This window comes from Dendrobium catenatum, unplaced genomic scaffold (assembly GCF_001605985.2).
Source record: "Dendrobium catenatum unplaced genomic scaffold, ASM160598v2 fragScaff_scaffold_989, whole genome shotgun sequence".
Lineage (NCBI taxonomy): Eukaryota > Viridiplantae > Streptophyta > Magnoliopsida > Asparagales > Orchidaceae > Dendrobium > Dendrobium catenatum.
Window position 1 is genome coordinate 2,969,461 of NW_021319451.1, and position 61,008 is coordinate 3,030,468.

Here is a 61,008-nt window from a genome sequence, read left to right on the forward strand (position 1 = left end):
TATCTAATTATTTTATCTACCATATTGATGAATGCCAATGTGTTTAGTAATCCTTTGATTTTGTTAAGAAAGCATGTCCACTTTTATGCAAAGAAATATTGAGATAAGTTATAATGACAACAATAACAACAACAACATCAAGCCTTTATCCCACTACGTGGGGTCGGCAACATGAATCTTTTTTCTCCATTGTGTCCTATTAAAAGTCAAATTCTCGTTTAAATCTAATAAAGAAAGGTCATTCCTAATATTTTCTAACCAAGTTTTTTTTTAAGGCCTGCTTCTACCTTTCTTAACATAAGTCAAATCTAATACCTCTACTCTCCTAACCGGGTCGTAGGAAGGCCGCCGTTTTATGTGACCAAACCATCTAAGGCGACTCTCTCTAATCTTATCTTCTATTGGAGCTACTCCAACCTTTTCACGTATATGCTCATTTCGTATCCTATCTCCAAGGGTAAAGTCACTCATCCACCTGAGCATCCTCATCTCTGCCACACTTAATTTAGTATCATGCCTCTCTTTTAATGGCCAACATTCGGCACCATAAAGCATTGCCAGCCTCACCACTATCTTATAGAATTTTCCCTTAAGTTTGAGGGGTACTTTTCTATCACACAACAAGCCCGATGCATTCCTCCACTTCAACCATTCAACTTGAATTCTGCTGATAATATCCCCATCTATTTCACCATCACTCTGAACAATAGATCCAAGATATCTAAAACGTGTACTCTTATTAATGACTTGATCACCCAAAGTCACAATCCTCTCACTAGGTCTATTACTACTAAAATTACACTCTATATATTCCGTTTTAGATCTACTCAAGCGAAAACCTTTAAACTCTAAGGTTGACCTCCATAATTCAAGTTTACCTTCAACTCCCTCTCTATTCTTATCAAAAAAAAGAGAGATTATAATGGATGATAAAAAAATGCCCCTAAAATGTTTTTTAATAATTATCTATCTCATTAATTTTGTTCATTGTTTAAAATACAGAACCCACCCAAGGTCTGACATTATGAGAAAACGTTGTAGTTTAGTGCATTATTTGATTTATTGATATGCGTAAAAGAGAAGGGTGGGAAATAAGGAGAAATCAAATGATTTAATTTTCGTAGTTATCATTTAATTATGGCGTCAATGCAGCATGATCCAAATTTAGGACTGTTAGGTTCTAGAAAATGTCTTCGTACAAAATACCATGCGAACTTATAGGGTTCTTTGGTAGGGTTTGGCCAAGGCTATATTGCGTGAAGGTTTTTTGTGAATGCAGGAGGTGATTAAGTTTTGAGGAACTTATGAGATAGTATTAGAGTAATTTGGGGATGCCTTCCTTGATTTTCTTCTTGGATTGGGTGGGGTTTCTACTTTCGTCATATTAGTAATTTTCCTTATTCATTCTGGGTAGAGGGAAAGTAACTTGTGAAATGCATAGGGGAAGAGGGAGGTTAGTTGACTATGGAGAGTATTTTGATGAGTTTCAGAGCTTATTGCTTTAAAATTGCCATGAGAATGAACTACATCGAAGGATCTATTTATAGTCTCAAGATAACTACTAATTTAATTCAACTTCTAAATAAAAGCATCAAAATTGGAAAATTCTTATAATCAAGCTTATTTCTACTCATTTCTCTTTATGCATGGAGTATAGTGAACATATGGTGAAGGGGGGAGTAAGGTGATAAGCATGTTTAATTATTGATTTATAGCCTGGGACACTAGTGTAGTTAGTTATGCTCCTATGGAATACGTGGAAGTTAAACCTAACCATTTCCCATTCAAGCTCAGTTTACACTTACTGAGAGTCTCCATGTCTAGATGTAAACCTAATTTGTGTTTAGATTAGCCCAAGTGTGGCACATCATCTTGATCCTCTTTGGTAACTTAGATAACTTGTTAACCAAGCCCAACTCCAAAAGAGCCTTCTATATTAGGGCAGACCATTTGGCTGATTTGTTCTTGCAAATTAATATTGGAGATAGAGGGAGTCCTTTGCTTCAACTTTGACCTCATATTGGTTGTGAGTTGTCTGGATCTTTTTTGGCCTCCATATAAATTCTAAGTTGTTTTGTTTCTTATTTGCTTTAGTCCTTTCCCTCTGTTGATGTTACTTTTGCATATGGTGTTACTTTTGCTTGCCTGGAATGACAAAAATATTGCTTCTTCTAGTTTTTCTTAGGTTGGGAAGATTGCTGGAGATGGTAGCTGGCTTGTGTCCGTGATGGCTTCTTCTAGCACCCTACTCCTGCTTGAAAGATGTTGGGATAATGATGTGGGACTACAATGTTTAAAATAATTTGATAAGAACTTGCACGACTTATTGGTTAGAATAATAATGATTAGAACTATTAGCAAATAAAAACGACAAAATAAAACGTAAGAGCGGTCACTTCCGTTTAAGCTAAGTTGCACAATAAGAGCTTTGAATTATCAAAATAACAATGAAAATCAACGACATGCAAATATAATAGCTTTCAACGAAAATCCCTAATCTAACAATAAGATTATAAACAAATGAGGTGCACTCAATCCTACGCTTATTAGGTTTTGGGCAACGGCGAAACAAAACCCTACGTTTACTAGCTTAGGCAAAGGCGAGGCTTGGCTTCTTGTGAATCGTCATCACCTACAAGATTAGGGGATTAGAAAGATAATTTAAAAAAGGAAAGAAGCTCACCCTTATCAACACCCGGAAACAAGTAGTTGAGAGGTTGAAGATGTTCATTGTAGCTCCCTTTGAAGGTTCAATTGGAAAAAATGAAATTTCTCCCACGCGTTGAAGTGTTGAAAGTAATGATCCTTGGCTCGCCTTGAAGAATCCCCTTGAGAGAGAATTTTCTCTCAAGAAATCAAGTGGAGGGAAGGATGGGAGGTGGCTGGCCAATGGAAGAAACTTGGAGAAGAATTAGGTTCAGAATTTCATAATTAGGTTTAAAGTTTGGAGTGGGAAAATTAGGTGGGAAGGCTGAAATTTCTTTCCAAATCAAAGTCCTTTTAATTTGGCAAGAATTTGAATAGCCTAAGAGGGGGAGAGAGGGGGCGGTTAAGGCTGAATTTGGATTTAATTCCAAAGAAAGAGGTTTAATTTTGGAAAGGGAATTTAGGGGTGGGCCCTTCGGGAATTTCGGCCAAGAGAAAGAGAGGGGCCAAGTGTTTAGATGCAATGTATTTGGAATTAAGACTTTAATTAATCAATCTATCATGATTTGATTGATTGATTTAAATAAGAACCTTTCCAAAAATAGGGTTAAGAGAAAAGGAAAGATTTGAAATCTAAAATTGATTTATTTCAAATTCAAATCCTTTCCAAAAATATGTTGACTTAAAGAAGGAAAGTGGTAAAGGAATTCCAATTAACTTGAAATTCAAATGGAGTTTAATTTAGGAAACTTTTTTAAAATAGATTTATTAATTTAGGAAATATTTTAAATTTCAAATTGGATGAATTTGAATTCAAAATCTGCCCAAATTATATCAATCTAAAATAGGCAATGGAACTCCAAGGGGAAAGGGATCAAGGGCCGGCGGCTTGCTTGGGTTCGGGAATGGGGGCCAGCGGTTAGGTGGGGATGTATGTGGAGCTCGGCGAGTAAGGGGAACGAAGCTTGGTGAAGGTGGAGTTTTTGGCGTAAACATGGTCGGTTGGGTGAAGAGGGCCAGTGTTGGTGGTGGGACGGTGAAGGGAAAGAGATAGAAAATTAAGAACACGAACCCGACTCTTCTAGGTTGGCGGGTGATGCATGATTCTCCTTCTCCTAGGGATCCTTCTCCTTAGTCCTCAAGCTCTCACAAGAAAGTAACATGCTGAATTTTTTTTTTATAATCATTCATTCATTCATTAACTTTAGAAGAAGAACATAAGGGCTATAAATAGCCTCGAACAAAAGGACTCAAAGATAAAAGAAGACCTTGCCCTTAGGGCTTACAAACGACTTTCCTTAAGGGGTAAAAACAGGAAAAATAAATACAACATAAATAACAAATAACATAATAAAACAAATACATGACATAACTCAAAAATACATCGACGTAATCGTGGCCGCAGATGTTGGCCACGCCTCTGATATACGTTCCCTGCTCTGATGTCCCCATCAGATAAATGTTAATGTAGTTTCATGAAGGAAGAGGGTTCCATAACTCTTACAAAGAGTCACTAATCTTCTGGCCTAGCTGGCAATCTCCAAATTTATGCTGGTGGTGCAATAGACTTGCTAACGACGTTCTTTATTATCTTCTTTTAACATATGGTTTTACTCTCCTTTATAATACAAAACTATATTTCAAGGTGTTGTGATACCTATATGTGATAGGCTTAATAGCTTGAGCATATATAGACTAGGTTATTACTTACAGAGTTAATGTTGGATACCCAAAATGGAGAAGTTTCTCAGGCGTTTTATATGATAATAGAATATCATATGGCTTTAAAGGTAAATTTTATGAACCTCAATTAGATTGTTAATGTATGAATTCTAATGTTGGGTTGTAAATGTCATTGATGTTTAAGTTGAGTGTGTAAAATGAGAATTTTGAGAAGGATACGTGGCAAAATGATGAAGGATAAATTAAGGAGTCATTTTATTAGAGGAGATGTTTGAGTTACATTTAATTGGAAACTAGGTGATTGAACATCAATATAGGTCGTTTGGTTAGGACATATGTAATGAATGGTAGAAAATGCTTCAATTAAGAGGAGACATGATTATATGGATATAAATTCAAAATGATTTCCAAAGAATAGGTATAATACCTTAGTACTAACATGAACAAAATTAGGATTTATAACAACACCTTGAATGTTTGGATAAGATTAATGATGATGATGATGTATTATAATGATTTGAATAAATACACTTTTTAGTAGAATTTTGATGAATCAAATGATTGAAGAAGTATTTATCAAGGTTTAAAAAGGCGAAATTGGGAATTGAGGCATTTTTTATTTAGCGAGGCAAGGCTTAAGCCTCAAGGCGGATCGAGACGTAAGCCTAAAAAACAGAAAAATAAAAAACACTTGAACTTACAAATAATTCATAAAAATGAAATAAAATATCAACATATTTATTTAATTCGTAAGTATAAAGATATATACTACAAATCACAATATTAAATGTTATTATAAAATGAAAATTTGAAAGGAGATTCAAAGTAAATATTCATTTAATACTTAAATACACCATAAAGATTAGAATCCACGGCAGCCTCATACTTACTTTCATATTCTTCCAATAGCCCTCATATGTAATAATTATATCATCCTTGAAGTTTGACTCGTTGTCATCTTCTAAACATTCTTCAATCATAATATATATTTTCAACTCTCCATATTTATTAACATTGGATTCAATGTAATATAAAATAAAACAACATATTAATAACTATATATTAATGTTAATGTATAATAACAAAATTTAACTTTAATTGCAATTGAATGATAGGAGCAATTGAATAATAATAATTGTTGATATGATGGGTTAGAATATTACTTATTTATAATAACAACTAGTAATAAAAATAATGGAATGGATTAAAAAAAGACCAATTCCCTTCCTAACAAATATTTATCACTGCAAATTTAATGTTATTAGCTTTTTGGAGCTGAGATCCAAAGCCTTCCAAGCACTTAATGTGAAACAAATTGGCCCTAGTTGAAAATTAACTGTTGCATCCAATTTCATACTCAATATACGCTCAATGAAGTTCATACATAAACACCATGTTATAAATATGGTTAAATGAAATAACTCCAAGCCATGCAGATTTCTTTCATGCGTTATGATGTTCAATTTTCCTATAGATTTTGTCCACTTCCGATAAAACTTTGCGCTTCTTTGGTCAGCTAAACTGTTCCACTGACCTTGATACTATGCTATTGATCATATGTGGCTTGCGTGGGTCACTAGTTGTTCATGGGCTTGCTAGTGTTGCTGGTGTGCTTTTTTTTTTTCCATTTTTAGTCAGCGGAATAGCTAAAAACTTGCCATTAATAATTTTCTGTTGCTGTTTATCATCTAAGGCTTTGTTTGGGACGGTTTTTTTTTTCTGCTTCTTAAAATAGCTTCCTAGTACAAAATTTTTAATTTTTGAACTAAAAAACTGCTTTAAGAAGCAATAAGAAAGCCATCCCAAACGAAGCCTAAATGTCCATCTCACGTTCAGTTCCAACTAATGATGAAGTAGGTCAATTCTAGCAGCTGCAACAGCTTCACTACTATCCTCGAGTAAGTTGTCATCTGTATATATATATATATATTTTTTTTCATATCTCATTTTGTTGACTACCAGAAATCTTTCGGCCGTCAAATGTAGTTGTGACAATGTTCTTGCATGTTATCTTGTGTAATCATACACAAATTCGATGTTTGTTAATTTAGATTGTTAAACAGAAAAGCAATGAACTGTTATGCAACATCGTCTGTTTTATGGCTGGTATCTCGGCTTGGCCTTGCTCAGTCTTTGGCCTTGGGTTGTTGGTTTTTCTACTAGCAATACTTACCAAGCCATGTTCTTATAGCACTTATTTTTTATTTATTTTTTGATGTATTTAACATACTATAAAGTAAAATAATATGAGGAATATATCTCGAGATTTTAGGGTTTAAGAAATGTTGGCTTGAGAAGCATGTTTCTTTTTCTTTAGAGGGCCAAATCCTGAAGACCAGCCAAGTATTTGTGAGCAAGTTTCCTTACCCAATTTGATGTTATGCGGGCCATTTTCTCAGCTAAAGATTCATTATATGATTGTGAAAGTTGGCAATAATGATGCCTAGATGTTGTATTAGTGAATAAAAAGGATGTAAATGGAATTTGTGGATAAATAATGAACTTACACTGTAGAAACATAAAGCTGCAACTATTGCTAAAAAAGTTTTATGTAATCCCAAGTTTTTAGCAAATAATTTGAAGTGATGAACCTGTTATGCATTGAGATAGATGTGTGTAATGTAAAATTTTTTTAAACTTTCTAGAGGGGCCTGGTAACTCTCAAAACCTTAACCTTTTTTTTTTTAATATAAGTAGCGGTGGAAGCTATCACAGGCGCCATTTATGAATCTCCAACTTTCATAAAACTGTCAAAGTCTCTGTTAAATTGTACTCAATGAAGTATTTTATAGAAGAGTAGGTACAGTTGTGTGAGCCATCATCCTGTGGTTTACCTCTATTTATCTTTTAATTCAAATCTCTTACGAGTACACAGTTATAAAGTATGAACTTTTCTGAAGCAGATATTTGATACTTTTATGTTTTACATTCTTGTTTGAATAGAGATTATGCTAGCTACATGCCGTCAAAATGGTGATTTTGACCATGCCACGGCGGCATTAGAATCTTACCAGTCATGACAACTTTTCTCATATTTCTTGGGCAGACATGCCATATCTCCATTGGAATGAATGCTTTGTCATTCATTGCTTTAAGTTTTACTGTAGAGTCATCAATTATGCAGCAAATTCCACCTTTATCATTGTCCACAAGTTTACAGGAGTATTTTGTTTGTTCTTTTGAACTCTTATAAAGTCTTGCTTAAGATTGGAAATTTGGAATCATGTTACCCACTGCTAAACCATGAGAATATGAAGACTCCACGTAAGTTTCTCACTTATGTAACATTGTGTAAATTAGGAGAGATTATTCTGTGCGGACACCGGACCGGAGAACCGTCCGGTCCGCGCTTGTTACCAAGCGTCAGTACCACGCTCGGTATCAAGCGCGGTACACTTTTGAATGATGTGGTGCATTTTTGTTGGTCTCCGGATGATATCCGGACTTTGCATAGAATAAAAATTCGTAAATTAGGCTAGACCGGTTGGAGCTGGGGGGGGGGGCTAGTTGAATTGTTAGATTGCTTCAATCTGTCGGCATTCATGTTTCAGAATTATGATCAGTAAATGCAGCAGATATGGTGTTAATGAATGCTGTGTCAGCTTGTATGAAATATATGAATGCTCCTACAGGTTTCTGTTGTCAGTTTTTTAAACGTTGGCATTTAGTGACTGCGAAGATAGGCCGTGCCGTAAATTTTCATTTGGGTAAAATTTATTTACGGCAATTATTAGTATGTTTACTTTGACACATCTTTGTTTTGTTTTTTAGTTGGTGTGGAGAACAGTTCGATTTTAATTGCCAAATAATATATGAGCATTTTCCATGGTAGTATAATGTATTCAGCTTGTATAATATTTGAGCCTTCTTGTTATAGTGAGATTTAGGCTTTATCTGGGACGATTTTTTTACTGCTTTTTAAAGCAAGTTTTGCTTTAGGAAACAGTTAAAAAGCCGTCTCAAACGAAGCTTTAGCGTAATTTAGGCTTCGTTTAAAATATCGCTTTAAGAAGCAGTAAAAAAGCAGTCCCAAGCAAAGCCTTAACAAATTAAACTCTTAATGCTTTAAAGAATTGCTGTTGAATATAAAAAAATAAACTGAGTCTGATCAATTTTCTAATCTCATAACTTTGCGGATTATAATTAATACATTGGCACAATTCTTCTTTTTTTTTTTTTCTCCCTTGCAAAACATTTTGTTTTTTTAATCTATTTGCATTTTGACTTTGTAGCGTAGAACGTACCTTTAATTGTCAAACTGCTGTGCCACAGTAAGAAGGATTTTAAAATATTTATATCTACGTGCGTCTGTACCTAGAGAGTAGAGAGTCTGGAGGCCAATTGATAGTATTTTTTTTTTTAATTGTAAAATCCAACTGGTAGCTGTTTTTTCATTATTTATTGAAGAGTAAGGACATCTCCAACCGTTTGTCAAACAACTGAATGGAGGCCCTCAAATGTTGCAACCGATCGCCTTTTTCTCTGTCATTTGATCGTAGATGAACAGTGCAAAGTCAATATTGGCGGCACATTGTTTATCTGCGTCATTTTTTTGTCTCTACTGAATTTGCGGAAGAAAGGTGCGAAAGAAGAGAGCGACGGTTAGGTGGTAAAATGGCGTTTGATTGAAGATGAATCACGATATTTTTTAGTTTCACTGCATTTTGGAGTGAATAATAAGATTTTCGTTTGGAGATGCCCTAAAGAGTGAACTCTTTTAATTAATTGCTATAAAAAGAGTTGGCTTCTTACATTACATCCTGTTGCCCTTGACACGATAATACGTACAGCATGTGTTTGATTATAATGTGATAACCGCTTACTTAGGCTTTGTTTGCAACAGATTTCTTACGTCTTCTTAAATCAGTTTTTTAATTAGAAAGCTGTTTTAAAAAACAGTAAGAAAGCCGTCTCAAATGAAACCTTAGTATATTTACTACTGTGGAAAGGAAAAAAAAAAAAAAAAGCTTTGTTTGCTAATAGTAAGCTGAAACTTCCAACACAGAAGCAGACATTAAATGTTCGCACATTATATCTGAATGAAGCTTTGATTTTAGTTTTTTGCCTTTTTATTTTAAATATGTTTACTATGTTTTTTTAATCGAAGACATTATATTCCACAGCAATGGAAATGTTTTGTTGCATTTATGTGAACTACGGTCATTCAATGCTGGCCCTCTTGCAACAGGTCAATTATGTGGCTTATATATATATATTTATTACGCTTACTCCCTTCTAGGAATTTTACACAGATATTGGTAATTTTTACACATAATTGATGCTTCATTTATCTTAAAAAAGTATGCAAATAAGTTTAAATTTAGTTATAATTTTTGGATCTTGACATATATTCAAATATTTGGGATAAGAATTTATTTGATGAGATGAAGCACGTATATTAAGAACACATTGAACTTAAATTATGCACTTCTGCATACTATAAAATTATTTAAGGGGATGGTTGGTTAGAATATAAAGTATTTGAAATGTAAGGATTTTGAAAATGCGTGGTTGGTTGGAATATAAAGTGGAGTACAGTAAAGTAAATGTAATCCTTTTTTTTTTTGAAGTAAGTTTTCTTAATTTTGAACGAAAATTGTTAACATCTCAAGCAAATTCATTTGATTGGTGCCCACCATCGTCACCTGTTAGCGATCATTGTACCCCCACCCAATTGACAACTATTGTTGCCACCTTCCACTAGCCACCGCCATCACTAGTCACTCCCTTTGGGGAAATTATTGGGTCAGGTCATTGGATACAACTTACGTTTGGTATTCACAGTACTTAGCAGTATTAAGCTTGGTATTGTGAAGTATTGAGTATAGAGTAGTACTGAGCAGTATCGAGCTCGGTACTGTTTGGTATTGTTCAGTACTGAGTAGGAGGTGATGTGGTGCATTTTCATTTGGGCTCCAAACACGTCCAGTGACTTGACCCAATAATTTCCCCTCCCTTTGGCGGTTGCTGCCACTTGAAGCCAATCACACTGCCACCCATTGCTAGGCACCATTGCCGCCACCCTCAATGGTCGTCTTTATTTTTTTACTTTAAACTACATTCATTACTTCAAAATAAAAAAAAATAATAAAAAAAAAATATCATTCAATTGCATTTAATTTACATTCATCCAAATAGTCTTAAAGTATTTATTTTATATTACATTCTTTTTATGTATTTTTAGCTAATCAAAGAGACCATAAGACTATTTGTGGGTCAAAATATTACTTGAATATTGTGATTTTATAGTCTATTTACAATCTAAATGAGCATTTTAATATGATGAAATTAATATATTTAAGATTGTTTAATTTTAAGTTCATTTAGATATTTATATTTCCTAATAATGTAAACTTACTAATATACATTCAAAGCTTCCCAATGGGATGCGGTGAGTTATAAAGATTAAGTTATAATAGAATTTTAGGCATCTAAATCTAAAATTAATTCACATTAACGAAGTTTGGGTCACTAAACACAACCTTGATGAAATTTTATTATCCGTTTGCCAGTAATTTTTGTTGAAATTTGTTATCGCCTATCATTACTTGATGTCAACCATTCATTGAACATCACAAAAGATATTTTTTGGTCAAATTGTGATGAAATTATCTAAATCTCACCTCCTCTTTTCTTTTAGAGTTATATAAAGAAATTATTTTAATTTAGCCAAATTGTGATTTTTCCTCTCAAGATTTTCTTTTGTCCTGTGTGTTGTGGGTATTTGTGTTTGCGTAAAATTTTCATACAATATTAAGACAATAAATTGTCTATTTTCCATTATGAATATTCTGGTATGTAATAATCTGTTATTATTTCTGTGAACTCATATCCCATCTTTTGATGTTTGATTGATCATCAATACTTTTGATGATTAGCAAGTGTAGGGCCTATTATAATGAAGTGTTCCTCTCTAACTCTCATTATTTAAAAAGACCAATAATTTATCTATGAAAGATGAGCTTTTGCTCCTTTACTCATGATGGGTGCAACCTTGTTAGATAAAGCCTCATTGTTGTTCCTTTAAAAGGCTGCACTCTTAGGATAAATTAGTCTAGAATTATGATCTTTCATCTTCCGTGTGAGCGCAAAATCTAGTGCCATCATAGTGAAATCGTATTGGATTTTAGTCCTTTTAAGATTGTCCACATATAATCTAAGACACTAGTATATTGCCTCTTATAAACAAGATTGAATTCCCACAACACAACTCAATAACGATATTTCTTCTATCCATCATGTATTGTATATTTAGCCCCCAATTTTTTGACATCCAATGCAAAATTTGTCTAACCTCACCATGATTAATACCTCTTATAATATCTTTTTAGATTCTCTTATGTATTATCTTGAAGAAATTTTCATTTACGAATATGAATTAGCTTTCTTAGTATGTTTATTCCAAAATGCTTAATTTAGTTGTATTCAAGCTTTTTTATTATAGGCTTCTTTGATGAGTCACACGATCCTTTAAACACATTGACCGTCATACTGCATATGTTAGCATCATGCTTTCCTTACCTGAATCTTGATGAACATGTTTGATATTGGCTCTAAATAACCATGCACTCACTTAATGCAAATCCACCATTTAAGCCACCCATCTAAAAAAAAAAAGACAAATGTTGCTTTAGATTGCTTAGAAGCAGTAGAATTAGAGGTTGATAAACTTTTGAAGATTCAATTTATTTGTGAAGTGCATTATTCTACATAATTGGTGAATGTAATCATTGTTAAGAAGGTTAATGGGAGAGGGAGGGTAGGTATAAAGTAAAAAGGGTCAATGAAAAGGATAATTTATCTCTCTCCCAAATAGATCAGATGGTTCATGCCCCTTCAAGGCATCAAGTGCTTAGCTTTTTTTATTTTTTAATACTTCATCTAAAATTAGATTAAGATGAATCTCACAGATGTAGAGTTTACTTCCTTTCGAACAAATGAAGAATTGTATCAATACTAGGTCATTTTTATTGTATTGAAGAATGATAGTGCCAATTATTAGCGTCTTACAAATAAGTTCTTCGTAGACCTCAGAGTGCATCAAGGAGAGATGTGTGCATGTGTCTGTTGATGATATGCCTATACAAGTTTTAGAGTATCAGAACACATATGTGGCTTTGAGAAAATGCTTTTTTCTTTTTATTTTCTATTATAGTTTTTGACTTTGGGAAGCATGCACCTGAGTTCATGATAGTCCACCAAGAGATTGAAGCCAACCCAAAAAATACCAAGTCACTTTGGTATATGGCTTTTTTAAGGAGTATTATGGAGGCACAATGCTTGAATGTGTGAAGAATAGCCTTTCCATTCTTCATGGACCACTTGAAAGACAAATACTTTTTATTCTTCAATAAGGCGAGGGTGCATTTGATACTAAGCTTTACAAAATTTGTAACATTAATGAAAAAATTAAAAAGTTGGCCAACCACATCATTACACCGCTTTTTTGGTTGGAGACTAAGGCTTCGTTTGGGACAGTTTTTTTTTTTTTTTTTTTTGCTACTTTATAAAACTGTTTTTTAGTACAAAAAATTCTAATTCAAGAAATTTTTGTACTAGAAAGCCGTTTTAAAAAGTAACAAATAAGCTATCTCAAACGAAGCCTAAGTGTAACTCCCATCTTCAATTTTAATAACTCCTAAACTTTTTATTTGTAATTGTCTTTCTTTTTAATATTTCTAACTCTTTAGCTCTTGATTAGTAACTCCATTTCTCTTAGTTTTCTAACTCTCAGAATCTTTAATAATTCACTAGCCCCTATTGTACAACTTCATTTCCCCAAGTTTGGTAACTCCCAAAATTTGTGTAACTTCCTAGCCCTTGGTTTTTTATTCCCTTCTCCAAATTTAGTAACTCTTCCTTTCTAAAAAAACTATCATAATTATATAAAAATATAATCTCATCATAATATCTGAAATGAAAATATAATTATGTTGTAAGCTAATGAATTAATTAATAGAGCTGCTGTGAGGTTAAATTTATTTAGATTAATCTGAGATTAGTATTCAATTTATATTAACTAATTTAATGTAAAGTCTTATTATTTTAGGGTGATTTCAAGTTTATATGAGAAGTTGGTCAAGTTTGATTTTTTGTTTTTAATTAAACGTGCTTTGAGTAAAGTTGATATTTATTAAATTCATGTCATTAGAAATTAATATTAATTTTAAATTTCTTATATATATATATATATTCAAAATTGGGATTCAAAATCTCTTGGTTAATAACCTAAGAGTATTTCCAATCAAATTATTTATTTTTCACTTTAAAATATAATAACAATCATAATTCATATTCAATCAAATTTCTTTTTTATCTTTATTTCTAACATAAAAAAATATATATTTAGCAATATTGATGAAGCACTGTTCAAAGTCGCCATTAAAAAAACGTTTTCATTTGTTGTTCAAGAAGTGGATGGCGCCAATTCGTAAAATCAAAATTAATAAAATGTCCTGGCGTCCACTGTGCTCGTGTCATCGTGTCGTCGTTTCCTCGTGCACTCCGAGTTACACGAGTGGCACCAACCGTACTAATCCACCTGCTGGCGTTATACTCAACGCTTAATATATCTCCCATCGCCACTGTACTCCATTCTCAACTATCATGGAATTCCCCTTCGGCCACGGCCACGGCCACGGCCACGGCCACTCATTTAATTAGAATAAAAATTCTAATTTTTTTTTAAAATATAGTATATTTATAAAGTTTGAAACCCTAATTAAACATTAAACACTAAACCATATAAAAAAATTTATTAAATTTCATCATTCTCTTCTCTACCTAAAAGATGGTTCAATAATAACTCTTGAAATTATGAGACTCCTTTGATTGAAATATCTTCATGGCTTTGCTGTATTCATTAATCCACCCCATGAGACAGTAAGAATTATAAATGTAGGAGGAAATGGGGAACTGAAAATGGTACAAATTTCTAGCATTCACCCACCAACCAACCTAAAAACCCAATGAAATTTTAATAAAAAAAAAAAAATCCGTATAGATTTAAAAAAAAAATATTAATAGCACATCCTACAATGGAAGTTCATCATAGTAGTAATGTAGCTTTCACTACAACATTTATTATTGCCTGTCAAGATGAGTAATAATGCTTCATAAATAGAAATGGACATTATTAAGCCCTAAATGCACTTTTCATACACACTTTAATGCTTCATGTGACATGTCCTTTTTTTTTTTTTTTTTTCTTCAAACATGAAATGGTTTTTTTATTAAAATTTTATGTATTTATCAATCAACCACTTCATTATCATTAATGGAGCTAAGTGTGATTAGCATAAATATCTTTATTGTTTGAAATTTGTGTAGTTGATGACATATTGGCATATAAATATTAAGAAATGAATGCATGACGGGGATTGTTCACTGGGTATTGTTGTTTTAACAGGGAGTTTACATGAATTAGGGTTTAGGGTTTTTTATTTGAATTAATGATTATTAATTTGGTAGGTGTTTATCGGAGATGTTGTGAATTTTTAGTAATTTTATGAATTTTTTAATTATTTTTATGAAGTAAAAAAATTAACGTAATATTATCGTAAAAGATTGATATCAAAATTTTTTTCATTAAAGGCTTATTGATAAATGTTAATATTCTTGATTTGGCTCTTGGATCAAGCTTTGTATGTCCAAGTTAAAAATTTTAATCAAACCCATTCTAATCCATATGTTGGTATAGGTGCTTGTATATCTAGATGTTGGACTAAAAATATATAATTTATAAGATGAAATGTCATTCAATTTTCATTTTTTGGCTTATGTTAAATTTGAATTAAATTTAATGTTCAAAAATTTCACTTGAATTGAGATTAGATCTATTATAGTTAATTATCCCTCCCATTTAATTGGGAGATCACTTGGCTCATCTTCACATATTTGTTTCATACGTAAAATAGATTTTGTCATCTAGACACATATAAAATTATGTATTTATAATTTTATATTATTTTCCCATATTTAGTGTGAATTATGTAGAAGAGAGAATAAAATATAACATACATAAAAAAAAAAAAAATCATCTTACCTTAAGTGCAAATTATTTAAAACTTTAAATCAATGATGGATACCAAATTATGTTGTGATTTATTATATATTATTGCGGTATTTTATTTCTTAAGATGTTATTTATATGATAATGAAAATTTTGGATCTAAAATGCATGAATATAATTTTGGGTTATTAAGTTATATTAATGGGTATTTAGTGGATATGATCTATTAACTACAAGAAGGTACGTAGTGATCAACTATTAGTCTAATGTTGAGTATCTGATTATTAATTGGCATAGATTTGTATAGGATTAGCTGTGGGGAGCCCAACCCATTGTTATCTTTATTAATATATAATAGTATTTCTTGGGGTTCAGGTTTAAACCCCGTAACATGAATATTATACAAAACATATAAAATATCATCCATTTGGGTTGAGCTTTATACCACTTAAAATGTGTCATTATCATGTATCGAATATTAATGCAAGCATCATGCATTCATATATGGTGCACTAATTCTTTGAACATCATCATTATAAATATATTTTGGGGTGCATCACTGACAGTGCCTCACTATGAGTATCGGTACAATAAATTGATTGTTGGGTGCATCAATGATTACTATATATTGATGTAATAAAAATTCATAGGGTGCATCAATATATAGCTTATTGCAAATACTAATGCAAATGACATCATATTTGGGTGCATTGGTGTTTTAATAAGTGTACATTGCAATTTATATTCCCTTATGTGAACTAATACTTTAACATGAATATTGATGCAAAAGATATCATATTAGGGTGTGTCAATAATTTGAATCTAGCTATAATGATGAAAATAAATATCTCTTTGGAGTACTTTGGTGTCTTAACACATATATCAGTTTTAAATTTACTAGCAGTTTAGATGAAATTGAGGTGCTTGTGGTTCATCTAAAGACTTATTAATTTATATTAGGTCCTACAAATTGTGTCAATTGATGTTGATGATTATTGGAACCACCTCCGACAATCAACACAATTTATTCCAACAATCCATCCTCATATGATTATTGTTGTTCAATTGTATAGTTTTGTTGTCGCTCATTCTCTAACACCATTTCCCGTCATCAATGTCTGCCAATGCTAGCATCGAATTCCACCCCCACCCCCTATTTAACTGTCAACACCATATGCATCTATTTATCCACAATCATCGCAAAAGATAACTCCTCTAAATTTTGTATTGTACTCACATATCGTTTGGCATTGATGAAAGCAGAATCATTATAATCTTTAATCAGCATAATAACTTATTATAATTGGGATAAATCTCATAATTTTTTTTTTTCATTTTAAAATTCTCACGTAAAAATTATATGCCTCTTTGCATGTTGCAGCCTATATGTCAATGCATATATGGATTTTTCATGGAACACTAAAATAATACTTTTTTTCTCTCTACCATCATAAATATCTAGCACTCAATATATCCTAATATTAATCAAATTAAAATCCAAAAATCTATGAAGTAAATTCTATTTCGTAATGTCAAAAGACAACATGATTTCATTAATTTTCACATTGTATTATAAAACAAAATAACACTAAAAAAACTAATGCTTCGCTTGGGACAACTTTTTTATTATTTTATAAAATAACTTTATATTACAAAAAATTTTATATTAAATTACTGCTTTAAGAAGCAGTAAGAAAATCATCCCAAACAAAGCTTTAATCCAATTACCATAAATAATAGTAGCCACAAACAACTCTTTAAAGTTTAATTAATATAAACAATAAATGCAAATTGATTAGCATGAGCAAATGGAATCATGGAATTGGCCTTTGAACTACACATCAAATATTAATTAAGATTTAATAAGATTGTTAAGTGAGATTGACTGAACTTTTCTCAGTTATAAAATTAGTAATAAGTTGGCAGTATAGTTTGCTATTTAAATTCATTTTTCTCTTAACGTTCATAAATTTATGGCATTTAAGTACTGTACTATATTAAATACATAATCAATTAAATTAAAAGCTGTGTACAAATTGTCAGAGGAAAATAGCTATTAATTCATTTTAATTTTGATAATATTGAACAAAAGGGAAACTCTTATAATACTTTAAAGTAAGTCAGTTAGAAAAAATATTTAAAATATGTAAGAGCATCATGTACTTGGAAAGTGGTAAAAGGGTGAAGCTTTCTATCTAATTTCTTAAAATCTAATTAATTTAATATTATTATGAATTTATGAAATTAGTGCAAACTACTTCATTAACAAGAGATGACACAATTTTTCAATATTTCTTATAACGATTGTTAAAGCCGAACATCCTTGATATTTGATAACGAAGTTATTATTTAGTTGCATGCAAAATAAATGTATTGAAATAATTTGTGTTTTTGTTATGATATATTTTAAAGGTATTGAAATAGTGGATGATAGTTTTTATGAGTGGTTGATGGCGACATGCAATTATCTGGAGTGGCTGGAAGTGGTTGGGGATTGGGGACGATGTAGGCTACAATGTTACTGAGTGTCAAGTGAGTGAGGGATTTCCTCTTCTGCTTGTCTCTTTTTTCTTGTTGAACCTCTTGTGGTTCCTCTCGGCCTTTCTGTAACTTGTTACTCTCTCTTCATCTCTTGCCAAAGTCCAAGCTTGTCATTCTCTTCACCAAAATAGCTAATGAATATATCTTTGGTACAATCTTTCAACAAATATACAATAATAATATTCAACTGCGCGTATCGTCAATCACGTGCCAAACATCCTCACCAATTGTGAGGCCAGTGGGGGAACCATGCCCCTAGTGCCCCTACATAGGGGTGTAAATCAGTTGAGCTGAGCCAGAGTAATATCTAACTCGAGCTCAACTCGCCTGTCCAATTGCGAGATTAAGCTCGAGAAGTAACTCCACTCGATATAATAAAAGATAGGCTCATAAGCCAACTCGTGAGGTCGAGCCAAAGATGAAGATGCTACAACATGAGCTCACAAGTGAAGTCATGGAAGAAAGAGTCATTAGAATGCATATGTGAATAATGGTGGAGAGAAGAAGTCACTTAGCAGTCCAAGCTCATCGAAGAAGGATTTAATGTGACTCATAGCTTCCATGGGTGCCTACAACCCTATTAATCATTGCATATTAATCATTGTCATAAAGAACTGTACCTATAGTCCTATTACTTAATGAAAAATGTTAAACCTCTTTTTTTTTAACAAAAGCTCTATTGAATGACCATTATTTTCTTTCTTCTCCTTATATCAACTACATAATTAATCAATATAAGTATAGAAGGACATAATAGAGCTCACATGAAAAGGCATCAATGTTACTAGATATACAAGTAAGCTTGCCATGTCACATGACGAACATTATCAAATTAATTTGAACTCGAGCATGCTTAATCTACAGGATCGAGCTCAAGGTCACGATTAGATAAGCTAGACTCATAAGCTCATTAGCAAATTTGAACCAACTTGAGCTCACTGACACCCCTACCTCTATTGTAATCCGTCCATTGATGCATCACTTTAATTATAAAATTAAGTAAAAAGATTTTTGTGGGCTTTTAGGGTCTATTTCAAATCTTTTTTATAATTTATTGTCGAGTACCTATCAAAGTTTCATTTAGCTATAAATTGTTACTTATTAAAAAACCTTGTATACAGAAGTTACTTCAAATAATAAAATCTATTAGCCTTATCGACAATTTGAAAAGAGAAAAAATTATAATATATAAACTACTTCAACAAAATATATAAATTTTCTCATAACAATTCGAAAATTATTTTTACAAATATATGCATCTCTAAATGGCTAAATGTACTCTGACTTTTAGATTTGACATTTTGTGAAGAACAACATCCTGATGTGGTTGATTGAATTAGCTCAATCATTTTACTTAGTAAATTTAAATGTGATATTTTGGAAGAGTTTGATGTTTTAAATGGCCGGATTCTTAATTATTATGATTATCAATAGAATTTTGTCTTTTCATATTTAGATAAGAGCATCAAAGAGCCTAATTTGAGTGAATTTGCCATTTGTTCGTGTTTGGGTCATTGTATTTTTTTTTAGTTCAGTAAGTGTTCAAATGGTTCATACATATCATGATCAAGTTTGAAAATAGGAGTAAATAGGCGGACCTAGTTTTTTCACACTCAATCTGATTGGTCGTATATGAGGCGATTGTCATGGGCGTAGAGTTGGAGTCTTAGCTAATTACGAACCAAATATTTTAGCCTAAACACGCAAACCACAGCCCTCCAAGGCCAACTGCCCAAATCTATCGTCTGAAAGGACCTGTCCTATATCAGCTCGATGTCTATCCGACCAGAGCCTTAGCTATCATCATCAAATCACCCCGAAATAATTTATGTTATCATAAAATATATAAAGAAATTGAATCAAATAAACCCTTAATAATTCTTTTAATTTTATTTTGATTGTGTTGCCACCTAACCACTAGTGCTATTTTTGCATACCATAATTGCCCCTCGAAGCGTATCAACGCATCACATTTCTCTCTCTAAAAATCACTTTCTTAACTCTACTTATCACAGCTAACTTGCAATTAGGCGGCGCTGCTCGCCTTTTTCCTCCAAATAACCCAAATCTAACAAATTGTATGCCGCGTGACAGCCTAATCTGGCGGTGACCACACCGCAGCTCTTCCCATACGCCAACGCACACGTGTTCTTTGATTTGGAGCATCGGAGATCCTCGCGCGCCGCCTCCGTTAAGCGCCACGTCAGCTCCCGCACGTGCCGCTCGCCGTAACGGTACCTTTCCTGCTCCGCCACGTGGTTTCTTTCTAACCGTCGGATGCCGGTTTCCGATGATCCGATCGAGAATGAGAGAGAGATTCAGGGGCAAAATTGGCAAAAGAACTATTAAATGCGATCCGACTTTGGCCACCAAACCTCGTCGGACGGCCATAAAGTTGCGAGTAAAGAGGGGGAGTTCGTACGGAAAGCTCGACAGCGACGGCCCCTTTCTAATCTCCGTATTTGCACCTCTACCTTTTCAATTTCCCTTATTTACAATTTCCTCCTTTTCCGAGGTCTAAAATGAGAAATAAATTATACGAGGGGCAGATATCTAATTTGGTATGTGTGAGGGGGGTTAAAGGATCTGCATGAGAGAGGGAGGTAGGAATTGACGTCGACCGTCTTCTATTCCCATTCCCAGTCTCTGTCAACTCATTCCCACGACTGAAAAATGTCACAAATTTCACCAAAAATAAATTTTTTATTTGAAGATTTTACAGAAATAGCAATTAATAAAAAATATGTAATTTTTAATATTTTATATATAGCAATATTGCATGTGATGAAATATGAAGAAATAGTGAGAAATAAATATTTCATTTTTAGATAATTAATAAATTATTGGTTTCAATTTAATTCCAAATAGGGAATTACAGAGGAAGAGGAATGAACGAATCTTAATAAAAAGTAACGGCTAAGATCTCAATAATTATATAAAAGTGTTATAATTGCATATATTTATTTTTGAATAATTAGCATGAAATGATAGGGTTGAGATTTGAAGTTTGAAGAAGTAAAATAATTTATTTTAAAATTGAGAGAATAAAATTTATGAATGAAATTATTACGATATATTTCATTAAAAGGGATGTCATATCGAATATAAGGAATTAATGATTAGACATTATATTTTCATTATCTTATCATTATATATGATATCATATAAATTAAGGTCAAAATAAAACTTTATTGAAATTTTTCGATTCAATTTTGAATTTATGCATAAAAAGATGAGAGTTAGTTCATATTTTCTTTATGTATTATAAGAGCTTGTTGAATATAATATTATTCGTAGGTGACACTTTTGCCTCACTCATAAGAATATTTATAAAATATGTGTCTGTGTGATGAGAGAGAGATAGAGAGGGAGAGAGAAAAGCTTTGTTATATTTTCATTGCTTGAAAGTGAAAGCCTTGAGATAGATTTTATGGTTGAATCTATATGATTTGAGGCTTCAAAAATTCTATTCTTAGTCAACCGTCATGACTAAGTTAAATAATGATAATCTTATATGATTGTACGTCGCAGGGATTATTACGTGCGGAGTTAGGACATAGAGAACTGCTCGGTTTTGTGACTGTGAATAGTAAAAGCGTAGATGAATACTAACTGCGCTTTTAATATTCTCGATCATAAAACTGAATGATTATATGTGTCTAAAACTCTGCATGTAATAATCCTCTTGATTGTAGTTGATTATAGTGATTGCTTTGATTGTGTAATCTATTATAACCACATAATTTAGATATTGAGTTATATAGTACCAATTTATCATAGCCAATTGATTTGTACCCAAAGTTGACCTGAATGAGGTTTAAGTATATAAAAGTAGATCTAACTTATAACTTTTAAACATTTATTCGCCCGACTCAAATTGACTAATTTGACCATATTTGAATATTTTCTCATATTTCTACCTAAGTATGCAAGTAAGTACAATATGAATGACTTGGTTTCATATATAACTCTTCTATCGTCCAACAAATATGAAGATCACCGAATATTTTTATTCAAAATTGACTCATTTATGATTAAGCAAAGCAAAATCATAAAAAACATCTACAATTTTTCATTTATTAATGTCATCAATTGCATGAAAAAAATTATATATATATTTTTTAAAAATTTTGAAGTAAAATTTGCTAAGAAAAACATACATATATATTCTATATTATATTGGGAATTGTCCCAAAGAGGTACGCTCATGGAGTTCATGGCTGGTTATCAATGGAGCCATTTCGAACAATTAAGAACATAATGGATTAATAGCCATCTCTCCAAGAAGATAAATACAAGAATCATAACTCACAAGTCGTCCATATTTTCACTATATGTTATCATAAACCAGCCATTAGGTAGATTCATCCACTCACAGCAAGCTAGATCCCAAAGCCTTTAGAAACTTTAATGGAGGAGGTGACCCAACTCAGCAACTGAGCTCACCGAGCCCCACAGGGCACAGACTAGAGAGAGAAACGGACCATAGGATTTAAAAGTCCCGGGCTTTAAATCGCGTCGGTTACCATTACCTCCCTCTCATTACTCCTCTCCCTCTCTCTTCAGAGAACAAGGAAGCAGAGCAAAGCTCGGCGAGGAGAGAGAAAGAGAGTTGGGAAGGAGAGTGAGGAAATAAATTCATAGCAGACCCGGAAATTAATCGGTGCATAATAAGGGGGGATGTTGGGAAGAATCGGCCTGGATTGCCGCCGATCTTTGCGACTCGGCCGCGGCGATTTCCATTTCTGGGAGGAGCCACGGCCTAAGTTTGAGGAGAAGAGTGAGCGAGGAGGAGGAGAAGGGAGTGTCAAGATAGAGAACGCGTTTTCAAACGCTTTCCTCCTTCGTTGAACGCAAAGTTCTTCTATGCACTGGCTCCATGAAGATTCAGTGGCGACGTGGCTATAAGAGGAAAGCGGAAAGGCTTCGGTAGAGAAAGAGAAAGAGAGTGTGGGCAGAGCTCTGCGTTTTTTAGAGCAAAAAAAAGGTGCGATTTTTGCCGCGGGAGAAGAAGAGCAGGATGGATTCCGGCGACGAGCAGGATGTGACGGAGTCGAAGGGGAAGAAGAAGAGATATCATAGGCATACGCCGCGCCAGATTCAGGAGCTTGAAGCGTATACATTCTCTTCTCCTCCTTCATATCCTCCCCTCTGTTTTTCTGATAAAAATCCCAATTTTCATTATTATTATTTTTTGGATAGGATGTTTAAGATAAACCCTCATCCGGATGAGAAGCAGAGGATGCAGTTGAGTCGGGATTTGGGGCTCGAGCCACGGCAGATCAAATTTTGGTTCCAGAATCGCAGGACGCAGATGAAGGCAACATATAAATTTTTTTTTTCTTTCTTTCTTTCTTCCTCAGTTTTGTTAAAAAAGATTGGTTTTTTTATGGCAAAAAGTTGTTTCCATTGGTTCAGACTCAACATGAAAGGGCTGATAATTGTGCTCTACGTTCGGAGAACGACAAGATCCGGTGCGAGAACATCGCCATGAGAGAGGCGCTGAAGAACGCAATCTGCCCAACATGCGGCAGCTCTCAAGAATCTGAGGATTCTTACTTTGATGAGCAGAAACTGCGAATGGAGAACGCCAGGTTAAAAGAGGAGGTGATATCTTTTTCTTTTATAAATTAATTGGCTTTCTCATAATTTGAAGTTTTTACTTCTACAATCTACATTCTATAAACATCAGAATCATCTCTCATCTTCTTCTTATTAATGTTAGAATTGCATTTTCTTGTGAATTAAAGTGCGTGCAACTGCCTGGTTTTTATGACTCTGCCAAACTTTCAATCTGTTCAGGCTGCAATTTATGATTATAGTTAGGTTATATTGAGTAAGTAATGTGCACCTAATCATTACATGCAGCCTTCGAAATGGTACATTTAATGCTCTGCTTTGATCATTTTGAAGCTTATTCAAATTTTACTAGTCTGGATTTATATTCAATGGATGGTTATAAGGTTTTTGTTTCAGAAAAAGAAAAAGAAAAAAAATCAAATACTTATAGTAAATGATAGTTCTTATATGGAGGATGGTTTTAGTTTTGATTGTTCTAATACTTTAACTATTGTTTCTTAATCTTTCTGTCACCTGTTGTTTCTCATTTCAGCTTGATAGGGTCTCAACAATTACATCGAAGTATCTAGGAAGGCCTATCACACAGCTTCCTCCAATTCAACCTTTATCAGTTTCATCGCTTGATCTCACTGTTGGTGGCTATGGGAATCCTGGGTTTGCCCCGTCGCTTGACATTGATCAGCTTGGTGTTGGTCCTCCGACAATGGCATTCCCGTTCCTCACAATTTCGGAGATTGAAAGGCCAATGATGGTGGAGCTTGCAACCCGATCGATGGAGGAGCTGATAAGGCTTGCACAGACTGATGAACCTCTTTGGACCAGAATTGGAACTAATGGAAGGCAAATTCTTAATCTTGAAACCTATGAAAGGATTTTCCCCAAACCGGTACAACAATTTCGATCGCCCGATACTCGGGTTGAGAGTTCAAGAGACTCTGGAGATGTAATGATGAATTCCTTAGCATTAGTCGACATGTTTATGGACCCAGTGAGTTATCTTAGACAGGTTTTAGTGTTTTCCCGTCACCATTTTCAAAATATAGAGTTCTGATCAACTTCTATGTTGCAGGGCAAATGGATGGAGCTATTTCCCTCAATAGTTTCAAATGCAAGAACAATTGAAGTCCTTATGCATGGAATGGATGGAAGTAGGAGTGGAGCCTTAGTTTTGGTGATTACAAAGAACCTAAATAGTCATATATTTCTTCTCCTTTTAATTTTTTCCATGCATTCTATTGGGGATATCTAATTCATGAGGTTGCAGATGTATGGTGAATTTCTAGGTCTATCACCCGTCGTTCCCTTGCGCGAATTTTTCTTCCTCAGATACTGTCAACAGCTTGAGCAAGATTTGTGGGTAATTTCAGATATCTCCATTCTCTACCCAAAAGAAAACCAGTTTTCTTCTTCCACAAAATGTAGACTTCCCTCTGGTTGTTTGATTCAAGACATGCCAAATGGATACTCTAAGGTAATTACTAAAGTCATGAATGTATATATATTTCTTTTTTAATGGCTTCTCTAACTGTTTAAACCAATAGGTAGTGTGGGTTGAACACATGGAGATTGAAGAGAAGAATCCAATCCACCAGCTCTACCATGATCTAGTTGATAGTGGGATAGCTTTTGGAGCTCAGAGATGGATTGCAACTTTGCAAAGAATGTGTGAGAGGATAGCTTGTCTAATGGTGACTGGTAACTCTCCTAGGGACCTTGGAGGAGGTATATATAATTGTTGATCAATTGGTAATATGAGGAAAGCCATTAGCTCTGCAAGTTGATTTCCTTCATTTATATGGTTTATTTACAGTTATTCCAACAGCTGAGGGAAAGAGGAGCATGATGAGGCTTTCTCAGAGAATGGTGAGCAACTTCTGCTCCACTCTAGGCTCATCAAATGGCCATCGCTGGACTGCACCAGCTGGGCTCAATGATGTCGGCATCCGGGTTACTGTTCATAAGTGCTCTGATTCTGGCCAACCAAATGGTGTCTTTCTTACTGCTGCAACCTCCATATGGTTGCCATTCTCCCCTCAAGCAGTCTTCAGCTTCTTCAGAGACGAGCGATCCCGTGTTCAGGTTCCCTTGCAGAACTCACAACTTTTATTTCCTAACGGTCTTCTAAATTCAAACTTTCATGAGTTTTTTTTTTTAATTTGAAGTGGGATGTTCTATCAAACGGCAAAGCAGTTCAGGAGGTAACTCGGATTGCAAATGGTCAACACCCAGGAAATTGCATCTCCCTCCTTCGAGTAATCATCTAAAACATGTTCAAAATACATTCATTTTACACAAATTTATACTAACTCCACAAGTATTGCATCCCCTTCCTGTTTATTTTTTTAAATCAAACAGGCAGCAATGAATCCCTCCAATCCGAATGAAGGGAATATGCTGATCCTCCAGGAGAGCTGCACAGACCCTTCAGGTTCATTAGTAGTGTATGCTTCGATCGACCTGGCGTCGATTAACATAGCCATGAGCGGCGAAGACACATCGTACATACCTCTCCTTCCATCAGGATTCACAGTGCTTCCCGACGGCCGGCCAGGAACCGGAAGTAATGCATCTTCAAGCTCAAATCCCATGGGAGGATCCTCAGGCTCGGTGCTCACCGTCGCATTTCAGATCATGGTGAGCAGCTTGCCATCAGCAAAGCTTAATCTCGAGTCAGTTGCTACTGTAAACAACATCATCGGTGCCACAGTGCAGCAAATAAAGGCTGCTTTGAGCTCACCCGGCGCCTGAGAAGAAACATGGCAGAGCAGAGGGTGCAAAGCTAGCTTGTTTAAGTCAGGTAAAAAGAAGTAGATTGATCGCTAGTTCTGCAACTGTTCAGCTCTGCAATGGGTATACATTTTTTTTTTCTTTTTTTCTTTTTTGATGTGCATATAGGCATGTATGTAGTCCCCTGCTGAGATTGTTCTGATAGGATTTAGCACTTAGATTTTCTTTGCTGTTCAGATTTACATTCCTTTTGAGCTTCAAAAATTGTAGTCAACTGAAGATGAAATCTCTCATTGATCCTGAGTTCCTGACTGACATCCTGTAGTTTCTATATTGTTTTTTGAATTAATCAAAAGAAAGGTTCTTTACAGTCTTTGAGGGCACATTACTATCCGTTGGGTAGTCGTGAAAGTTGTGAAGGGCTTCAAAGCATATTTTTTTTTTTTTTTCAAGTGCTTTGAGTTGGAATTTATGAAGTTTTAAGGAAAAAAAAGTTGTTTGAGGGTATTCTAAATAAAATTTTATTCGCATGAGTATTATAATTTTTTTTATTTATTTTAAGATGAAATATAAAAATTAATTGATTATTTATATATTGTACATATCTTTAGATTAAATAAAAAAATGAAATTTATTGTGATTAATATTTGATTAGGATGTCTTAATGTTGGCTTTATTTGGTACATTATTTTTATTTCTATGATTTTTTGTAATTATAATTTCTATTTGGTCATTATTTTTTCATTATTTTTGAAAAAAAAATTGTATTAGAAAATTACTTTTTATAAGAATGTTATAAATTTATTTCCTACAGTAGTTTTATGAAGCAATAAAAAAATTATTTCAAACAAAATCTTAATTCAGAGATAAATGGATGAAGCTGATATTTTTTGTTTTACTTAAACTCTTAGTCTTCACTTGGGACGGTTTTCTTCCTGTTTTTTAGAGCGATCTTTTTTTTATATAAAAATTAAAAAGCTGTTTAAATTTTTGTATTAAAAAGTTGATTGAAAAAGCAACAAAAAAAATGGACTCAAACTAAGCCTTAGGCTTCGTTTGGGACGGCTTTTTTATTGCTTTCTAAAACAGAGTTTTAGTACAAATTTTTTTATTTTTGTATTAAAACTTCGTTTTAAAAAGTAGTAAAAAAACTGTCCCAAACGAAGCCTTAATCTTAAAACGGAGAACTTTTCATAAAGCTTGAACTAAACAACAAATTATTTCTTCAAAAAGGCGAAAGAAAAGAGCAAAAGTGTAATTTTGAAATTATTCATTTTTCTTGTTTGATGACTTAGAAAGGTTCGTCCCCATGCTCATCCTACTGTGGCTCTCATCATCACTTCTCGCCTTTCTACATCACATCTCTCACTTTCGTCGCCCATTTTCAACATTTGTGACTGAAATCTTTAGAAGATCTCAGATTGGCCTTTGGAGAACAAAAGAGACAAATTTCTCTTTTCTGCATGGCTCAAATTACCTGTAATCTTATGAAAATAACTTCTCACTTTCTTCCACTGCAACAATTAGTGAACTTTTTGTGTGAGAGTTTTAACTTAAAGGAACAAATTCTAATGAAAAATTTTAAAAAATTGTAGAATTTTGTATAGTCCACCTCCCCTTTACTCATTAATTGATGAAACTTAGATGAAATAGTTCCCTCAACCTGCAGTTCCTACGGTCCAACAATATAGAAAAAGCTTTGTTGTTTGTGTCATGTTGTTGCCTTACAGATTGAAAGATTGTGATCTTCAGCCTCTTAGCTTCGATGATGATGCTCGCAAGATGGTACTTGCTTACATGCATGATGGAATAAAATAATCTTACAGCAAAGAATATTAAGATTTCATTTGAGATAATTTTTTATATTACTTTTCTGCTGCTTTTAAAAAAATTTTGAAAGCTGTTCCAAACGGAGCCTAATACTTTGATGCTTAGGGATATATAAAAGTCATGGGCTATGGTATCAGAAAGAAGTTTCTTTCTCTTATTCTAAAAGAAATCAGGATAAGTCCTTAAAAATTATCTTAACTGGGCGCGAATTTCGATGCAAAATTAAATTGGAAACTTCAAAAATTAATTCGGAGACCATCCTAACTCCGATTTCAGCAAACTTATAGTCGAACTGAGCGTCTCGGAAATACGAACCCAACGACACCAAATTCAAACTCGATCTGAGCCCAAATGGGTCCGAATCAATGGACCTGAAGCGCTGTTGGAAGGTTCAAACAGCAATTTAAGATACCAAACGGTCTCCGATTTTAACGAGCTTATACTCGAATCGAACGGCTTGACGAGAAGAATCCAACGAGCCTAAGATCGCCGAATTCCAACATATCTAAGACCTTCGAATGTCTAACGAACGGTGCACGGTCGTAGGATTCGATATCGGCCGTCCATTCGACCACTCCTATTCGCCCCTGATCTCACGCCTATTTACGAGCTATGCCACTCCAGAAAATCTATAATATAGGCCTCATTATTCACAAAAGGGGGTCAAGCAAGAAGAGAAGAGGAGAAGAGAAGGAAGAGAAGGAAGAAGCTCCTCCTCAGACCACCGTCGGAACCTCGCCGGACCACGTAGGAGCCTCGCCGGACATCGCCAGAGCCTCGCCGGACCACCGCCAGAGCCTCGTCGGACCACCGTCAGACCTCGCCGGACCACCGCCGGAGTTTCACCGCACCACCATCTCAAGACGACTTCAAGGCCCGATGTTCAGGCCCGACGTTCTGCTGAACCCGACATCTGCTCGAAGGCCCGACATTCTGCTCAAGTCCCGACGTTCTGCTGAAGGCCCAACGTTCTGCTCAAGGCCTGGACGTTCGGCCGACGTTCTGCTGAAGGCGCCCGACATTCTATGCTCAAGGCCCGACCATTACTGCTCAAGTCCCGGACGTTTTGCTGAAGGCCCAACGTTCTGCTCAAGGCCCGACGTTTAGGCCTGACGTCTTCATCTGAGGCCCTCACCTTCGCCAGAGGCCCTAACATTTGCGAGAGGCCCTCACTTTTACCAGCGGCCTTCACCTTTGTCAAAGGCCCTCACCTTTGTCAGAGGCCCTTGTCTTCACCAGATCATCATCAAAGGCCGTGTGCTCCACCATAACATCACATGAGGCCCAGACTTCCACCGGACCATTACTTAAGGCCTTGAGCTCCACCAAGCCACCACCTGATGCCCACAGTTCTCCCAAAATACTGCCGACTACGGTCCTTTCGACCTCCGGTCCTTCCGACCTCCATCACCAGACAACGGTCTTTCTAACCCAGGTCTTCTGCCGACTAGGGTCCTTACGACCTCCGTCGCCTACTACGGTCCATCCGACCTCCATCAACAGAGAAAGGTCTTTCTGACCCCGATCTCCTGCCGACTACGATCCTTCCGACCAAACAAACATGTATATGTAACTCCTACCATGTAATGCAATCTATATGATGTATATTTGCTACATCAATACAAGGCCTTCTCCAAAGGAAGGGCCTCATTTGTAATCGATTGCAAATACTAGTGGATTTATTCAAACTGGGTCAGGCCCCGTGGTTTTTCCCCTTTTTCAGGGGTTTTCCACATAAAAACTCTGGTGTCTCTTATGAATGTTTCACCCCCTCTCTTATATGTTTGTGTGCTGGATCTTCGTACAATGCTAAGACGTTAAACCATATATTTCTCTACCGCCGCAAATATTCCAGGACGCAACAGTTATATTTGTTGAAAATATAAAGCTTTGCTGGATAGTCGAAGACGACGCTGCTACAAACGTTTTTGGTGATGACGATAAGTGCTTTTTTGAAAGCTAATGAACTGCTGTCAATCTTACCGTTAGCTTCACTTGTTTGAAGTCTCTTCGTTGAGTTGATTAACACGATTATTTAGGTTTTTTCAAATTTAAAAGCTAAAGCTTTATTAAAATAGGGAAGGTGTATTAAAATTTGAACGAGCAGCAGGCTTTTTTATATCTCAATATTATCGTTCTTAGTAGCTCAATAAGCATTTAATTTAAAATTATTTTATTATAAACAAATAGTATTTAGGAGTGTAATTAATTTAATCAAAAGTAGGGGTTTTGAAATTTTAGATGATTTTTTTTTAAAGAGAGATAAATCCAAAGTTGTTTAGAGCTGTTTGGTTTGCACAAAAAAGAAGTATAAAGTCAAAGGAATGTAGGGGTTTTAAAATTTTAATTATTTGATTTTATAAAAAAAAACAAAAGAAGAATGCAACATAAAAATTTTAATGTATTTGATATTCATCATTTAGTTTATTTTAAATGTATTTGAAATTTGGCTAATTCTAGTTGAATTTCAAATATATCGCCTTATTTAAGTTTCACTTGCCATCCACTACCATTAGCTACCTCTGCCACATGCTACTACTATAGCCCGCCTCTATCGCCGCCACCCGCATCTGGCTCCACACCCATCATTGGCTCGCCATTGTCGCTCGTCACCCCATCGCATACCACCCACTATTGCTACCATTGAATTTTACATTTAATTTTTTAAATTCAAACCAAACACAAAAAAATCTAATATTTATTTTATACTCAATCAAATTATTCAAACATTTTAAATAAATAACAATTATTATTATTATTATTTGCATTCATTTGTAGTGAATAGAAATACCACTTTACAGGTTTGGAACTTTCCTCATAATTCATTTTTGTTGTATTTGAAATTCGAATTCATTGTCTCACCCAGAAATACCTCTTTACAGATTTGGAACTTCCCTCGTAATTCTTTTTTTTTTGTATTTGAAATTCGAATTCATTATCTCACCCACTTTAGTTTATGCATTGCAATCAACAATTCAAAGATTGGACTCGATCGATCAGTTCAATCATGAACTAGTCACTTGACCAGCTCATGTGAGCTCAACAATTGGATTCACACTAACCGATCAGCTCGACGGATCATGAAATTAAAGAAATACCGAGATGTATTTGCATTTATATACATATAAAATATTAAATATGATTAAAAATATTAGTTTTAGCATTTCATTTAATATCTACCAATAATTTAAATTTTAGAAAATTAGTACTGAATAGGCTGAAAAGTTGAATAACTAACATACTAGTTATATCCTATAATTTAATTTATATTCAAGAAAATTTAGATTGAGATTTGTACAAAGCTTCATTAAAGAGCCATTTAATACACCATGCCTAACATATGTCTATCCAAGCATTACTAAATTTGTTAAATAGTCTTACTTAAAAGTCAACTTAGCCAATTTAATGCTATAAAAGATTGGTTATTTAGCTTAAATCTTTTATATCTAAGTTTTTGAAGGAGATGTGATGGGAAGAGAAAAGACCATCATAAATCACATCAAAAGAAGTAATAATTTTATCAATGAATTTAAAAAAAAAATTAATTTCAATAAATACCTCAATGTATTGAGTACATTATTTGATGTTGATTATACAAACAAAGGCTATAATCCTTCTTTTTTGGGGGTAAATTGAGAGCTTAGGCTCCAAATTTTCAATTTTTTTTATAGGGATTAGGCTTAAATTGAATTAACAAGAAAAATTTATAGAGGGGTCACAAATTAGCAATAGAGTTGGCCAAAAAGCTATGAAAATCATCTTCGTCATAAGATATATATTTTTATATTTTAATTTAGGCTTAAATTGAAAATCATCTTAAAATGTAATACCACGCACATGAGGGTAAACACTCTTAAATATTTATTGAAAGTCACTTGTGAAAATAAATGATTAATTGAAATAAATGAAAGATAAGATGAGATTGACAAATAACATATGTAAGAACACTACATTATCATTGCATGTCCTGCCTTATTTTTTATAATTATACTCATGATAATATTTACCTAATAGCACATTAAATTAATTGATATTATATTAAATTGATTGACAGATTGATAGTTCATACTGTCATTAATATGGATACAATATAACATAGCATACTGATATAATTCATTGCGTGATAGTGCTTTTTATTGTATGTCTTATAAATTAATAGATTTCTTTGGCCTTTACTGATCATATTGATTTTATTATTAATTTTTAAAATTTCTATTGATCATATTAAGTGATGGTTTATATTGACTAAAATAAAAAAATACATACATATTAATTCTTTAGCCTTGTATTGAAAAAAGTGATAGAATTTTGGTTACTTGATGAGCTTTTATGCTCATTATGTGAAATTTTATAATTTCAAGTAAGTGAATGATTCATGATCAGTTGGAGTGAGATTGATAGAGATCCTCAGGTTTTCTTTAAGTTTTGTTCTGCATTTTCTTTTTATTCTTCTACAGTCATGAGCTTGTAATAGATTATTGATTGTATTGATCTCCTGACTTTAAATAATGATTTTTTTGGAGAATGAATATAATGCAATATTTTAAGTTATGTTATTGTTAGTTGATTTTTTGCTGATTATTATTTATATTGATGATTTATACAAGTTCTAATATATTTTTAAAAAGATAAAATAGATAATTTTTTCAAATTTGATTCTGAGGCATTATATAAGACAGGTAAAAAAAATATGATACTTATTAGATACATTTTCAATAAATGTCAAACGAAACCTAAGGCTTCGTTTGGGTCGGCTTTTTTATTGCTTTCTAAAACGGAGTTTTAGTACAAAAATAAAAAAATTTGTACTAAAACTCCATTTTAAAAAGCAGTAAAAAACCCGTCCCAAACGAAGCCTAAGTCTCTCTTTTCAAGCTAATTAGTTGCTGATCAAAAAGAGCTGCGAGTAAAAAGCCTCTAGTACTTCCATGGGCCAAATAACGAGCCCTGTACCCTAACAGCGCCGCGGCAGCATCGCAGTTGCGGAGGTTTATCGATAGTTAATGAGGCTGAGACGGCGAGGAGGAGTCGCGGCTCGCTCTGCTTTGCAGACTAACGCGTAACTTCCTGCTAGGTTTGGGATCTATTGCCACTTTGTTGATCGATGGGGTACGTGCAAGAAGCCAGAGAGAATCATGTGAAGAAGAAAGTGGAAGAAGGTAATATCTTCACCAATCAACATATTATGCGCTTAAATTTCCTCTATTAAGATCCTTCTTTACTAAATAACGAGTTACGATCTGTAATCAAGTCCAATGGCGTTTTCCCCTTTTGTGTTTGCTTCATTTGCCCTATCTAGTGGGACGATCAAATTGAAATGTGTGGTTCAAGATTGTGATATAGCATGATTAGAGAGTTTCCTTATTTATTTGTGTATGAAACCTGGGAAAGGAAAGGAATTTACCTTGAAGGTCTGCAATTTGGTGCCTGACACTTGCAAGGAGCGGTCTTTTTGGTGCAGAACCTTAAGAGTTGAATTAGAATAGAAGGAATGGGTGTTGACATTATTTGTAACGAGCTATATTACTAGATTGCACAAAAAAAACAAAGTTTTTACTGACCATTCCTGCATTAATTTAGCTGTACGAATCCCTATTTAAGGAATTCCAATACAATGTGCTATTCTCAATGCTTGGTTGGTAAGTCATTAAACTTAGATGGGGGGGGGAGGGATTTCAAATATCACTTATTGGAAGGACCATTATGTTCTTTATGTGGAGAAGATCATGAAGTCTTACTGTTACCTATTACATTGTTAACAAATTAAGCAAACCAACATCAACATAACATATCATTTCTTTTCATCATAAGAGTACTTGTAGAATACCAAACATAGAATTTGAAGAGAGAAGAAGGGGGCCATGATATAATACATAAAGTGATGATTTAAACGCACATGCCTTCTTCTTTAACTTATTGACTTTTCATCTTCCAAGGTTCATGAAATGAAAACGATGTTTCATCTTCTCTATTTATTAAATGGCCAAAATTTAAGAGTTTCCATATATAATCTATTTAAAGATGACTCCAAACCTGTAAAAATACTCTTCCTTTTTCCAATCATGGTTCCACCATCTCATAAATGACACACAAAATAGCAAATATATTAATTCTTTAAGCAAAAAAAAACAACTACAAACTTTCTCTATCAGCAATACATCAAGCGAATTATTACGAAAATATATTTTCTCCAAATATCAAATATAGCTCATGAAAATGTATTAAAATAACATGACTTGTGCTTCCTCAATATGACTTATATAAAAATCAAAACTGGATCCATTCTTTTTAAGTTATTAGATGATCCGCCATCTCATTGTGTCAAATCTTAAGTTAAGGTTCTTGAAAGCATACTTTTGGTATTTCAACTCCCAATTGTTATGCATGATTTTCTTTTTTAATCATGCCTCTGGCCCAGAAATATTCCAACATTCCTTATTTAACTGTTAATTTGAGTATAAATTTGAACTTCTTTTTGTGTATTTTCTTTCATAACCTTTATGATGAGGATTCATAGTTTGTTGAGTGCAGCTTTGCGTAGTAAAATGAAGCAAAAGGCACTCAAGGAATGCGACCATTATGTTGCAAAATATGCTGAATGTGCTTCTGGAAGAACTCTATCTGTAGTTTGGCTCTGCAGGAAGCAGGCAAAGCTGTTAAATGAATGCCTTCATGATTAGTAAGTTCTATTCCAAGACATCATGAACTACTTTATTTTTAGCTAGATGCAGTTAGGTCTTGTGTAAGCTCTCATTTCATATATATATATATATATATATATATATATTATTGCCCACCTACCTACAAATCTCTAGTTTAAAATTTGATGAGGAGTTTAAACATTTAAAATCTTTTACCCTTAAAGAATAAATCAAGTAGTGGCTGATATGAAGTAGCCTCATTTCTTCCTTAAAAGTCTTTTCACGGTTATCTCAAACAAGTAAACCCTTTTTCCAATATAACTGGTTCCTATGAAATACAGATGCAGCATCTTAATCTCTCAATGACTAAAATTTTATTTGTTATCTGTACAAATGGTGCAAAATTTTATATGTGCTGTCATGATGTACAACTTTACAATCATTTGAACATTGAATAAATGAAGACATAGATTGGCATGCAAATTTCAAATTCAAAATAAACTATGAGCTTTTGATTTTGACTTTGAATCTTGATATTGAACTTCTTGTTCGTTTCGTAAATTTAAGTATGGACGCCCAAGTAACTACTAATTTATTAGACTAGACCTTCATCATTTCTTATCAATAAAGATTAACTTCTATATTGAAAAAATTATGAAGTTTACTGTATTCTAGATTGCAGGCATTTCACAATTTTGGGATAGTAAATAACTAGTAGGCTTAGGTTTCTGTGTGCATGCAATAAGATTGGTTAAATGCCTTCAGTTTTGGCTTCCACTTTTCTTGGATGAGTTTGCTTCTCGGTAATGAATTATAATTTCCATATTTGAAATAGAACTACATTGCACCAAGTAAATAATCTTTTTTTTTTTAAGTTTAAAGTAGCAAATGCTTTTGCATAAAAAGCATGCTAAGTAGTATTTGCACTCTTTAACCTTCTTTTCAGTATTGAAATGTTAGATACAAGCTTAGTCTATTTGATACTGACGAATGTGTGCATTTAGTTCATACAGATGCAGAAGATTGAACAAACTTAGGTTTAACTATCTTGTTTAGGTTTAAATTTCTACAGAGATGAAAATGTATAATGGTTTGAAAATTTTTTTTGGCAAATTCGACTTAGTGTAGTCTTTTGCACATGATGGAGGAAATTAGGAGTATTTTGTCAAGTCAAATTGCATATTCTCTTATGTTTGGTCATATATATATGTTGGAGGGTGATCAATGTACTTAAAATTGACAATTTCATCAGAGTTCTCATACAATTCCAATGTTTTCTGTCCATACTGCTAATAAAGGTTATCATTGAATTATACTTTGCGTATCAGAATCCATGATTAATAAGTCACCAACTCAAGGTTTGAGTTCAGTCAAAATGGTGGTTTGATTGTGGGGAACTTCCTACTTTAGTGTGCCAAAAAAGCTCCAAGGAAAAAAAAAAAAAAAAAAAAAAAAACAAAGTAAAATTTCCAACACATTCTGACTTCTTGAAAGCATGACTCCAACTAATTGCACTCCTGCATTTTCCTATGCCACATTATCAAGTAAATATGTGATAACTTAAAATTCAGAAATATAAAACCTGTCAAATTTTTCTAAGGCTTCGTTTGGGACGGCTTTTTTATTGCTTCTTAAAGCTGCTTTCTAGTTAAAAAATAAAAAAAAATTGTACTAGAAAGCTGCTTTAAGAAACAGTAAGAAAGCCGTCCCAAACGAAGCCTAAGTTTGCGAACCATTAGTGTATTCATATATACGCTAGGTTATTGTTGATAATTGGGATCTGAGGCCTCCAACCTCTTCATTTGGTTGCACCAAGAGCTCTAATGTTGTAGTTTGTCTTAAGGCCTAAGGTTCATTAATGCAGATATAAGATGAGATGTGTAAAGAAACACAAGAATACAATCTCAAAGCATCTAATTTTTTATTTATAAAAATAAAACTCACTTTCATTTCTTCCAATTGATAATACAGAAATCATCAAAATCTCAAATTTCACGAAAGATTTGAGAACAAATATAGAATTTTGCAGTGATTAAGATTCACACTATAAAATAGAAATCAATCTCTATTAAACTTAATAAGATCTTAATCATGCTCACAAATATATTACTAAACACTTTAGAAATAAAAATAATAATAGAACTCATCAACGGGGTTAGCTGGTGTAGCTAGAAATTGAAAATTGAAGTTTACAAAGCAACAAATTCTTGAACTCTTGTAGCAAGTAATTTTAGGAAACAACAAGATAACAGGCAAGTGAAACTCAAGGAAATAAAGTTTCAAATGCCAGAAGGAACACTAGGAGTGTTGCAGCATGGAGGAATTTGGAAAAGAAGATTGGAATCTAGACTGTTCTTGATGAGGGTTGAATTGAAATGACTTACAGAAATAGACCAATCATAACAAGATAATCAAACACTAAATAGCACATCATATCTCATAGGAATCATCATAATTTACAAAAGATAAACTAGGAAATGGAAAGTAAGGACAGCAAAATAGTATCACATATGATTTTGTTAAGGACAACAAAATAGTATCACATATGATTTTGTTAAAGCAAGAAGCTTTATTAAGCGAAGATGGAATTAAGAGGCTGTCATCCCATCACTGGGTGTAGCTACCTCATTTTACAGAATTTCATCATTCTATTTAGCTTCCCTTAAAGAGAAAAATATCACTTCCTAGAGTTCTTAAGTCTATTATTGTGCTTGATAGTGGGTATAGTTTCCTTGGGCTTGAGTCAATACACTCAGCACTCGGTCATTACAAGTGTTATCTCAAGTATAAATAAAACAAACATATTTAAGAAGAAACATTCTGATATTGTTTTTGTTGCATCCTTTAATTTGTGATTCGATCCTGTCCTATATGTTGAAAAGGAATTAAAAAATTAGCCGATTTTTATTGTAACCCTCTAAAGTGGGGATAAAAATCCATTTGAAGTATCTCAAGAAATTCTATCAAGAGAGATTAAATTACAAGTGAATATGCTTGGGATGAGTGAAAATGTGTATTGCACAAATATATATGTAGCATTATTCAAAACTTATATTGTACTCGTTTCAATGCATCTTTACTGATGATTTAATTCCTCTTGATTGAAAATTTGTTCAGGACATCTTGAGCGAACTCTTTTTTGCTTAGTCATATTTGAAATGGGAAAATCTCAAGATAATCTCATGTTTATTAGTATGTCACCAATTTAGTCTCAAATATCACATTCCTCTAATTTACTTCTCAATTGTATAACATTGATCCCCAAATGATCTCTTTTGGACCAAATTGGAATCAATGTTGCATCCCTATTTCTGTCACTTTCTATGTGAGGAATCATTGGAGATTAATTTTATGTAGTTAAATAGCTAAACTGGAGAAATATCATATTCTGAGATCAAATTATCCACATTCGAATAGTCCAAGGACTACTTTGCAAGCCTTTATGCCACTATGTGGGGTTAGCTACGCGAATTCTTTTTCTCCATTGTATCATGTTAAGAGTCAAATTCTCATTGAGCTGTTTCTCAATCGGAAATATTTCCTATGTAGATTCCACAATCACCTCCTTTTAATCAAATGCTTAAATTCCAATAACAAATATTGTGGAGCCAATCACTTCAAATTTGAAAATCTGTCTGTTAGGAGGCATTACTACAGAACTGCCATTATTCATTCTGATATTGCACATATTGATTGTACACTATTTCAGCCACAAATGTGGTGCTCATGTTGGCACACACAAAAAATAAACAGACAACTTTATTCAATCTATCATATAATGCTGCAGAAATCTTATTTGTATTATCATCATCTTGTTGCTCTTGGCAGCACCAATGACAGTGTATTGGAAGAAATGAAGAGAGAATACATAAATGAGGGTAGCAAATAAGAAGAGAACAATCTGTGCAAATACTTCCAGCTCGCTTGACTTGTTGATGATAAATGATATGTTATTCAGTCTAATTTCTATATGTATGCCATTCTGTTGAAATATAGGCTTTGTTTGGGAAAACTTTTTTTACTGTTTTCTAAAACAATTTTTTAATATAAAAAGATTTTCCCCACCATAGTTACAATTGCTAATTTTTATACCTAACACACAAAAATTCGCCCGTCATTCTAGTTATTAAGCAGTAAAAAATTATCTCAACTTGAGACATGCCATCACAGCGTCTGCCTGACCGATACTTATTCCAATCTTGATCTTGAAAACTTGCTCACATTTACGCTTAGATACACATTATTATTCAGCTTTGCCATTTGGTATTTCATAGGCTTTTCAAGTATCTGGTATGGTGAGAAAATGACTTCAGTTACTGCTGTAATTTTAGCTCTTAGAACGGAACTTCTGACAGAATATCGCTCTACAAGGAAGTATTAATTCCTGCTTTAAACAAATGTTTTACTCAATTTAAATCATTTATAACTCAAGGCATTGCCTTATGAAATATAAATAAAATCCGCTACTTGGAGCCTTTTATTATTTTTCTCGTCCTTTGTACGTGCGTGGTCTGTGAGTACAAGAAATATTTACAAAAATTATAATTATGTTCGAGTTTCCTATTATAGTTTGGTATAAATGGATGGACGTTATCCTTCAAATCTTTCCGTTGTACAGTTTGTTTTTAATTAGTAATAACGTTATTCTCTTCACTGTACAGCATTTAATTTTGAAATAAGTTAATTACCATATTATATTCTCGTCCCATCCTTTTTACTCAGTATATATATCGACAAAAATTTATAATCTTTCGTTTTTATTCTAAACCAAAGTCGGCGCACCAATCACGAGCAAAAATAATCACTGAGGTAAAGGCGTTAACTTTTTTTAAATAAAACTAACTACTATTACAATATTAAATATTAAATAATTTATTATCTTATTACTATCTTTTTCCATGCTTCTTTCAAGGTTCAATCAAATTATTAGTAATTAAAATAAAAATTAAAAAAATTATTGATCGATTGAGAAGACTCTGAGAACCACTACGAAGATAGATTCGCGGGCAAATTTATAAGTACCACATCTATCTCTGATTGGTGGGGGAAGTATGATGGTTACAGAACCAAATTTTAAGTCTTTACAGATAGGACATGTTTAATAATCAAACAATCAGATTTCTTAGAAAGAATTTTTTTTTTTTTTTTTGTCTTAGAAAGAAAGTTGAAATTCATGATGGGAATCACAATGGATGATTAGATTTGATGTCATGGATTTTACTCAATGAAACATTTTCTCCCATTTTAGAAAGGATTCTTTGAAATTATCATCAACAACAAACTTTTATCCAGCGATGGAGTTGGCTACATTAATCTTTTTTGTTTTTGTCATTGTAATCTATTAAGAGTCAAATTCTCATCTAAACCTACGAAATATCATTTCTAATATTTTTTAACCAAATCTTTTTAGGTCTATCTTATCCTTTCTTAACATAAGTCACATTTAATACATCTACTTTTCTAACAGGGTTATCTAAAGGCTGTCGTTTTATGTGACCAAACCAAACGATCTTTCACTGGAGCTACAACATTTTCATGTATATACTCATTCCGTCTCTAAGAGTAAAGCCATTTATCCATCTGAGCGTCCTCATCTCTGCAACGCTTAACTTAATATTATGCTTCTCTTTTAATGGCCAACAATATGCACCATAAAGTATTGTAGGTCTAACCACCATTTTATAAAATTTTCCCTTAAATTTGAGAGGGACTTTTCTATCACATAGCAAGCCCGCTCATTCCTCCACTTGAACCATCCAGCTTAAATTCTACTAATAAAACAAAAAATATATAATGAAAAAAAAAAAACACACACAATTTCAGTTATATTATTTTGTGTTTATATGTTCAGATGCTGCGGAGGCACCCTTTTGCTGAAATCAATATGTCAAACAACATATTTAGACTTGGATTTCGTTTGGGACGGCTTTCTTACTACTTCGTAAAGTGGTTTTTAGTACAAATTTTTTATTTTTTGTATTAAAAAGTCACTTTAAGAAGCAGAAAGAAAGTCATTTTGGGACCGTTTTCTTTCTGCTTCTTAAAGCAACTTCCTAATATAAAAATTTTAATTTTTGTACTAAAAAGCTGTTTTAAGAAACAATAAAAAAATCATCCCAAACGAAACCTTACTTCAAATAACAAAATTCAAATCTGCTTGAGCACTGCTGAAGCGTAACAAACAGGTAAACAATCTTGCCCCCAGAAACTCATGATTTGGACGACAAAACAAAGGGAGTTTCATAAACTCTTTATTGCCACACCAATAATTTTCTGGAATTGAATTGATGCAAACCATCAAATTGCAAACTTAAACCAAACATACGGCTTCACAAATTTGTTAAATAGAAAAATGCCCAAATTGTTCATAAGTAGTTCGACTTAACTTAGGCTTCATTTGAGACGGCTTTCCTCTTACAGCTTTTTAGTATAAAAATTTCTTGAATTTGAATTTTTTGTATTAAAAAGCTGTTTTAGAAAGCAATACAAAAGTTGTCCCAAACGAAACCTTAGTTTAAAATAGTTATATTCAAAATGCGTTAACTTGATTTTTAATAATTCAACATCATTGAAGGAAAATGTCAGATAAATTACTTGTATAGAACCAAACTGTCAACATAAATCATATGCAACCTAACTTGGTTTTATTCAATTTTTTGAAAACTAGAAACAGCCAATGAATTAATTGACCTATACAAAACATGAAACCTACACAATCAAACTGCTTAACACAAATCAAAACTAGAAAATTACAAAATGAAACTCTATTTGCGAAATGCCATTCACAGTGAACAAAGAATTAACCTCTTGTTAATATTGTTTTTAGCCTCTAATACCATATTTCTCCTACCACTTGTTAGCAATAAGCTCACAAAAATTAAGATTGTTACGGACTAGAATATACGCGACGATAGAGTTAGAAAGTTCGCGTCTCAGCATTGTATAGATATCCAGCACACAAACAGAAGATAAAAGAACATTAGGATTTTTAGGTGGAAAACCCTAGAAAGAGAAAAAACCACGAGGCCACACCCAGTTGAAAAAGTTCCACTAGTGTTATTTGAGATACAAGAGGCTGACTTGTCCTTGAAATTTAGGACGATCAGATTACAATAAATCACTTCTAGATTGAAATCCAGTTACAATGTCGGGCAGAGTTCCGGCGTCTCTTGGAGATCGGGCGGAATTCTGGTGTCACTTGAATGTCGAGAAGAATTCTGGCATCACTCGTGTGTTGAGAAGAATTTCGGTGTCCCTCGGGCGTCGGACAGAATTCCGGCGTCACGCGGGCGTCGGGCAGAATTATGGCGCCACTCGGGCGTTGAAAAGAATTCTGGTGTCCCTCGGGCGTCGGGCAGAATTCCGGCGTCACTCGAGCGTCGGGCGGAATTCCGATGTCACTCAGGCATCGAGCAGAATTTCGGCAGTGGTCGTGGAGGAGTTTCTTCCCTCCAATCATTCTCTTCTTCTTCCTCTTTTCCTCTTCTTGCTTGGGTCCCCTCTCATGAGAAACGAAGGGCCTATTTATAGATATTCAGGAATGGCATGGCTTGTAAATAGGTGAGAGATCAGGGGTAAATAAGGAGTGGTTGGATGGACGGCCGATATTAAACCCCTTGATCGTGCACTGTTCGTCAGACATTTTAAGGTCTCAATGATGTCGGAATTCGGTGATCTTGGGCTCGTTGGATTCATCTCGTCGAGCCGCTCAATTCGACTATAAGAACGTCATATTTGGAAAATGTTTCGTAACTCAAATTATGATTTGAACTTTCCAACAGCGCTTCGCGTGCTTGATTTGGACCCATCTGGGCTCAGACTGAGTCGAATTTGGTGTCATTGGGTTCGTATTTCCAAGATGCTCAGTTTGACTGTAAGTTTGCTGAAATCGGAGTTCAGGTGATCCCGAATTTAATTTTTGAAGTTTCCGTATTGATTTTGCCTTGAGATTCGTGCCCGATCAAGACAATTTTTTTGAGGATATATCAAAGATAGTCCAAATACATAAATCGTTCAAAATATTAAGACATCTAGCTCTAAAACTTGGTTGAGTCTTAAAATTAAAATAGTTTAAATACACGCCCATCAAACATACAAAGATGAACTCATTGAAAAATAGATTTATTTCGATTTCTTATTTAAGTTAATTTCTTATAATTTAATCAAAAAAGATTAACTTCAATCATTCAAACATTATTCAAATTTAAGATGAATATTTTTAGGCACATACTTTTATGTTTAAAAATGTTTATAAGTACATTTTTGAATCTTAAACTAAAAGCTTATGTAATTATATTCACACGACCATAATTTTTCAAACAACATACACCCAACTTCAATTGATGAATTTATTTTTTCTTAAGATCCTATTAACTTCACATGTAATATGTCCACTCTGTAAAAATCTTTAGATCTACTTTATTGTGGTTGCGGCGATCCTTCATCTATCTTGGGATTTAGATCATTGATATGTTGTAAGACTTGAAATCTTTCTAGGAGAAGCAATCTCCTTGTTCATCATAAGACAATATTATCATGTTAATGTTTCTTAATTTTTTTCACCTTCCCTTTTTTTTTTGTTTAAATTCATCCAAAAAAATCTCCAAATTTATCCTCCAATTGAAATTCAAAATGAAATATGAATTCAAACATTTATTTTATCATCTTTCCCTGTTTAGTGCATAATTTCCTACAACGGCCTTTACTCAATCAAACTTGAACCTAACCTAATTTCAAATGTTTCCTAACCTAAGAACAATCAAATTAAGCTTAGTTAGTTTTATTAATCCAACCCAATCCATCCCACCTAGCCCAAATAAAAGGCAAACTTTTTTTAATCAGTTACCAAAATGAGAATATTAATTTAGATCAATCTATCATTGGTTAAGAAAACCCCTAGGCTTCCCTAAACCCTAATCTAAAAATGATGAGGGTATTCTTGAGAATAAATAACCAAAATCTTCAATGAATATTGTTGATGATGTTGCAATTCTTTTATTTTCATCACTACTGCCACAAGATGGATTTCTCATTTATTACCTCTGCTTCGGTATAGATTTCCTATTCATCTCTCTTATTGGGATGAATTTTCTAGAAGAGGAATTTCATTAACTCATTAGTATAGCCAAGGTCCTCCAATTCTTCCTCTAGTAGAATTTCAACTCCTCAAAGTAAAGTTTCATGTAACTCAAGGATGCTATACCATATTTATGCTATCATCCTTATTTTCCATTTTCTTATTTGTTAGGGATAATATGATCATTTTTTTTTCATTTAGAAATACTTTTCTGATAAGATTATCATGCCCATAAGTTTATTAATACTATTATTATAAATAGAAAGCTTTAGACTGTAATTAGGCTAATAGATTAGTGAATTTACAAAAAGGCATTCATTTTAACAATTTTTTATTCACTCTAGCACTATTTCTATTAGTTGACATCCTAACATATTGCTACTTCATGTTCCTTCTCTTTACCTTCAATTTCCTTTAATTCGTTCTTCTAATCATATTAACCTTGTTCTTCTCTTTACCTCTTTGATTTTTGTACATTGTACTCCTCTCTTCACAACAAATCAAGGTGTTAACGTCCACCAAATCTCCTCCTCGATGGCTCTGCTCTTCACATGGTTGGCCCAGTTCAACATGATATGTTGCAAGTGGTCACTCGGATCAAGCCCTTTTCCAACATCTCTAAGATTGGATCCCATAACATAAAGAAAGGCAAATGCCAGTGAACTTAACACCGATAGTGCTGTGTGGATCTTGCAAACAAAGATCTATGATGAGGGAAGCACAAAGTCATGGCGGTTATGGAAATGTTTGGTTTTTACATAGGTTGCAGGGCAATGGGATGTTCAAGTGCATACGAAATTACGGATCATATAACAAGGTGATGCAAACTTGTAAATAACAAATAACACACTAACGAATGAATATCCTACAGAAACAACACATGGTAAATGACATCTCACTATTTCAAAAAATGCGCAAAGCATAAAAAGATACATAATTTATTAAAAATCCAATAATTTAAGATAAAAAGTATCCTATGAACAAAGAAAAACATAATTTCACATAAGTAAAACACAAAATTGTTAATTGCGCCATGAATAGAGATCAATATAAAAGATTAAAATATTGAAAATAAATTATTATGGCAACAAAAGAAATTAGATTGACAAACAAAATTATTATAAATATAGTAATACAACATACAAAAACAAAATGAAAAATATGGGAACTTAAGAACTTATAAAAAAAAGATGACCATAAATATTCTCACAAAGGAACTTATGCTCAAAGCATAATCAATTATTTGTTTACAAATCTGTATTCAAATTATAAAAAAAAAATCATCTATATAATCATCATCATAAAACTGAAATAACTTCATTTTCTTTATCATTATCAATACCTACATTATAATCTTCTCCCTCATTCATATTTTCTTCAACTTAATTTAAAAAAAAAATAAATTTCTTTAACACTGCCGTTGCCAGGTCCCAAGTCATGGATGAGAAAGGTGGAGGGTTGCGTTAGGTAGTCGACAGCCAGCGTAAAACTTGTCGAACAATAATGACATGAATCCTTTAAGAAATTGTGTTATTTTAATAGGACACAATGGAGAAAAAGGATTCATGTAGCCGACCCCACGTAGTGGGATAAAGGCTTGATGTTGTTGTTGTTGTTGTAACCTAAATAGCCTTGTCCTCATTACATCACCCATTTCGTGCAAAATAACATGCTTTAGCCGTGCTTTGTGCTATGCATTATAGCATAAGCTATTTTGCATATGTGCCTTGCCACATTGAGAGCCATATCATAGGTTGTGAGCACATGCTATTTTGCACAATCGAAAAGTATGAGGTGATAAAAAGTAACCAAAAATAGTGGCACAAAAACCAAAGAAGCAATGGGGAAAGATGGTAGGTTTCGTGAAAACAAATGTCAATAATAGAGTAAGAGAAGTTTTGAGACTAAATTAGTTGCGAGAATGATGACATATAAGAACAACTCCAATAATTTAGCAAGCATAGAGCATATAATGAAAAAGAGTCTGGATTAAAAAAAAAAAGAGTAATTGAACGACCAATGGAGCTATGTAAGGTTTGCCAGGCAAATGATGATGTTGATAAAAGTTGTGATGAAAATTGATGAAGAATTAGTTGGTGAATTGAGAAATTAGAACACAAAACAATTACATTTGATTGCACGATAAAAATAAGATTTTTTTTTTTAAGTAGGATAAGTTAAGGATCACACTAATATAATATTTGATGGAGGGCAGTTAGAAGAACAATGTGTGAACAAATATATATTGGAAATCAATCTAAGAAGAGATGGTAAAAACCAGGGATGGATAAAAGAAAAAAAAGGAATGTAATACTAAAAATTCGGTTGAAGCTATTCTTCCAGGCATTCATATTGATGAAGGCAAAGAATAATTAAAGAAACTTTCAGGCAACAACATATCCTTTGTAAGTTCATTAATCCACAAAACTATTTAAAACAAAAAACAGAAAAGAAAATTATTTAAATCTTAAATATTTTCCTTAACTAAAAAAAATAAGAATACACACATGCACGCATCTAGCTTTGAGCAGTTCAGCTTCAGAGAGCTCAATAAAAATATATATTAATAAACTAAAACAACTCCTGGTACCCCTTGAAAAACCACATCCATCTTTCCCTCTTGCACTTTTAAGTATGTTTCATATATCCATTGGATTAAGTGACTCTATAAATCATTTGAAAGGTTTATTAATCAATTGACTCAGGAGCTACAGATCACATGACACTCCACTACCCACTTCATCAACTATACTCCTTGCTCAAGTGACAAGAAAATCATCACTGTTGATGATTATCTTACTATAGTAGCATGCCAAGGAGACATACCCTTATCTCCCTCCCTCAATGTAAAAAATGTGCTCCACATACCTCGACTATCCACAAAACTAATCTTCATACAAAAACGTAACAATGACAATAATTGTCAGGTCTTATTTAACCCAGCTTATTGCTTATTTCAGGACTAGGGATCAGGGAAGAATATTGGACTTGCTAAGGAGAGAGATAGACTATAATACCTAGAAGAGCTGAACAGCTAAAATTATCAATAATGGTTATTTTATGTTATCCCTATTTGATAAAAAAATTGCTATTTGGCTTCACTATTTTAGATTAGGACATTCATCTTTTGATGTCTTAAGAAATATGTAGCCAAACATTTTTTACAAATGAATATTTTTATTACAAAACTTGTGAGTTAGCCGAGTATAAACGAGTTTCTTTTTCATAGTGATATCTGGGGACCTAAAAAATTCCTAAAATCTCAGGGGCCCAATGGTTTGTATCCTTCATTGATGACTGCACTCAAGTCTCTTGGATATTTCTCCTAAAAAACAAATCCGATGTTAGCACTATCCTCCTCATTTTTCATACCATGATCCAGAATCAATAAAAACACAAATATTTTGTTCCAACAATGCTAAAGATTGCTTTAACCATAACCTATCCTCTACTTTCAAAAGGAATGTATCATTCATGAGTCTTCTTGCATTCACATCCCACAACAAAATGGGATTGCAAAAATAGAAAATGGTCACCTTCTAGCATCCACTGGTGCACTTCTATTCCACCACAATGTACCCAAATCTTACTGGGGGGTAACTCTTCTGATTGTCACATATCTCATAAATCGGCTACCTTTAAAAACCTTAGGACCAGAAATACAAATGGGTATTCATCTTCTTTTTACCCAAAATTCCAAGCCCATAATAACTATACACTTATAATCTTTGGGTGCACAGCTTATGTTCACATTCACAACCAAAATAGAAGAAGATTAGATTCAAAAGCACTCAAATGTATCTTTGTTAGATATTCATCCACCTAGAAAGGTTAGAAGTATTATCATCTCTCCACTAAGAAAACTCTTGTATATGTTGACTTTACCTTTGATAAACAAAGATCCTATTTCATCAAACCTCATCTTCAGAGGGAAACTGAAATTGAGGAAAATAAGGAAACTGAGCTTGCCCCTCTTGATCTTCTAGCTCCACCTCAACCCAATCAACATAAAATAAAAGCCAAGAAAACTGAGGACAAAGCTATTATGAATAACAAGAGAATTGGGCAAGTGTATTCAAAACATACAAATTCAAACTATGCTTTAGAGCATATCCAAGAATCTGAACCGTCTTCAGAAATTGAGGTAAACACAAGTTCACCAAAAAAACTTCCCTTATATCCCATAACCAACTTTGTATCATTCCATAACTTCTCACCTTCACACAAAAAGTTTCTGGTTATACTAAATAATATTCATATTCTTAATAATATTTCTTAGGACTTATCTGATAAAAATTGAAAAAGTGCCGTGAAAAATGAAATGCAAGCCCTGGAAAAGAACAAACCTAGGAGATCACCGATCTACTAATAGGAAAAAAACCAATCGACTGCAAATATGTGTTCTCTGTTAACAATCCTGCTCTCACTAGCAGCTAATTACAACTTAAATCTGTAATAACTAGATGTCAAAAATGCACGGGGACTTAGAGGAAGAAATATTTATGGAGATTGCATCAAGATTCAAGGAGAAATTTGGGGGTAACATAGTGTGTAGATTAAAAAAGGCTTTATATGGACTAAAACAATCACCTAGAGCTTGGTTTGGAAGATTTTCAAAAGTCATGTTACTCAATAGTTATAGGCAGAGCCAAGGGGGCCATACATTATTCCTCAAACACTCAGACTCAGGGGAAGTCACAATTTTATTAGTTTATGTGGATGATATCATCTTGACTGGGAATGACGTAAAGGAGAAAGTGATTCTAAGGAAATGTATTGCGACGGATTTGAGATCAAAGATCTTAGTAGATTAAAATATTTCTTTGGAATTGAAGTGATCCACTCCAATAAAGGAACCTTTATTTCACAACAAAAATGCATTAACAATCTTCTTAAAGAAACATGCAAGCTATCTTGTAAACTAACACCAGTAGGGCCAAATCTCAAGTTAGGCGAAGCTAAAGAAAATATAAATATAGATAATGGAGCTTATTAGAGATTTGTGAGAAAATTGATCTACCTTTCCCACACCAAACTGGATATAGCATTTGTTGTAAGCATGGTCAGCCAGTTCATGCAAAATCCAAAGTAGACTCACATGCAACCTGTAGACAAAATACTACACTACCTTAAGGGACCTAAGTAAATGGATTCCCTTTATAATAGACTATGGAATAACCCCACAAGCATATAAAGATGCAGATTATGCAGGATCACCAGTAGATAGATGATTTACCTCACAATACTGCACATTCCTTGGAGGAAACCTTATTACATGGAGAAGCAAGAAACATAATGTAATGGCAATGCCTAGTGCGTAAGCAAAATACAAAACTGTCCTTAGGAATATGTGAGCTATTATGGAAAAAGAATATTCTAGAAGATAAGAATCAAGTGGGAAGAAATCATGAAACCACACTGTGACAACATAGCTCACAATCCGATTTAGCATGATAGCACCAAGCACATAGAAGTATACATACATTTCACGAAGGAGAAACTAGATAATGATCTTATATATATATATATATATATATATCATGTCTCATCAAAAGATCAGGTAGCAGATATTCTTATCAAGGGACTTGATAACTCTACTTTTCTGAGACTAATTATCATGAGAATGACATATCTGTATTCCTAGTTTGAGGGGGAGTGTTAAATCCCAACCGTCCCTTAGCATTTTGATGCCAAGACTAGGATGGGGATTCGAGTGAGGCTCACCTGGATTGAGCCCATCTCCTTCCATATTTAGGTGGCTGATTTAGGAAGGATTATATGAGAGCAATTATGTATGATTATGTAATTGTTTTTTTCTTTATTAATACATATTGTATATATCTATAAATAGGGATAGATTTGAGCAATAAAATTAAGCATTTTACCTCTCCAATTCCCTGAATTTCACCATAGTTCTCAATAGAAAAGATCAAAATGGTTAATAAGGTTCAAAGGCTATAGAGAATTAACAGAACCTATAATTTCCAAGATAAGCCATGAAAAAATTGGGGTTGGAGAATGAGGAGGATTATTGTACTCAACCAAAAGATATTCCATAAACTTAGACTTTTCTTATGCAGTAAAGAAATCAAAGAATTATCTTCTCCATTTACAACAACCTTCAATGATAAAAAAAATTATATCTTTTCAATTATGATATTTCTTGCTTTGTTTCAACCTCAAAAATCCAAATCTTATTAAGATGCATAAAAGCACATGGTTTATTCACACATCAGATAATTAAAAAATAAGTTCGTAATAAAATACCAAGTTGTTGACTATCTCTGATAGGCTTGAACATTTTGGTTGAAAATAAACTTGACCTCTAGTGCATGAAGCCCAACTTTGATCCCATCTGGTCCACACCACTTGGTCCTTAGCAAGCAGTCTCATAGCAAAAGGTTTTGTTTGGATTAAGCAATTTATATGGTTTGTGGCTCTCATGGGTCTTCAATTCCTTAAATCATGGCTAAGCAAGATTCTAAAGGTAGATGACTTCAAGTCTATCATAACAACTCCATGCGATTGAGTAAACTTATGGTGAATATAGTGAAAAGCCTCCGTTTGAGTGGGACTGATAGCAAAAATAGAAAGCTCTCATGTCAAGAGAATTGTCAAAGCACATAACAAGATGGTTTAGTGTCACATCAGATAATTAAAAAAAATATGTTAAAGTAGAAATACAAACTATTTAGCCACTTCACTCTCACTCATAGGTCTAAGCTTTTTGCTGAAAATGAGTTTGACCATTATTATATCTAGGCTAACATTAGTCCACATTGGTTCACACTCACTAATAAACCAATTATCCTTTCTAGTTAACTAGATCCCTGTTAAAACATTACATCCAAATAACATTGTTGGATGAAAGAAAACCATTTGTTATTCTAATACATTTCACATCAGATGTATTGAGATATTGTAACTCCTCTCTCCTATGATAACAATCATAATATTAAACAAGATCGAAGAAAAAGAATATGAGAGAAAAGCTGGACAAGCAAGCTTTCCTTTGTGATGTACTTTGTTTTCACGTCAAAGTAGCTACTTAAATCCTTTGTCATTGACTATCATATATATATGATAAATAATGATTTATGTTATATATACAACATAAATCTACAAATAATTATGAATTGAATTTCAAAACATAAGAGTCCATGCTATACGATAATTCAGGTTCAATTGGAGATGCAAAATTCATAACTTATTTGTTAGTAGCTGTACACAATTTCAAAGGGAAAGAAAAGGGATTTGAATCCATACCAGAAGCAATCAAGGATCTGAATTAAACCTTACTACAATTTTGTTCTGATAAAACATAAAAACAATACATATCATGTAAAATCAGAAGACACATGACAATAATTTGACAATATCTTTAGACTGATCAAACGCCAAAACAAAATTCATTAAGAAAACTTATTTCTGAATGATATGCAATAAAGTGTCAAAATAAGAAACATGAGTGATTACACAAAAGATGCAATCTTTTGACGGAGCATAATGTGATAGTAAAAGCTAAGAAAACGCACCAATTTCTAAACAACTTCTGCTTCTACAATCAGAGCAAAACAGAGAGAAACCGAGACTCAAATCTCAGCGCATGATAAGCAAGAACAGCTTGATCAATCATTATTCCTCCACAATAAGGTCAAGGGCAAAGGCAAAGACAAATGGTAAGCATCAATTTGCTCTATTTCTTATAACGAGCAACCTCTTGTTCGTTAGGAAAGAAGCCCATAAGACGACCAGCGGAGTTCTGGTAAGCATACATGAAGCCGCCCATAAGCCCGATAAGACCGCCGGTAACCATCGAGGGACCTCGGATGTTGGGCTTGATACCTTCGATATGCATTGAAGGTTAACAACAAAACCTAGCCCTAAGAAGAGAGGGAGAAAGCGAGAGAACAAAGAAGGAGAGGCGTACCAGAGAGGTAGCCTACGGTGACGGAGACGCCAGTAATGGTTGATAGGCGAAGGTAGTCGAGGGCGCTGAAATTGGCTACTGTCTTGGTGAAAGGAGGGTTTCGATCAATCACCGGGTACTCTGGCTTAGCCGATGCTGTAATATCCGTGTTCATTTTGTTCTCTCTCTCTCTCTCTTTCACTCACTCTTTCTTTGCTCCACCACCACCGCCGCCGCCGCCGACTCTCTTCCGGACGGTGCTACTTCTACCGCGCGACGCCCCAACCAGATGAGAGCTGAGCAAGATCTATCAAAATGGACGATCACAAAGCAAATGCAAGGCACGTGATTTAGGACTAATAAAATACCTCTGATTTAATAAGATATTTTTTTGATAATAAAATTCCATACTATAAAAATCATAAAGTTAATATTTTAGGTTTTAAATGTTATTTATTTATCTATTTGAATTCATTTTTCTTTTAAAAAAATTGTTCAATAAATAATTTTATTTTTTATTAAAATATGACATAATTCTACTTATATATTTCTTAAATATAATTAGGAGTTTATCTACTAAATTAAAGTCTAATTATCAATGAATTTGAATTGAGATAAGTCAAATTAAATTGGCAATCAAATGACACACTAAAGAGGTGAATTGATACTTATAAAAATATTATTTTGTATGGGAGATTTACATATGAAATCATCACGACGGGACGTAAAAGTCTCAAAAAGATATCATTGAGATGCGTTGGGAAGGGCAAGTCATAGACAAAGGACTGTGATGGGATTAAAAAGTCAAGATGGGATATTATTGGGAAGGGTTGGGATTGGATGAGGTTTGGGAGGGGATTCAAGAGATCAACGACCTGTGTTGCGGCAAAGGTGATCGGATCAGTGTCAATGAAAGAATGGTAATATAGAGGGTGATGAGGATGTTATTTTTTATGTTATTTGAAGTATTAGTTATTACTATATGAAGAACATAGGTGTTTAGAAGTCGGAAAGAGTTGCATGACTCATGAAGAAGGTGTTATATGAATATCATAATAAAATTATTAAAAAAATCTATATTTGTATTTTTAATTATTTTATTTATATTTAAAAATTTTATTTAACATTGCTATCAAATCATAATAAAATTATTTAAAAAATCTATATTTGTATTTTTAATTATTTTAAAAAGTTTTATTAAACATTGATATCAAATATGAATCATAATAGACAAAGACATCTAAGTAATCTAAACTTTATGTGTCACCTTTCTATGGATTCAAGAGCATTTCATTTAATGATTTCTTTATTAAGATGGTAATAGATTACTAAAATTTAATGAGTTACATGCAACTTTTATATTCTAATCAAGGTATTATATAGCCAATAATTTTCAAGGAAAAAAAATCAAATAAGAATATACACTCATTTTAAATTAAATTCAATAATTTTGATGATGATCTTCTTGATCAATTTTTGATCCGAATGTCCTCTCCTAAATTTTTTCTCGAATCTTTCAAGTGATTTGATTATCAACAAAATAAAACAAATGCTAGTATAGTAAGCTTTTGGCTATCATTTGCTATATAAAAAATTAATGTTGTGAATCCCTTAAGTAAAAAGAAACTAAAGTCTTAAAAATATCGATGCGCCTTTTAATATAATGGTTAGAATTTCGTTAAAGGAACTTCGTAGTTAAGCGTGCTCATCTCGAATAAATCATAAGATGAGTGACCTCCTAAGAAGTTACGCCAACAGAATAAAACCGTGAGGCTTTTAGACCAAAACGAACAATATCTCGTTAATTAAAAATTTGGACTATTACAAATATGATCACTTTAATTACATAAATAGTTAGCTTATATAATCAGCATAGGCTCCAGTGATGATTATTGATGATAATTTTTTTATTAATGAATATAATGTATTATTTTTTAATATCAAAATGGTCATATTATTTATTGACACAAACAACTTGCAAAATGGAGTTTGGAAGAGCTCATGCTAGCCCTAAAGAAATTAAGATCTATTTGGATGATCAATGAATTATATATGGGATTACTCGAGAAGAAATGATGTAGACTGTAAAAGGACCATTTAGATGACCTCCAATAGATCAACGGTATAGTTAGGCATTCTCCAGCCGTTCGGCAAACAGGCGAATGGAGAGCCTTAGATGTGCCAACCGAACTCCATTTTTGCCGGCATTCAGTCGCTTATGAACAGTGCGACGCCGACGCCAATATTGGCGTCACACTGTTCACTTTCGCCATTTCTTTCTCTCTACCGAACTCGGTCTGAGAAAGGCGCGAAAGAAACGATGATGATTTTGGGGCAAAATGGCGTTCCACTGGAGATGAATCACGGCACTTTTTGATTTTGCTGCATTTTGCAGTGAAAAATGAGAGTTTCGGTTGGAGATGCCCTTAAAGGCAACAGCCTCCCGAGGCTTGTATCACATGCTTATGTTAAAAAAAAAAGGTGGGAGGCACTTAGCCTAATTCTATGATTAAATTTGATAACATAATGTGTTCGAATTGAAGCGATTTAGTGTTATTGAAATCATTGTAAAATCATTTGAACTAGAAAATTTACATTATTCGGAGTTTGGATCCGAAATTATTTTTTAAGCAATCTTTTAAATGTTGGTTCAACTCTTTTTACGGCATTAGGATTTATGATTTATATTAAATATTATGCTTAATTAGGTATTGTTGTGTCCTGGAATATTTGCAGTAGTAGAGATATGGAGTTTAGCGTCTAAGTTTTGTACGAACATCCAACACATATAGTTAAGAGAGAGTCGTGCAAGAGTCATAAGAGACATGAAAAATCTTGAGAAGGAGAAAAATTGTGGGGTTTGGCCTAGTTAAAATGATGATAGTAGTGTTTATTATAGATATATTATAAATGAGACACTTCCTTGGGGGGAAGGCATTGGCTCGATATAATAAATATACATCATGTAAAGCACATTATATGGTGGGAGTTTGAAGAGTACTCTACTGATATGCAAGTTCTCCTCTAGAGAGTATTGATATGTTCGTTTGGTTGGAGATATCGTAGTCGGACAATAGTGGTTGGAGGGAATGTAGTCGACAAACGAAGGAGGTCAAATGGATCGTGGTCGGCGTGCAATAGAGGTTGGAGGGACGATAGTAGGTGGGTGATGGTCCTGTGATGGTCGGTGGACATGCAGCGGTCTGATGATGGTCGATAGAAGGGCGGTGCTCTAGTGATGGTTCGTGGATGAGTGATGGTTCGGCTACGGTCGACAAATGTTCGCCAGCTGTGCTCGGGTGATGTTGGCTGAATAGCTGTTTTTTAACCAAAAAAAAAGTTATAAAGTGCACATTATCCAAAATCCATGTACCCAAAGCTTCAAGTCTTATCAATTTGTTTCACAGAATTAAATATATTGTTGCATAGAAAAAATTAAGAGATAAAAATTGAATAACAATTGGCCTCAAAATTGGTCAAGTAAATTTAAGGTTTCATTATGAACGGCTTTTTTATTGTTTTATAAAGTCGCTGTTAAAAAAATAATTTTTTAAGTTATTATAAATAGTAGCTTTTGAGTATAAATTTCTTTTAAAAGTAGCGAAAAAATAATTGTCAAATAAAAATTATAATAGTGATTTAAAAAATAAACCAGTAAGAAAGTTTTCTCATGGGACTGCTTTCTAGCTGCTTTTTAAAACAACTTTCAGTAAAAAAAAATTTAGTTCAAAAAATTTTTGTGCCAAAAAACTATTTTAAAACTAATAAAAATTGTTCCTAAGGAAGCCTACAGCTTGTTTTGGACAGCTTTCAAAAAGCTGTTTTAAGAACCAGGTAGAAAGCCGCCCCTAAGCCTATGTTTGGGACAGCTTTTCAGTATTCTTAAAGCAGCTTATTAGTACAAATTTTTTAATTTTTGTACTAACAAACTGCTTTAAGAAGCAATAAGAAAGTTGTCCCAACGAAACTTAAATCTCCACCCTCACTCACATATTTTGATTTAACTTATTTCCTTAAGGTGTAGCTAGCCGAGCTTTCTATTTTCATAATTATAGTTATGTAACCGATTGTATTAATCCATTTCATTCATTATAATTGATTCATATAGATATAATTATTTTATAAATATTAGTAAATAAATAAATTATTCTACTGTGATAAGAGGAGCTTCTTAATTAGTGGTGTCAAAATCGGGTTTCGGGTCGAATATAGAACTGATCCGGATTCAATCGGATCGACCCTAACCCGATCCAGGTAGGTAAACACGCGCATTATGTGGTAGGACATGGATTTCAAGGCTCTATGATGAGAGTTAATTTCTGTCTTAGAAATAGAAATCAAAGTTAGGTTCGCACTTTAAAGGATTCACACTGACAAAACTTTGATAGAACTAATTAAGGATAAGTGGTATTTTTTATTTAAAATTTTAAATATCATGTGACTAAATTATAAAATTTAAATATTAAATATCCAAATAGAATAATCTTAGATATTATACATAAAAATTCTCCAAATTTTAAATAATATATTTTTTCTCATGCCCCATCTTATCCAATGAAAACGCTCAACACATTATGACCAGTTTTTAGAATGAATAACTGCTATCCCTTTATCATTAGCGATATATAATAATTAATCAAGAATAAAATTAATATATTTAGAACGTGTCTAACATGTCTGTCAAGTGGCAAGCTATCGGCGACGAAATTTCTGACGATTTCAAAGCACTAAAAGCAAAAGTCTCTCGTCTTCCTCAGTACTGTAATTAGAAAGAAATTAAGAAAGTTAGCTACGTGCGCACTTCACATTTCCCATCTCTTAGCCTGTTGACAATAGCTGCAAAGGGTCCTCCATCTTTGACAATGGGTAGGGCTGTTCCACAACAAAATAATGAAGGTAGTGGGTTGTTGGCTCTTTAATTCAAATTAACTTTGTGCAAAGTAAATTAAAAAAAATCACTAGGTGAGGGGGAGGACCTTGCCAAAAGTCGGAGGAATCTAAAGCTTCATTTGAGATAGTTTTTTACTATTAGTTTTTCACGATTTTTATTGATTTTTGTGCTGAAAAACTGCTTTTAAAAGCAATATTAAGAAAGTCATTCTTCGTTTGTGACGATTTTTTTAGAAAGTAGCTTTAAAAAGTAGTAAGAAAGCCGTCCCAACCGAAGCATAAGTTGGTGAAAATGGTGTGTTGCTGCTTGGTGAGATCCCATATATCATCTTCATTTGTAGATACTATGTCCTGACAGGGACTAGGAGGGGAATGGCGGTCAAAATCTTTTCCTCGTGAGATCAAGTTGCAACTTTTTCTTCATCTTTGAAGATTTTGTTAACCTATCAACGAAATACTATATTATATAAATAGTGAAATTTATGTTTTAAATATATAAAATTTATAATTTTAAATACTATATATGCAAATCTCCTAAAAGTTTATAATTAGAATCAAATTTGAATTAGAATATTTTGATCTTAATGTTCTTCTTAGTTTGTGATGCCAAGACTATAGTAGCCTCATATGCATAAATCACATGTCATGATCTCAACTATCTTAAAGAAAATTAGGAAGCCTAAATATTAGATTAGATATCTTAACAAATGATATTTAATTTGGTTGAAGTTTTTTGAAAACTAATAAATTTTTACTCAAAATAATAGCAATAGGGGCAACATCAACAAAATTTAGGGGAATTAACATAAAAATATAATGTATAATTTTTATATATTTATAAATCTAATAGCTAAAATTTATATTTATTTATATAACACCAAAATATTACATCATATCAAAAAATATTATTTTTCTTAAAATGAATAGTATAATTTCATTTATATATTTTTTGATTTGATTAAGATATACAAATATTATATTTAAATGTCATATATATGTAAATAGACAAAGAATTGTCGTATAAATGTAAATCTGAAAACTTTAATACTTTATATCATTATTTCCCACACCAACCACCTTCTCTCCCCCGCCTTATAAGAACCAATGACATCTCCTCATTTCTACCGCAAGCCGATCTTCTCCTTCCTCGTTCTTCTTTCTGTGCAAAGAGTGCTAAGCGTGTGATGGCTCAGGGAAGAGACAGTGCAGGAAAAGCCATGGCTTTTGGTCTCACTCTACTCTTTCTTATGCTTCTGCAAAGCGAGCTCGCCGAGTCCGCCATTTACACCGTCGGGAATCAAAATGGCTGGACCTTCAACTCCGCGGCCTGGACCAAAGGCAAGCGCTTTCGTGCCGGCGACGTCCTTAGTGAGCACATCTCGCATAATCATTCAGAAAGTTTTCTTCTTTTTCCTCATGCTAATCTGTTTCTTGTAATGGTATTATTGTAGTCTTTAAATACAGCCCATCGGTGCACAACGTGGTGGCCGTAAACGCAGCGGGCTACAATGCATGCACGACTCCTAAAGGTTCTAAAATCTACAAATCTGGGAACGATCGCATCACTCTCGTAAAGGGTCCTAACTACTTCATCTGCAACTTTCCTGCTCACTGCGAGTCAGGGATGAAGATGTTGGTGAACGCAGCATAAGTAAACTAAAGAAATCATGTAAGGCTTGACAGGGAAATGAAATTTTTACTTATTACAAGTGTTGCCATATATATATATAGGGAAATTAAGTAATGGCGTTGTATGTTTAAGAGAGTTGCTTACAGTTGCTTCTGAGTGAAAACCATAAATAAAGATGTTTTGAGTTTGCTTTGTTGTACTATATTTTCCTCCTTAGTATGTTAATAAGTTTGCTTGCTTCTTCTGTTGAAGAGCTTTGAGGGGTTTTGTGAAGTAGGCAGACGACGACAGTTCAGAAGAAGAAGAAGAAGAAGAAGAAGAAGAGGGAGTAGTGGTGGATGAGAGGATTAAAAAGTGGCATATTTAATAAGGATTAATTAATTCAGGGTTAATTACTTGTGTTTTACAATTACAAATGGTAATATATACTTAATTTTTGGTGATAACTTAAAATCCTTTTATAATGTTTGAGTAAAGGACTGGGCCTGTAACTCTCCAGCCTTTTAAGCTGCAGGTGGGGTCTGATCTCTGCATTTCTCATTAATTCAACATTAAATTAGATCTACAATGATAGTTTAAAGTAAGAAATTTTTTTTTTTTGGAAGAATTTGAAGTAAGAATCAAATTCAATAAATTTTTAAGAAAGTTAGGAGCACACGGTGCTCCTTGATTTTTAGTTAGAAGTTTCAGTTATCAATTAAGAGGTATTGAGTTAGAGTTTTACGTATGTGATGTGTGAGAGTTTATCTTAATTGTTCTACATACAACAATAACATCAAACATTTATCCCACTGTGGGGTCTGCTACATGAATCCTCTTTCTACTTTATGCCATGTTAAAATTTAAATTCTGATTTAAATTAATCTAATAAAGAAAGACAATTTCTAATATTTTTTAATCAAGTATTTTTAGTTATACCTCTGCCTTTTTAGTATAAGTCAAATTTAATACATGTATTTTCCTAATTAGGTCATCGGAAGGCAACTCTCTCTAATCTTATCTTCCACCGGAACTACTCCAGCCTCTAACTTTCTTAATTGGCCGAAAGGTCCTCACAAAAAAAAAAAAAAAAAAAGCTAGGAGAAATTAAATGAATACCAGATTGTGTGAAAGAGATAAGAAAAACAGTGTTTATCCAAAGGGTTTGTTTCATAGCACCCAGGATTTGATTTAAGCAGGATTTCATAAATCCTCTAAATTCGGATTTCAGAAATTTTGAGGGGCCTAAATCCTAAAAACTTTTTGGTAACATTCATGATAAATCCTATTAAATCTTGTGCGGATTCTTCTTCTCGAGTCAATGGATTTCGTAAATCTAGAAAAAAACATGATTTGAAAATCCGGGATTTAGCATGAAAAGGCGGAATTTTCTATCTACGGAGGCTTTCATTTGCGGTGAGATTTGATTTTGCATTTCAGGCGTTTGGCTGGAATTCGCTCAAATCGATCCGGCCTAAATTGAGAATGTCATAATCTGATATTGCGTATATTCGATGTCTTTATATCAACTGGGGATTCTTTAGTGATAGAACACCGATGAAAATATATGGCTTAGAATGGAGAAAAATCTGCAATACTGCATGCGAGATGAGATCTCATCTATTTTACTCTATCGATAATGGCAACTGTCATTCACTATTAACTAAAGACCCTTTGTACATAGTAAAATTAAGCCTACATGAGTTGTTTAATTGTCTTGGCTGCCTTCATACTAATGGCCAAGTGGCGATCAACAACAAGCTTTTGAGGTCATGGACAAAAAAGACTTGATGTATTGCGACATCCTCGGGATCATGCAGTACTTATCTAACACACAGGTGTCCGACACTGTTCCGATACGCGATGGATACGTTAAAAATGTGTCCGATTAAAAAATATTAAATACAAATTGGAGACACGTGTCTTAAATATTTAATGAAAATTTAAATATAATTTATTATGTTTAAAATTTTTATTTATTTAAAATAAAAAAATAATTTTCTTATTTCTTATCCACAACGTCAAATCAATCGTCGGTGCTCAATATCCCATTCATCGAATATTTTTATTTTCATTTCACTTTGGCGGATTTAGAATTTGGTTTTACAGCAATGTCCGTTGTCATCTCAACATCGACATCTGACTTTGTTGCAACATCGACATGCATTTCAAAACCATTTCCACATCAAAGTTTGACACTGTCTTGACATTGATGCTCAATGTTAGCAATTTCTACCCCCATAACCTGACAGTTCATGATCATTTTTGTCTGACGTATTCTTAACATCGACGACCAACGCTCTCTCAACATCAATGACAGACGCCCTCTTGACATTGACGCTCGATACTTACTACATAACATAGATGTCCACTCTCAACAACATTGTCATCTCCTCTCCCGATACCTCATATACGACATTGATTTTAGACTCTCAACATCCTAATATTAATCATTTTAAGCAAAAATTCTAGTCAAATAAATTATTATTTCTAAATCATTTTTAATATTATACTTATTTAATTTTTACACATATTTCTAAAATATAAATATTATAATACCTTGTCCAAATCGTGTATGTGTCATATATTTTCAATAATTGACATGTCCCATATCTGTGTCGTGTCGTATTCATATTGCTACGTCTCTATCTATGCATCTTAAGCTTGCACACCTGTATATTATTTTCCTTTATCTTCTGCAGGGTGTCAATGTGCTCTTTGATTACAAATAAATTTCATAAATAGATAAAGTTTGCTGCAAATAAGAGAGCAATGCCTCCGTTCGAACTAAAGATTAGTGTGACAAAAATGAAATATTTGAAGGATTCTTATAACAACAAAAATATATTTGCCATTCTCTAGTAA

The 61,008-nt window shown here is 33.4% G+C and overlaps 5 protein-coding genes across 42 annotated transcripts in view; 4 read left to right on the top strand and 1 right to left on the bottom strand.

Moving 5' to 3' along the window:
- Positions 1 to 9,085, top strand: part of LOC110101007 (serine/threonine-protein kinase prpf4B) — a 28,060-nt gene extending 18,975 nt beyond the window's left edge. For 10 of the 38 annotated variants that reach the window (XM_028697682.1, XM_028697683.1, XM_028697685.1 and 7 more), the window contains one exon: positions 6,393 to 6,934. The gene's annotated coding sequence lies outside the window, so the exon portion shown is untranslated. Of the gene's footprint in view, positions 1 to 2,175; positions 5,386 to 6,392; positions 6,935 to 7,272; positions 8,161 to 8,736 lie in introns of those variants that run through there. The other 28 variants (XM_028697693.1, XM_028697692.1, XM_028697679.1 and 25 more) reach the window with 5 other exon arrangements.
- Positions 9,086 to 22,454: 13,369 nt separating this feature from the next.
- On the top strand, positions 22,455 to 26,534 carry LOC110101000 (homeobox-leucine zipper protein ROC8). Its single transcript, XM_020828735.2, has 10 exons — positions 22,455 to 22,996; positions 23,084 to 23,201; positions 23,300 to 23,488; positions 23,994 to 24,449; positions 24,531 to 24,632; positions 24,726 to 24,932; positions 25,003 to 25,183; positions 25,272 to 25,540; positions 25,624 to 25,713; positions 25,817 to 26,534. Exons 1-10 carry the CDS (start codon positions 22,902 to 22,904, stop codon positions 26,207 to 26,209), a joined length of 2,100 nt encoding a protein of 699 aa, XP_020684394.1. The 5' UTR covers positions 22,455 to 22,901; the 3' UTR covers positions 26,210 to 26,534.
- Positions 26,535 to 32,930: 6,396 nt separating this feature from the next.
- LOC110101003 (uncharacterized protein DDB_G0275933) lies at positions 32,931 to 38,630 on the top strand. The gene is made up of 3 exons (XM_020828738.2): positions 32,931 to 33,177; positions 34,550 to 34,697; positions 38,488 to 38,630. Exons 1-3 carry the CDS (start codon positions 33,123 to 33,125, stop codon positions 38,546 to 38,548), a joined length of 264 nt encoding a protein of 87 aa, XP_020684397.1. The 5' UTR covers positions 32,931 to 33,122; the 3' UTR covers positions 38,549 to 38,630.
- Positions 38,631 to 51,019: 12,389 nt separating this feature from the next.
- LOC110101025 lies at positions 51,020 to 51,972 on the bottom strand. Its single transcript, XM_020828791.2, has 2 exons — positions 51,666 to 51,972; positions 51,020 to 51,580 (listed from the first exon to the last, which is right to left on the bottom strand). The coding sequence occupies exons 1-2, from the start codon at positions 51,817 to 51,819 to the stop codon at positions 51,432 to 51,434; spliced, it is 303 nt and encodes a 100-aa protein (XP_020684450.1). The 5' UTR covers positions 51,820 to 51,972; the 3' UTR covers positions 51,020 to 51,431.
- A 5,705-nt stretch (positions 51,973 to 57,677) lies between these two features.
- Positions 57,678 to 58,366, top strand: LOC110101030 (basic blue protein). Its single transcript, XM_020828797.2, has 2 exons — positions 57,678 to 57,902; positions 57,986 to 58,366. The coding sequence occupies exons 1-2, from the start codon at positions 57,719 to 57,721 to the stop codon at positions 58,183 to 58,185; spliced, it is 384 nt and encodes a 127-aa protein (XP_020684456.1). The 5' UTR covers positions 57,678 to 57,718; the 3' UTR covers positions 58,186 to 58,366.
- Positions 58,367 to 61,008: the final 2,642 nt, after the last annotated feature.

Bases quoted from the DNA above. Each gene is read 5' to 3' on its own strand.
- LOC110101030 (XM_020828797.2), top strand. From the start codon at position 57,719: ATGGCTCAGGGAAGAGACAGTGCAGGAAAAGCCATGGCTTTTGGTCTC. The intron at 57,903-57,985 runs GTGAGCACATCT...GTATTATTGTAG, and splicing joins TCGTGCCGGCGACGTCCTTA to TCTTTAAATACAGCCCATCG.
- LOC110101003 (XM_020828738.2), top strand. From the start codon at position 33,123: ATGGGGTACGTGCAAGAAGCCAGAGAGAATCATGTGAAGAAGAAAGTG. The intron at 33,178-34,549 runs GTAATATCTTCA...TGTTGAGTGCAG, and splicing joins GAAGAAGAAAGTGGAAGAAG to CTTTGCGTAGTAAAATGAAG. The intron at 34,698-38,487 runs GTAAGTTCTATT...TGCTCTTGGCAG, and splicing joins AATGAATGCCTTCATGATTA to CACCAATGACAGTGTATTGG.
- LOC110101000 (XM_020828735.2), top strand. From the start codon at position 22,902: ATGGATTCCGGCGACGAGCAGGATGTGACGGAGTCGAAGGGGAAGAAG. The intron at 23,489-23,993 runs GTGATATCTTTT...TTCTCATTTCAG, and splicing joins ACGCCAGGTTAAAAGAGGAG to CTTGATAGGGTCTCAACAAT. The intron at 24,633-24,725 runs GTGATTACAAAG...ATGAGGTTGCAG, and splicing joins GGAGTGGAGCCTTAGTTTTG to ATGTATGGTGAATTTCTAGG.
- LOC110101025 (XM_020828791.2), bottom strand. From the start codon at position 51,819: ATGAACACGGATATTACAGCATCGGCTAAGCCAGAGTACCCGGTGATT. The intron at 51,581-51,665 runs GTACGCCTCTCC...TGCATATCGAAG, and splicing joins CACCGTAGGCTACCTCTCTG to GTATCAAGCCCAACATCCGA.